A 69,529-nucleotide genomic window follows, 5' to 3' on the forward strand; every position below is an offset into this window, starting at 1 on the left:
TATGGACACTCATAAGCACAGTCAGCCCCTTGAGATGTCACTTCTCTGTCATCTATAGTATGTCACAGGTCCTGGGTCTAGAAACCACCGGAGCCCAGTCAGGTTCAATTGCCCTGATATGATCATACTAGCCCTCTACGTCCTCTCTCTCTCTCTCTCTCTCTCTCTCTCTCTCTCTCTCTCTCTCTTTCTCCGCCCACAGCCCTTCCTCACGCTCCAGAGCTACATCTAAAGCACATTGGCAGGACCTGGGCACAGCTGGAGTGGGTACCCCAGACCCCTCGGCTGGGGATGATACCCCTCACCCACTACACCATCTTCTGGACCGATGCTCGCAACCAATCCTTCTGTGAGTCTATCCTTAGCTCCCCACAAAGCCTAGGAGGCCTGAAAGGGGTGTTCCTCAGCCAACACAGAGACGTTTTAGCACCCCGAACTGACCCTATGCTCCACCTACAGCCACCGTCCTGAACGTCTCCTCCCGTGGCTTTGTTCTGAACCACCTGCAGCCTGCCAGTTTGTATCATGTCTACCTCATGGCCACCAGCCGGGCAGGCTCCACCAACAGTACAAGCCTCACGCTGATGACCATGGCCCTAGGTAAGTGGGAAGCCTGACAGTGATGGCTGTTGGGAGAGTGTCCCACTTTGTCTCTCAAAAAATCCGGGGGCTGAAGAGATGACTCAGAGGTTAAGAGCACTGGCTCTTCTTCCCAAGGTCCTGAGTTCAATTCCCAGCAACCACATGGTAGCTCACAACCATCTATAATGAGATCTGGTGCCCTCTTCTGGCAGTCAGGCATACATGCAGGCAGAATACTATATAAATAAATGAATAAATATTTTTTTAATCCGGATTTTGCCAGGTGCACTGACATACATCTGTAATCTCAGTTCTAAGGACACAGAGGCAGCTGGAGCCCTGAGAATGTGAGGTCATTCTGATCTACATAGAGAGTTTCAAGCCAACCAGGGCTACACAGTGAGCCCTTCCCTCAAAACAAAAAACAAAACAAAAAAACATGATTTAAAGGGAGGAGAGGAGATTATGTAAATGTGTTTTTATTTTTATTCTTTTAAGCTTACAAAGGAAAAAACTTACTGGGTGGCAGTGGCACATGCCTTTTAGTCCCAGGACTCAGGAGGCAGAGGCCGGCGGATCTCTGAGTTTGAGGCCAGCCTGGTCTACAGAGTGAGTTCCAGGACAGCCAGGGCTACAAAGAGAGACCCTGTCTCAAAAAAACAAACAAACAAAAGAAAAATCTTAATTTTGAGAGTAATAGGGACCTGCCTTAAGATCTCCTGATCTGGGCTTAAGAGCACTGACTGCTCTTCCAAAGATCTTGAGTTCAATTCCCAGCAACCACATGGTGGCTTATAACCATCTACAATGAGATCTGCTGTCTTCTTCTGGCCTGTTGGCTCATAGACAGGCAGAATACTGTATAAATAATAATAATAAATAAATCTTTTTTAAAAAAGATCTCCTGATCTGAGGGGAGGCCAGGGGCCCTTCCACAAACCCTCACCTATGAGAGGAAACCAGCCCTGCCTATTATTCCTGACTTACAAACTCCTGCCTATGGCCTGTTTAACCTTTCTAATTTTCACCCCTTTCCACACAAGAAATTTTTACATAATTCTAGGTCTGCCCACATACACAACATATTCAGATCAAACACTGATCATAAACATACATTTATATTGAAACAATTCTTTGGTATGCATATAGATTTTCATTTATTAAAGATCAGAGCAAATCTACGTACTTGGTGACATGGATGTGCTTGCCTCTTTTTACACAGATAATTAAATGTCGACTGAATGTTTGGAACTGCAGAGCAAAGAGCATCTTCAACCACATTCAGCATTTTTCAGAGTTAATCAATATTTTTTGAATTTTACAGTCATCAATGCTGGGGAGAACACATTGCATAAATATATAGTGCCAAATGGGCCATTTCAGAAATTGTTGGAAATTCTGGCTTGATCCCAAATCAGAATTCATCCAACAATTTTATTTTCTTTTGTGTGAAACTCAAGTCAGCAACTTGAAAAGCAGTTCTTAAATCAATCATTTTAATATGACAGAATCCAATCATACACTAATTTAATATCCACATGCTGAGGAGACACGGCGGGAAAATATTAAAAGTCTTTGTTTTGTTTTTTATTCAGCCAGGCATGATGGTGCACGCCTTTAGTCCCAGCACTCAGGGAGGCAGAGGCAGGTGAATCTCTGTGAGTTTGAGGCCAGCCTGGACTACAAAGCAAGTCCCAGGACAGCCAGGGCTATACAGAGAAACTCTATCTCAAAAAAAAAAAAAAAAAAAAAAAAAAGTCTTTGCTTCCCAGAATTAACTATTATGTTTCTGTAGTAGCAGAAACCTTTGTATGTACAGCAAACACACTGAGATTCTGGGCTTCCTAGGGTACAATAGTCTTGAATCTGAACCAAGGTGTTTTAAGTAATATGTGGTGATATTGTGTGAGGTGATAGTATGCATGGGCAGGGTTTCTCTGTATAGCCTTGGCTGTCCTGGAACTCACTTTGTAGACCAAGCTGGCCTTGAACTCTGCCTCCCTGAGTGCTGGGATTACAGGCATGCAACAATGCTTCCGGCTTGATTGTTATATTCTTTTTTTTTTTTAACAAAGATTAATTTATTTATTATATATACAATATTCTGCCTGCATGTACACCTGCACACCAGAAGAGGGCATGAGATCACATTATAGATGGTTGTGAGCCACCATGTGGTTGCTGGGAATTGAACTCAGGACCTCTGGAAGAGCAGTCAGTGCTCTTAACCGCTGAGCCATCTCTCCAGCCCCGATTGTTATATTCTTTAGAAGCCTTTTACTCCTGCCAAAATTTTACCACCCCCACCTTCAGTTCCGCTGTGGAAAAGCCACATGCTAACCTCGTCCTTCTTTCTCCCACCCTAGAGACAGAGCTACACATTTTCCTGAGCATACTTTGCCTCCTATTTTTCTTCATCTTCTGTGCAGCTTCCTGGTGCTTGTGCAAGAAGAGGTGAGTGACTTCCTGTTACCCGTGGGTGTGGAAGTCCCTCCCTGCCTTCCTAGACTTCCAGGCCCCAGTCTGGGTGTCTGGCCTCCCACCTCTTCCCCTCTTCAGCTGCCAGACAGCAAGCTGAGAGGGCATGCCTAACCTGAACTTCGCGTGTCCCCTTCTCCAGCAGGAAGAATTTCTTCTGGCCAAATGTGCCAGACCCAGCCCACAGCAGCCTGAGCTCCTGGGTGCCTACCATCATGACAGAGGTAATCACGAGACAAAGGGAGAGACTGTGATTGGCAGGCAAGGCCCTAAAGGTCGCTAAAGGGATGGCCTTCTGCCCTTCCGGCACACACCTGAGCCTCAACTTCCCCACCACACACTCTGCCTTGGAGAGATGCAGGCCTGAGTTTGACCTCACTATGCAATGGGTGCATGGGTGTTGCAGCAGGGAGGGGGTGTCACATGTCAGGCACATGCCAGGGATGTAGCTAGTGCCAAGCAAGTACAGCCCTGTATGCTCTGCCACACAGCAACAAGGGAGATCCCACAATTTGTTACAGTTGACTTATTTGTACGGCCTAAGAAGCCAGTAACTGACACAATAAGACTGAGTTGTATTTTTAAAGTTGCAAGCACTAAACTGGGCAGAATCTAAACTGCTACTTATCTAACAATAAACTAAAATAGACTACTCTAATCCTCATAACCTACATATATCCCAAGCACTTGCCAATCTGATCCTTCTCCAGTGGCTTCTCTCCCCCATCTGCCAACTGTCAAATGTCAACCCCTCCAGGCTCCTCCCACCTCCCATGGAAGTCCCCCCTTCTACTTCCTGTCCTTCTGCCCAGCTGATTGGCTAAACAGTGCTTTATTGACAACTGCTACATCCACTTAAGGCATTCTTCCACAATTCCCCCTTTTAGTCTAATAAAAAGCCCCCCTTTGCCTATACATTTATATTATTACACATATATACATACAATAAACTATATACAGCAAGAAGAACCCTAAAATAATCAGAAATTACATTCGTGTTACACTTATAGTGTTTTGCTATGTTCCACCCCATCAGAGACTTGAGACTTGCCTCATCTAAGGAAAGTACAATGTGTGGGGCAGACATTTGGGAGAAACCATGCCTCATTCTGTATCCCCATATTTAGGAAATCTTCCAGCTGCCCAGCTTCTGGGAGTCCGGCTTGCCACCAATCACCAAGATCACTGTACTGGAGGAAGACAAGAAACCACCCCATTGGGATTCCAATGAAAGCTTTGGGACCAGCAGCCTTCCAGCCCTGGTTCAGGCCTATGTTCTCCAGGATGATCCAAGAGCAATTTCCAACCAGTTCCAGCCCCACTCTGGCACTAGTGACCAGATCTTTTACGGTCAGGTGCTGGAGAGCCCCACCAGCCCAGGAGGAGTTCGGTACCTTCGCTGTGACTCCACTCAGCCCCTCTTGGGGGGCCCCACACCCAGCCCTAAATCCTATGAAAATGCCTGGTTCCATTCAAGACTCCAGGAGACCTTTGTGTCCCAACCTCCAAACCAGGAAGATGACTGTGTCTTTGGGCCACCGTTTGATTTTCCCCTCTTTCAGGGGCTCCAGGTCCATGGAGTTGAAGAATAAGGAGGCTTCTAGAACTTGCATCTTTTTCTCTTTCTAGACAGGGTTCCTCGGTGTAGCCCTGGATGTCCTGGACTGGCTTTGTAGACCAGGCTGGCCTCAAACTCACAGTGATCCACCTGCCTCTGCCTCCCGGGTGCTGGGATTACAGGCGTGCGCCACCACACCCGGCCAGGACTTGCATCTTGATGAAGGCCCTAGCCTACTTAAAGGAGAAGGGCTCTCCTCTGAAAACTACTAACCCTGGGATAAGCAGAAAGGCCCAATGTGTATCCATCCCTGGCCCCTAGTACCTCTCCTTCGCCCCAACCTCCACAGGCTGTACCCCCAGGTCACCCACGCACTCTAAGGTCCAGATAGATACTGCTTCCAGCACACCACTCACCTTTTGTTTTTCCTATAATTTCGGGCTGTCAAACTGATTTTAGGTTTTGAGTCGGGGCCGGCGTTTTCAGAAATTCTTGTCAGACATAGTGGTTCAAGCCTATCATCCCAACACCTGGGAGGAAGACACAGGAAAGAAGATTGCAAGTTCTAGGCCAGCCTGGGCTATGTAAGGAGCGCCTGTTTAAAACAAAAACAAAACAAACAAACAAACAACAACAACAACAACAACGAAACAAGCAAAAGCTAAATAAATAATAAACATTTTAAAATTTAATTTCTTTATTTTATTGGGGATGGAGTGTTAAGAGTCCAGGTGAGCTGCTAAAGAAAGACCCCAAGGCAGTATGCAAAAACAAAGCATTTATTCCAGCATGCTGGGACCGCCTCTCTCCTCTAGAGGGCGACCCCAAAATGAGCAAACAGGCTCAATTTATAGACAGTCAGAGGGATTTGTGACAAACTTTAATTGATCGGTTAGAAGTGAGTCAGAGTATAAGAGGGGATTCAGGATTGGCTGCTTGTTTGGTTACTGGGGACTTTTTGAGTCATTGAGGTTTTGGCTCTTACTCAGGAGTTGCCCTCTTTTTTTTTTTTTCTTTTTCTTTTTTTTTTTTTTTTTTTTTTTTTTTTTTTTGGTTTTTCAAGACAGGGTCTCTCTGTGTAGCCTTGGCTGTCCTGGACTCGCTTTGTAGACCAGGCTGGCCTCGAACTCACAGCGATCCACCTGCATCTGCCTCCCGAGTGCTGGGATTAAAGGCGTGCGCCACCACGCCCGGCTGAGTTGCCCTTTTATTTGGTTGGATAGGGCCAGCTGTGTTCTTTACCAAAGCCGTAAAGTAATAAAAACATAGTATCTGGTCACTTTGACCTATATGCTGGTTGGCTGCCCATGAGCTCTCCATGAGCTGCCCATGTGTTGTGGTTTTTCCAGGAACTTTTAGAAACTTGGCCTAGTTAGGCAGAGTAAAAACCTGAAGCCTGTCATGGAGTTGGGCTAGTCAAACAAGCTGAGGACTTGAGGAAGAGTCTGGGGTCCCTGGGGAGGGTCCCCTCAGGAGGCTCTCATGCAGAGGTCAGCACGGGGATCCTGGGAACTGAACTCAAGGTTTAATTGTAATCCTATGAGCTTCCTATCTACCCCAGCTCTAAATAATGACATGGAGACATGTTCATTTATAATATAGCTTTTGGCCTTGTCTTACTCTTGTTCCCAACTTGCTCTTATAACTTAAGTTAACCCATTTATATTAATCTATGTTCTGCCACATGGTTCGTTATTGTTCAGTCTGAGACAGGGTTTCCCTGTGTAGCCTTGGCTGTCCTGGACTCACTTTGTAGACCATGCTGCCCTTGTACTCACAGCGATCCACCTGCTTCTGTCTCCCTAGTGCTGGGATTAAAGGCAGCCATCACTAGGTCTCTCGGCCTGGCTTTTTTCTCCAGGCCCAGCAGGTAGCTCCTCCTCTCCATTTCCAATCTCAGACCCAGTCTTTCAGTCCTGCCCCCTCCCTCCTGCCTTTCCTATAGGACAGTCAGCTCTTCATCTGACCAATCAGAAGGTGTTGGAGGGAGTGTTTCCAAAATATGCCGCAGCCATGGGAATGACAGTACAAAGTCCAGTCTGTACTCAGCTCTCTGCAGGTAGAGAAATCAGCATTTGCGCATGCAAGAAAAATCTTTACAGAGTGCACAAAGATCACTCAATACTCAATGGCTCAGCACCATCTCACTGGTCCCAGGAAAGACTCTCTTGAGCATGGCTGTCTTTTACTTCCTTTGTTTGTTTGGTTTGGTTGTTTGGTTTTTTTCAAGACAGGCTTTCTCTGTGTGCCCATGGCTGTTTGGGAACTCACTCTCTAGATAAGGCTGGCCTCTAACTCAGACATCCACCTGCCTCTGCCTCCTGAGTGCTGGGATTAAAGATGTGTACCACTACTGCCTGGTAGTGTTTTGTTTTGTTTTTAACTTTTCAGGGCCCAGCAGTCAGGAAGATGTTTCTTAGAATTATCCATCTGTTTGTTTCTTCCTTCCTTCCTTTGGCCAGCTCTTGCCTAGCATCTAGGATTCAAAAAGGACAGACAGCTCAGCCCCTACAGAGAGCGGCCATACTGGCAAAGGAAACCTGAAACTATTATCAAGAAACAGAGGAAAACTTGGAAGGAATCAGAGTGTTGGGGAACTTGGTGAAGAGTTCGTCCCATGGTGCGTTCGGGTTACTCAGTTTCCTTTGCTGCTATAATTCCAACATGTGGAAGGCTGAGACAGAATGATAGTATGTTTGAGGCCAAACTGTGATACAGAGCAAGTCAAGAGGCCCCACCACCACTGTATGTGTATGTGTGTAGGGCAGGAGAGAAGGCTTAGCAGTTAAAAAGCTCTGGCTGCTCTTCCAGAGGACCCAGGTTTGATTCTCACCAGGTTTGGTGGCTCATAACTATCTGTAATTGCAGCTAGGAGACCCAATGCCCTCTTTTGGCCTCTGTGGCAACAGACACTCAGGTGATGCATGCAGGCAAAACACCCATAATATGAAATCAAATAAAATCTTACTGAGTAAATAAGTCTGAGTATATAGCTCAGTGGTAGGACAGCTGCCTAGCATGTATTAAAAGTCTCAGCACAGCCGGGCATGGTGGCGCACGCCTTTAATCCCAGCACTCGGGAGGCAGAGGCAGGCGGATCACTGTGAGTTCGAGGCCAGCCTGGTCTACAAAGTGAGTCCAGGACAGCCAAGGCTACATAGAGAGACTCTGTCTCAAAAAAAAAAAAAAAAAAAAAAAAAAAAAAAAAAAAAGAGTCTCAGCACAGGTAGAAAATAATCAGCTGCCAATCTTTCCCCAAGGAGAACAGCATCATTATTTAGTAAGCATTAAGCAAGAATGTAAGATTCATGGCAGGCTATCACTAAAGAGGCTAATTACAAAAACAAGCTTTAATATATATATATATATATATATATATATATATATATATATATATATATTATATTATATATTACATATATTATATATAATTTTTCTTTTGTGTACATTGGTATTCTTCCTGCATGTATGTCTGTGTAAGGGTGTCGGATCCCCTGGAACTGGAGTTATAGTTATGAGCTGCCATGTGGTTGCTGGGAATTGAACCCAGGTCCTCTGGAAGAGCGGCCAGTGCTCTTAACTGCTGAGCCATCTCTCCAGACCTTTTTCTTTTAAGGGCTTACTTATGTTTACTTTTCCGTGTCTGAGCATTTGCCTGCACATATGTCTGTGCATCACATGTACACAGTGTCCAGAGAGGTCAGACGAGGACATGGTTCCCAAGAACTGTTATTACAGATGGTTGTGAGTCACCACGTGGCTACTTGAAACTGACCTCTGGTCTTCTGCAAGATGAGCAAGCACTCCTAACCACTGAGCCTCCTATATCCAGCCCTATTTTTAGGGTATTTGGTTTGGTTTGGTTTGTGTTATTTGCTTGGTTGGTTTTGTTCTCCTTCTCCCCGCTGTGAAGAAGTTCCAGTTCTGATTTCTGTGGTGATTACATACATTCCCAGCAGCAATGTATAAGAATTTCTTTTTCACCAGGCGGTGGTGGCACATGCCTTTAATCCCAGCACTCGGGAGGAGGAGGCAGGCAGATCTCTGTGAGTTCAAGGCCAGCCCGGTCTACAGAGTGAGTTCCAGGATAGCCAGGACTACAAAGAGAAACCATGTCTCAAAACAAAACAAAAAAATTTTTCTTTTTCTCCACATCTTCATCAATATCTGCTGTCACTTATGTTCCTGGTGACAGCCATTCTTCCTGAGTGAGAGGGCATGTCAATGCCCCTTTAATTTGCATTTACATTGTAGCCCATGGCTCAGCCATTAAAGGCTAGGCTCACAAGCAAAACATACATTGTAGCCAAGTCTGTTGAATATTTTTTTCAATTATCTATTGACAATTTCTTCTTTTGAGAACTATCTGACCAATTCATTTGTCTATGTGTCAACAGACGATTTGGTATGGGGAGTTTAATTATTTAAAGTTCTTTGTATTATATATATAATTTCATTAGATGACTAACTGGCCAAATTTTCTCCCATTTTGTAGGCTCCACACACATGTAGAGACCAAAGGCTGGACTTTACTTTGTGTGGTTGTTGTTTTGTTTTGTTTTTTGACACAGGATCTCACTAGTTCTGGCTGGCCTGAACCTTGCTAAATAGACCAGGCTGGCCTCAAACTCACAGAAGTCCACCTGTCTCTGCTTCCTAAGTGCTGGGACTACAGGTGTGCACCACAGTGCCCACCCACCTTACTTATTTTTTCCTTTTTCTTAGACTTGCTTATTTTACATGTATGAGTGTTTTGACTATATATATGTGTGTGTGCACCATGTGCATGCCTGGCACCCACAGAGGTGAGAACAGAGCATCGGATCCCCAGGAATGGGAGTTAACAGAAGGTTGTAAACTGTCATGTGGGTGCTAGGAACCAAAGCCAAGTCCTCTGCAAGAGCAACAGAGTTCACCTCTCCAGCCCTCCCTTCACTTTGTTTTGGCGGGGGTTTTTTAGTTGCTTGGTTGGTTGGCTGGACCAACCCCCATCAGCTGGCTTTTTGAAACAGGGTTTCTCTGTGTCCCCGTGGCTGTCCTGGACTCTATTTGTAGACCAAGTTGGCCTCAGGCTCACAGAGAATCCACCTGACTCTGCCTCCCTCAGTTCTGGGATTACAGGTTTGTGCCACCGCTCCCAGCGTCTCACCTCACTGTGTAAGCATGGTCTCTCACTGAGCCTGGAGCCCCTCGATTCAGCCTTACTAAGTGGCCAATGGGCTCTAAGGGTTCGTTACCTGACCTCCCTGAACCCCTGCCCGGGAATGATGCGTACTGTGCCTGGCTTTCACACGGCTGCTGGGGTCTAATCACGGATCCTCATGTTTACACGGCAGGCACTTTGCCAACTGAACCATCTTCCCTGCCCCTCCCCCCTTTGAGACAGAGTCCCAAGTAGCCCAGGCTGGCCTCAAACCTGCTATGCAAACAAGAATGACCTTGAACAATTTCTGATCCTCTGACATTCAGTTCCAAAGTCTTGAGATTGCAGGCGTCTGCCACTACCCCCCCGTTTTTATGTCCTGCTGGGGATCCAACCCAGGCCTGTGCATTCTAGGCAGGGACTCTACTAACAAAACCACATCCCCAGGTGCCAAAGCCATTTTAATTCCATGCAACCACATTCGTCAATTCTTGGGATTATTTCCTGTTTTGGTTTTTGTTCTTTGTTTTAGAAAAGCCTACATCTACTTTCCCCCCAGCCCTGGCCTTAGGCTTAGAATCAAGTCAGGGCCAGGGTGCTCTTTCCTTGCCCCTTTCCCCTCCTTCACTGTTATCTCAACTAACTGAATACAGAGTGCTGAGTATTTAACCATGTGTTTTGTACACAACTGCCTCAGTTTACAGGCTAAACAACCTAAAAGGCACTATTACCATTCCCATTTGATGTCTGAGTACACTGTGGCCCAGAACGGTGGACTTTGTCCACAGGGTCCCATAGTAACAGCTCAGCACCCTTTCAAAACCTCCATCCTTAGTCCTTGGGACACAAAGCTGCCCCAAAAAGGCTAGGATTTAGGGTTCTTATGGAGCCCCTGAATCTGGAGAAAAAGGGCCAAGAAAGAATATTAACCTCTGGGAGGGTATGGCCTGTCCCACAGAGCCCCTAAATAACTAAGAGGACCTAAGACAGTAATTCTCAACCTTCTTAGTGTTGTGACCAGTTCCTCGTGTTCTGGTGATGCCCACCCATAAAATTATTTTTATTGCTACTTCGTAACTGTAACTTTGCTACTGCTATTAATCATAATGTAAATATCTGATTTGCAGGATATTAGCTGTGGGATCCTTGGGAAAGGGTTGTTTGACCCCTCCGTGGGTCCTGGCCCACAGATTGAGAACTACTGACCTAAGGTCAAGCACATAGGAAGTGATTAAGGCAGGATGCAAGATCAATACATGACTTCTTAGAGCTTACAGAGCGCTCCACACCAGTAACTGTAGAGTCAGATCATCCACCAGGCCAAACCCTAAGGCTTCATTCACCCAGCTCCGAGGCACTCCGGAGTCAATCCATTCGCTCAGCCCTCCACTGCTCCTGTCGAGCTCTCGCCTCGATTGGTCGAGCCTGAACTGTCATGGCTGCGCCCATGTAACCTGGAGCCACCGCGGCAGGGACGGAGGCAGCGCGGGCCTGCGGGGACAGGAGTCACCATGCTGCGGGCCGCATGGCGCGCGCTGAGCTCTGTTCGTGCCCAGGCAGTGGCACAAGCCCCAGTCTCTGTGCTTCGGGGCGGAGGCAGCGCCTATCAGCCCTCAGCACGCTGTGGCCTGCAACCTCCGAGTGAGCAGGGAGCTGTGGGGCTGGAAGATGGAGGACACCTGACACCCGGAGACCGAAGCAAAGCAGTGGCAGGATGAGAAACAAAGGGTGGTGGCCAGGAAAGGGGTGACGAAACGGGAGAGATGGAAGTAGGGCGCTCGTTAGGTGCAGGTGCACGCAGTCGGTGGTAGAAGGGTCACGCTGGGCTGCGCGAGGAAATGAGTCTCAGGCTCTTTTCTCTTCTGCACAGGTCTCCTGCGTGCCGCCCGAGCATACGCCACCCAGAAACCGAAACCAGGTAGGAGGACTCGGGCTGAGGCTTGAGGTAGAAGAGAGACCCCCCCTGGAAGCCTTGGGGTGGACAAGGAGACTGAGCAAAGGGTCGGGCCAGAAGACCCCTACACCCACGTCATCTAGAGCCCAAGCCAGAAGCCTTTGTTTTGGGGGAGCACGAGGAGGCAGGAGTGGGATGTTAGTGAAACTGAGTGTGTGCTTGACTGCCATCACTGATAACCTTCCTAGAGTGGAACACTTTTTATCTGCCACTCCGAGATGAAGGATGTAGTTTCTCATCCCAAATTAGTATGCCTTAGGGCCCTCTGACGAACACATGTTATTTGAGGCAAGTTACTTTTTGTGGACCAGTGCTGAAATGAGTGGGTGTCCAAGGATCCGTTGGAAAGCACTCAGCCCTGTGCACAATAAACTGTAAGATAATAATACTACTTATTGCCGTTAGTGCCCTTTGCATAGTGGCAGAACAGAGTCTGACTAGGGAAGATGGATCATCGTGGTTGGGCTGGACTGGGTTGGACTCAAACTCACTTCCAAGGGACACAGCAGGCAAGACTGGATACTGACATTTCCCCCCGAAAGTCAGCTGCACTTCCTCTACCTCATTGTTTCCTTCATGTGGTCAACCAGCAAGCTTTGTCAAGGGCTGATTGTAGGCCAGACCCTGGACCAGACTGGCAATTGAGTGGCTCACACAAAGCCAAGCCCACTGCTGTCCCAGTGAGGAATCTATTAACTGTAGAACCAAGTGGGTCTGTGAGAAGCGCAAGCACAGGACATGTCTTGGGAAAGGCTGTCTGTTTGCCACATGAAAATATCGAAAGCAGGCGTCCACGGGCTTGCAGAAGAGAAACTGAGCACTGATCCGCCCGTTGCCTTGTTGAGACCGTGGGTACTTCTCACACATTCAGGGAGGGAGGGAGAAGAGTGGAGCCTGGGAGAAGGAGAGTTAACACTGTTTTCCATCCCTGTATCTGACAGTCCAGCCCAGCCGAGATGATGAGCCACCCCCTTCCACATTCATCAAAGAATACAAGGACATCATCCCCAACATGGAAAAGTAAGCAGGAAGAAACCTTCTTGAGGATACAGGAGTTCCTGGGAGGGTAGGCAGGGAGTGGGAAAAGGGCGACTTAAAGACTTGGCCTGTTGTCCTTGAAGCTTGGCCATGTGGAGCCCTGGGTGTGGTGAGCACTGGTAAGCGCCCTGGATGTGGCAGGCTCAGGTGGGCAGCTGGGGCAGCCGGTGATCACAGAGCTCAGCTGCCCTTTTCTCTCTGTACTCTGAGTGAAGACCTTGTACCAATAGATACCAAAGAACTAACATGCTCTACCGATCTTGGTAGAAATCTCTCGTCTTTAACTTCAAAAAGCCCTGTAAGAGAAGAAATCGTGTCCTGTTTGTATAGAGTATTAACTGCTCTGTATTACACATCTGAGAGACAGAACTAGGGACTAGGGTCCAGAGCTGACAGACACCGAAGCCCCGGTCCTCTGCACAGTGGGAGCTGGGCTGGCTCCACTCTTCCTTACTGTGAGTCTGGCTGTGTCTCGCTGAGGTGGAGCTCTTCCCTTTGCCTTCGCTGAGATAAGGCCTGAACAGTCAAGCCAACAGCCCCAGTTATCTGGTTCTGTCTTCAGCCCAACAAACCAGAGCCGTGTTGCCTTTGGGTACCTGAGAAATGACTACCGCTTCCAGAGAGCTGCATTCCTTCCGGAAGGAACTGTCATTGAAAATGAGCCAGAACACGTGCTCTTAATCACTGAGCCATCTTTCCAGTCCCTGACTTTTTCAAATTTGTATTTGTTATTATTGTGCATGTGTGTAATGGGGGGGGGGGGCCTCCTACCAAGCTCCCACGGGTAAATGGAGGACAGCTTCACACAGTCAGTTCTCCTTTACGACTGTATAGTCCCCACTGTCAGACTTCCACAGAAAGCACCTTTATACATCTGACCAGCACCATTCTTGATTGGGCAGGCGAGGTTTCGGTTGTTGCTATTTATTTATGTGTATGTTTTGCTCACATGTATGTTTGTGCGCCACGTGTGTGCCAGGTACTTACATTGGTCAGAAGAGGGCATTGAGTCCCCCCGAACTGAAGTTTGAATGGTTATAGCCACATATAGGGGCTGGAAACTTGGGTTCTCTGCAAGAGCAGCAAGTGCTCTTAACCACTGAGGAGTCCTCCCTAGCGGCACTACCCCTTCTAAGATAGCGCTCAGTCTGCCCACTCTGCCATTTTGTTTGTTTTTCGAGACAGAGTTTCTCTGCGTAGCCTTGGCTGTCCCGGAACTCACTCTGTAGACCAGGCAGGCTCCAACTCAGAGATCCTCCTGTCTTTGCCTCCCAAGTGCTAGGATCAAAGGCGTGCACCACCTTTTCTGGTTATTGTTTTATTTTGTTTTGTTTTTTCAAGTCAGGGATTTTCTGTGTAGCCTTTGCTGCCCTGGACTTGCCCAGGACTTGCTGCCCTGGAACTCACAGAGATCCGCCTGCCTCTGCCTCCTGAGTCCTGGGATTAAAGGCGCGTGCCACCGCGCCCGGCCCATTCTTCCTTTTTTTTTTTTTTTTTTTTTTTTTTTGGTAGTTTTTCAAGACAAGGTCTGTCTGTGTAGCCTTGGCTGTCCTGGACTCGCTTTGTACACCAGGCTGGCCTCAAACTCACAGTGATCCGCCTGCCTCTGCCTCCCGAGTGCTGGGATTAAAGGCATGCGCCACCACACCCAGCCATTCTTCCTTTTTAAACTACTGTAAAAATAGCATTTCTGGACAAACTAGATGACTCCATAGTTAGGAGTGTTGCTGCTCACCCAGAGGACAGGAGTTTTGTTCCCAGCACTCATACCAGACAGCTCAAAATCACCTATAAGTCAGAGTCTCAGGGGGTCACACACCCTCTTCTGGCCTCCACAGTCACCCAGGTGCCTATGAGTGCAACCTACAGACATACAAATACATAAAATTTTTTTTCATAAATTCTTAAAGAGAGAAGCATTTCTTCCCCTTCCAATACTTGTCTCGTTGCTCTGGTTTTTCTTCAGGGTTGATGATGTTGTGAAAAGAATCTTGTCTTTGGAAATGGCCAACAAGGTGAGTGCCTGTTCCACCCTGTGTCTGGGCTTTCCTCGGGCTTCTCCCTGCGAACTCCCTCCATCCCTGCATCCCAAGCTTCCCCAGTCAGAACGTTTATCCCACTGTCATTCCTTACCCAGAGAAAGCACCAGGTGCGCAGTAAAGCTGTTGTCTCAGGCACTACTGGGTTCAGCCTGTTTCTGGGAAGAGGCACTGTAACCAAGGAACTCTTAGGAAGAAAGCATTTAAATGGAGGCTTTTGTGTAGTTTCAGAGGTTTAGTCCAGTGTCATCATGGACTAGCACCAGCTGCCAGCATGGCAGCACGCAGGCAGACACCAGAGCAGCAGCTGAGAACTGAATCCTGATCCACAGGCAGAGAGAGACACTGGGACTGGCTTGGGCTTTTGAAAAGGTCAAAGCCCTTCCAGGTGACACACTTCCTCCAACAAGGCCACAGCTCCTAAGCCCTCTCAAGTAGTGCCACTCCCTGATGATCAAGCATTCAAACATACGAACCAAAGGGCTCCTTCTCATTCAAACCACCACAGATGTGTACATGAATGAGGAAGCAAGTATCTGTAGCCCTGGCCTTGGGCTCATGAGGATCTGGATGGCCGTGTGGTAGGCCAAGGTCATGTAACGCTACCCCAATTTTTCTGGGCCTAGATGCTACAACTGTAGCTTCCATTCAGGAAGGTCAGTCCTTAGAGAACCATAAACACAGATCTCCCCAAATTTCTTTCTCCAACAGAAAGAGAAGCTAAAAGTCAAGCAAGAACAATTGATGAACAAGATTGCGGAAAACCCTGAGGATTCCAGAACCTTGGAAGCTAAAAGTTGGTCCAGGGGCCCTTGGAAATTGGGGTACAGAGGAGTCTGCTAGCTGGTGCCTGGCCTGGGGCTCTTGGTGTGGCTTGGGAAGGAGAGAGGCATGGTGGGCTGGGGCTCCGGATTCCAAGTTCAGTGATGCTAGAGTCGTCAGCTCCGTCCTGCCCACTTCTCTGTGTGGTCTCCTGTCTTCTCTGGAGTCTCTGCTTCCTAGTCTGGAGACGGAGCTGGCTGGGGACAGGGCTGAAGTATTATTTCTTACCTGATGACAAGACTGAGAAGCTTGCACACACCTTGGAAACAATCATCGAGACTAGCCGTGGAGTGCTGCCATGCCCGCCAGCACAGAACATTTCCAGGTTCCTAGTTTGGTTTCCAGCTGGAACTGGCAATATCCCTCACTCGATGGGAAGGCCTGCCTCTTTCATTGAACCAGTGTGTAGCAGTGGGGTGAACTGGTGGCCTTATGCAGTGTCCGCATGTTTTCTTCCCATGGCCTACACTACAGCTTGTATTGCCTCCTCCTCCTTTATGCCTCATTCACTTTTTAAAAATGTGTTAATGTGTATGGGTCTTTGGCCTGTGTTTATGTCTGTGCACTATGTGCATGCGTGGTGCCAGCGGAAGTCAGAAAAGGGCTTCAGATCCCATTGAACTGGAGTTACAGACAGCTGTGAACCACCATGTTCTGGGAATCAAATTGGATCCTCTGGAAGAATAGCTAGTAATCTTTTTTGAGGGGGAGAGGTCTTTGAGACAGGGTTTCTCTGTGTAGCCTTGGCTGTCCTGGACTCACTTTGTAGACCAGGCTGGCCTGAAACACATAGATCCGCCTGCCTCTGCCTCCCGAGTGCTGAGATTAAAGGTGTGCGCCGCCACCACCTGACCAGTAATTGAGTTTTTTGAGATCTTGCAATTCAGAGTGCTTTGGGATTTAGAGAGAATTATACAAAAGCATTGGTGATTATTACTCCTTTGGTTCTTAAAACAGGAGGTGGGCCTGGGCTTTCCTTCCGCTGTGCCCAACTCTCACCCTCTGTGGTTTGTGGTTTCAGTTGTTGCCTTGACTGTCAGGATCCGCAATTATGAAGAACATATGCAGAAACACCGAAAGGTAAACCCTGGGCTTCACTCAGAACTAACCACAATGGCTAGGGGGAGGGGAGGCTGGGAGCAAAAGGCTCTTGGTCCTAAGAAGCCAGTGACTGTGGTGCCAGAGGCCAGCCATGTGTCAACTCTAGTAGGAAAACACTCCCTTCCTGCCTGCAGAGGGACAAAAAGAGCCTTACAGTGCGCACCAGTGGTCAAGGAAACAAACCGTAGCACAGCCAGTCTCACACATAGTGGGTACTTAATAATTTCTTTTTTTCCTAGACAGGGTTTCTCTGTGTAGCCCTGGCTATCCTGGACTTACTTTGTAGACCAGGCTGGCCTTGAACTCACAGAAATGCCCCTGCCTCTGCCTCCTGAGTGCTGGGACTAAAGGCCTGTGCCACTATACCTGGCTTTAATAAATATTTTTTAAATGCATGGATAAATAGCTCTGTCACTTCTACTTAAAGTCACTGTGACTTTGGGAAGCTGATTGGTCTGAGCCTGTGTTCTCACATCTGTAAAGTAGAAATCCTGCCACTGCAAGGACTACAAAAACTCACACTAGCAGTTGGTGTGGTGCATGGCACTTCTTTAGGGTCTTAGCGTCATCTGTGGTAAGCCTTAGAACTGTTTCTTTCCAATCTTCCAAAGGAGCAATGTCACCATGTCCTTTTTGTTTTTTGTTTTGTTTTGTTTTGTTTTAGGATTTTTCGAGACAGGGTTTCTCTGTGTAGCCTTGTCCTTTTTGTTTTTTGTTTTGTTTTGTTTTGTTTTAGGATTTTTCGAGACAGGGTTTCTCTGTGTAGCCTTGGCTGTCCTAGACTTGCTTTGTAGGCCAGGCTGGCCTTGAACTCGCAGAGATCAATCTGCCTCTGCCTTCCGAGTGCAGGGATTAAAGGCATGTGCCATCACCCCAGGCTAAACTCTCTGTTCTTTCACTTCAGCTGCCTGAGAGCTAAATTATAGGGTATGTGCCATCATACCCAACTACTGTGTGTGGTTGCTGTTTTTTTTAGTAAGTATGCAGTTGTGAACACAGACGGTCTAGCCTTGAGTGCTCCCAGGAGCTGGCTAAGCATGCTCTTTGGAAGTGACAGTTTTGCTCATTTGAGGTATAGAATCCGCTCCATTGCAAAGGCCCTCTCACACAGCAAGACCTAGAACAGAAGATAAAGTACTACATCTCGCTACTGAAGCTGACAATGTGCTAAATGATGGAGCAGTTGAGTGGATGGTACAGGGGATGCTGTGAGATTTGAAGTCACACAAGTCAGTAGACCCAGACTCCAGATGACCTCAAGGTCACAGTCTAAAGAACTATTAGAAATCAAATACGCTCTCTAAACCTTTATTTTCTTGTCTATGAACAATGACAGTTCCCCTGCAGAACCACAGTAATGACTGCATAAGATTGAAGGGATGTTTCAGTGAAATGATGAAATGACTATATATCGTTAATAGTAAACAATGTTAATACCTACAGAATACTAAAAGTAAGAATGAGTGTGATGGCTTAGGCCTGTCATCCCAGGACGCTGGAAGCTAAGGCAGAATTGCCCGGTGTTTGAGTACAGCCTGGGTTACAGAGTGAGACCTTGTTTCAGAACAACAAATAATAATAGTAACACAGATTCTTCTTTAGGACAAAGCCCACAAACGCCATCTGCTAATGAGCATTGACCGGCGGAAAAAGATGCTGAGAATCCTCCGTCAGACCAACTATGATGTCTTTGAGAAGACCTGCAAGGAGCTGGGGGTGGAATTTACCTTACCCCCTCTGCATTTCCAGAAGGTCCACCGCCGCTTCCTGGCCAAGAAGGCCCTGTGCATTCGGGTACGAATCAATATGGTTGGTTGCTTTGGTCGGCCTCCCTGGACTGAGGGGAAAGAGTAGAAGGGACAAGTTGTCTGTTTCTGTTTCTGACCAAGGCCAAGAACTGGCCCAGGCCACCAACACATGGAGAAAGAATGAGGTTTCCATCGAGATAGCTCCCTCAGCCCAGCTCCAAATCTGAGGTTTTACATAAAATTACAAAGTCTTTTCCTACCCCCTCTCAACCACCAGGTTTTCCAGGAGGTACAAAAGCTGAAGAAGCAAAAAGCTGCTGCAGCTGCTGCCAAAAAACAAAATAACCAGGGGGTACCAGAGGACCCTTCGAAAGCCCAGCAGAGGTGAACAAAAAGAACTAATAAAGTCTGTTCTGCCTTGAAGAGTATAGAAGATGGACTTGTTATTAGCCTGAGGAAGAGGAATTTCTTCTTCTTCTTCTCCACCTTCTCCTCCCCCTCTTTCTCCTCTTCCTCCTCTTCCTCTTCTTCCTCCTCTTCCTCCTCCTCCTCCTCCTCCTCTTCTTCTTCTTCGGCCGTCCTAGACTCGCTTTGTAGACCAGGTTGGCCTCGAACTCATAGCAATCCAAGTGCTGGGATTAAAGGCGTGCACCACCAAGCCCAACTCGAGGAATTTCTTTTTCATCTGGTTCTGGGATCTCAGAGGCAGGACTCCCTGCCATCACCCCAGAGGATGCAGTCATAGAAACAGATTATCAGGTGGCGTGTTTCAGAATGCTAGTGCTGGCAGGGTAAGAGGGCAGCTCTACAAGTTGTCAACGAGTGGAGTGGACGGGGAGCACGCCTGTCATCCCAGCATTCGGAGGCAAGGGCAGACAGATCTCTGTGAGTTTGAGGCCAGCCTGGTCTACAAAGGGAGTCCAGGACAGCCAAGGCTACACAGAGAGACCCTGTCTCAAAAAGACCAAAAAAGAAAGAAAGAAAAATTTAAGTTGCCCAGGAAAGAAATATATAAGAAAACTAGGCCATATCAGGATGGGGAAATGATGCCCGAGGCACAGAGTGCCCCTTGATGTGTTGGAGGAGGGGGAGGTGATGTGTTGGAGGAGACTCAGGTGGACATGTTCGGTGTCACCTCCAGGAACAATAAGGAAGGCCTTACTGAAATGGGCCTAGAGTGAACACCTATTTAAAGGTCCTGGGCTACAGGGCCAGGTGCCCACCTTTCAGGACACTTAGAGGGTAATGAGAAAAGGCCACACTAGTGGATCTGGCCTGCAGGAAAGGCACTGTTTTGAATGTTGCCTTGGGCACTTTATCTTGCCTAATATTCAAATCCTACCCCCACCCCCACCCCCATAGGGTTTCTCTGTGTAACAGCTCTAGCTGTCCTGGAACTCGCTCTGTAGACCAGGCTGGCCTCGAATTCACAGAGATCCACCTGCCTCTGCCTCCCAAGTGTACGCCACCACCACCACCCTGGCCTTAATATTCCAATCTCTTAATCTTCAAACTCATTTGTCTTTGGGGGTGGGGGGGATACAGTTAGAGTCAGGGTTTGCCTGTGTGGCTCTGGCTGTCCTGGAACTTGAGCTGTAGACCAGACTAGCCTTGAGCACAAAGATCTGCTTGCCTCCCAAAGGATTAAAGGCTTGAGCCACCATGGCCCAGCCTGATTGTCTTTCTATTGAAAGCAGGCTTAGAAAGCTTAGACAACTTGTCCAAATTCACAAGTTGATTAGGGTTCAAGCCTAACTCTCTCTAGTTTTGGGTTGTGGTGGTGTTTTGTTTTGTTTTTGTTTTTTAAGATAGACTCCCAGTCCTGACTATCCATAGCTTGTTGTGTAGGCCAGGCTAGACTCTGCCTACAAAGTGCTGGGATCAAAGGCATCAGCCAGCAGACCTTGCCCCATCTCTGTTTTGATTCCAAAGTCCATTTACAATCTGACATTACCTAGAAGGAAAAGTCTAAGAGAAAGAGGGTCTGTTGCCAGAGCTTCAAATATTTTTGGGAGCTAGACAGGTAACAAAATGTATAAGACCCAGCGTACGACAAAGATGTGTGTTATAGGTGGGATCCCAGGCGGAGCCAGGTGGGTCTCGGCGTTCCAGGCCAGCCTGGCCTACAGAGCAAGTTCCAGGACAACCAGAAACTCTGTTTTAAAAAAAAAAAATGTGGCTCAGAGGTTAAGGGCACTGACTGCTCCTCAAGAGGTCCTGAGTTCAATTCTCAGCAACCACATGGTGGCTCACAACCATCTAGAATGTGATCTGATGCCCTCTTCTGGCCTGCAGGTATAATTGCAGGCAGAGCACTGTATACATAATAAATTTTTTTTTTTTTTTAATCAAGTTGTACTAGACAATTTCAAAAAGCTTGGCTGGTAGAAAAAAAGGAAAACGACTGGAAAATGTGACGTGGAGGATGCCAGAAGCAGTAATGTGCTGTGCGGCTTTGTTTTGTTTTGTTTTGTTGGAGTGCTATCTTCTGAAATGTAGTGCAGCAGAGCACTGATAACAGAGGAACACACAAATAAAGAAAAGGAAATTGAGGGATAAACGTGAGAGGGTCGCAAGTAAAGTAGGTGGCTGATTATTAATAAGACCCAGGGAGGTGGGTGTGAGAGCCAAAGCTAAAGACTCGAGATTGCTGCGGCTGGCAGGGTGAATGCTTAGCAGAAATCTACAAGAATTATCTGAAAAGGACCAGCTGAACTTGATCCTGGACCGGAAAGTGGGAGGAGAAACATCTATGGGGCTTACTAAACGCGCTAGGAGGACCGGGCCAGCTTGCTTCACCAAGTAGGAAATCCGGGGTGGTATCGCTTCCGGGAGGTTTTAGAAAGGAAATAGAAATGATATACCTAATCGAGATGAGGGAGTGATATAACTCAGAGCGCCTTCTTGGCGCGTGCAGAGACCTCCCTAGTTCCTCTGAGCGTCCCTAGGCCCTGGTTCGCAAATCTGCCCGGGATGACACAGCAGGCTACTGCGGGGTTGGCGGCTCCCAAGAAGCTGGGGCTGACTGGAAGGCTCCGAGCCAGAAGAAGGAGGCTTCAAGGGAAAACTTAAAACCAGCGCTCTGGGGAGGCCAGGGACGCAAACCTCCCTTCGGAACAATTCCCCTGGACCGGTCTTTGTCACCTAGCCCAATGGGCGCCCGTCCTTCGGCCACCTCCCATCAAACTGCCATCTGATTGGTTCGCCTTTCTGGCTACTGCGTTGCCCCAGCAACCAGGCTATGGGACGCGTAGGGGCCTCCAGGCTGCAGAAATCCCAAACCCTGAGGGCTCTTCTATCACCTGCCCTGCAGGTTTCCAACACCATGTCGGTGCGGACTCTGCCGCTGCTCTTTTTGAACTTGGGCGGGGAGATGCTTTACGTCCTAGACCAGCGACTAAGGGCCCAGAACATCCCTGGAGACAAGGCCCGCAGAGGTAAGAGGCCCCCTGCAGCCTGGTGTCCCTCGTCACTGCACTAAATGTCCCAATCCCGATCCGCAGCCTAGTACCCACTACAACTCCACGCCCGCCCCGCTTGCCCGCCTTCGCCCTCATACCTACGGCCGGCCTGGTCCCCTTCACTTCATCCCTCTAGCCAGACCAGCGCCTCTGCGCACTTCTCTTTGACAGCCGGGTGTCTTTCGGGTGTCTTTCTCAAAAGACGCAGCGCACATGCAGTTGGAAGCCCCCCAGGAGCCAAATTAATTCCCCAAAAGGACATTTTCCCTCAGAGAAACCTAATGCATTGGTCATAGTTAAAGTGCTTGAGCCCTCGATTTCTAGGTCTCTTGAAATTTGCCCCCTTCCAAAAGAAGTTCTCAGCTGGCAATCTTCTTTTGGCTGGTACAGCCATCCTCTTTAACCCCCACGGAACAGATTCTGATTCCCCCACTCTCTGTCCTCCCACATAAGCTGAAGGTTAGTCTGCTCATTTCAGAAACCATTTCTAGAAATGTAGGGTCCTAAAATAATATAGGTAACAACGAAAACATACCTCTTTATTTTGCAGGTGTTTGGAAGGGAATGCAATTGTGAAAATGTTATTGGAAAACATGTAAAATGCAAAATTATGTCATATTAATTCACAGAGAAACGGCCACTCAGACACTCTACCGTAGTTTTTCTTCTCAGCAGGCAACTTTGTTCACTAAATTTCCTGGGATTGATTATGATCTATATTTATAGGTCGGGGGGCAAAAGTTTATATAAGAGACAGTTGACATGAACACTGATGAAAACACTATTTTTCTCTCCACAGCTAGTCCACACTCGGTTGGTGTTAAACATGCACATTCAGAAAGTAACTATTGTGTCTGATTGTGTAAATTCATGCTTAGACAGACAGGAGATCTCCCTAGGTCACTCCCTCCTACTCGTTCCGAGCATTGCTTCCAGAGGGCTTTACAAAATGCAGATATGCTTAGCTGCAGTCAACTTCCCGCTCCTGCCTAAGCAGAGACCGAGTCCTATGCAGGACATGTTGGGCCCTTCCCATTCTGATTTCCCATCATTGTTTGATTCACACTTTGAGCCCAAGTCACACCAACGTGTCTGTAGATCTTTAAAGCATGTCCTTCATGACTCCGTGCTTGCGTTCCCTACCCCTCTGCCCTTTTCCTGATCCACTGTACCACTGACTGAAGACTCATCACCCTTTGAGAGGCCTCCCTCCGTAGGAAAAGGACCTGCCTGTGTTCTCACAGCGCCCTGTCCGTGCGTCTCTCCACCTCACCCCACGGCTGTTTTACGCTCACCCGTTTCCGTGTGTCTCCCCACTTGTTTGTCCCACTCACTCGTGTTTGTACTTCAGCATCGAGCACTCAACACCCAGATGGAATAAATCGGTGCTCAGGAAAGGTTTGCTGAGCAGCTTGGCTGTTTGATGTGGCCCCGTGTTCCTTCCCCGGGAGGCTCCTGGGTATCTTGCTGCCTGTGTTCTGTGATTTCGCTCCGGCTAACGGCCTGAGTGGAGTGATAGGAGCTAGAATCCTCTAGGTAGTCTGCACCTTGTCAATTAGCGATGGAGTCTAACCTTTCGAGAAAGATAGGCCAAGATCCCACGTTTAGCTGGCTGCATGATTTGAGGTGTAACCTCTGTAAGCCTGTTTCTCTATAAAATGGGAATCAAAATGCACACCTGAATGCAAAGCTGTAAGGACTGATGAATGTGCAGTTCATGTTCACGCAGTTAGTAGTTGGTGTTGTCTGTCTTTCAAGGAGTTCTGGGCAAGACTCTGAGTACAATGGGCCAGGCTTTCTTTAACAGCTGAGCAGTGGTGGCGCATGCCTTTAATCCCAGCACTTGGGAGGCAGAGGCAGGCGGATCGCTGTGAGTTCGAGGCCAGCCTGGTCTACAAAGCGAGTCCAGGATAGTCAAGACTACACAGAGAAATCCTGTCTCAAAACAATAACAAAAAAGAACTGTAGTCTCAAGAGAAAGGGATCAGTTCAGTTAGGAGCACTTACTGCCCTCTCAAAGGGTCAGTTTTCCATTCCCAGCATCCACTGGGAAGCCTGCAGCCACCTGCAATCTAGTTCCAGGGAGTCCAACACCTTCCTCTGGCTTCCTAGAGCACCTGCATTTCCATGCACAGACCCTGACATATACACATAATTAAAAATAAAAATAGCCGGGCATGGTGGCACACACCTGGAATCCCAGAACCCAGGAGGCAGAGGCAGGCAAATCTATGTGAATTCGAGACCAGCCTGGTCTACAAAGAGAGTTCCAGGACAGCCTTACACAGAGAAACTCTGTCTCAAACAAACAAACAAACAAATAAAACCCTAAAAACTAAAAATGTAAAAACCAACAACTTTAGCCGGGTGTAGAGGCACACGCCTTTAATCCCAGCACTTGGAAGGCAGAGGCAGGTGGATCGCTGTGAGTTCGAGGCCAGCCTGGTCTACAAAGTGAGTCCAGGACAGCCAAGGCTAACACAAAGAGACCCTGTCGAAAAACCAAAAAAAAAAAAAGAACCAAACAACTTTAATACTTATTCTACCTGCATGTACACCTGCTCACCAGAAGAGGGCACTAGCGCTCACTATAGATAGTTATGAGCCACCATGTAGTTGCTGGGAATTGAACTCAGGACCTATTAGAATAACATTCAGTGCTCTTAACCTCTGAGCCGTCTCTCCAGCCCAAGAACCTATCTCAAAAGCACAATATATACATATTTTTTTCTACAGAAAAAAATTTTTTTCTACCACTATTTTGGTTTTTCTGAGGCAGGGTCTCATGTAGCAAAGGCTGGCCTTGAACTCTGATCCCTCTATCCTCACAGTTGTGTTCCACTGTACCCAGAAATAAGACATTTTTAAAAGAGTGATAGTCTTAGCCAGGCATGGTAATGCACAACTTTAATCCCAGCATTTGGGACACAGGGGCGGGTGGATTGCTGTGAGTTCGAGGCCAGCCTGGTCTACAAAGCAAGTCCAGGACAGCCAAGGCTACGCAGAGAAACCTTGTCTTGAAAGCCAAAAAAAAAAAAGGGGGGGGCAGGGGGGGAGATAGTCTTTCTAGTTTTCCTAGATCCAGCCTTATGGAGTTTCATAGATCTTTAATAACTCATTTTCATCCACTCGCTCATTCTAGAGTTGTTGGCAGATGTCGCTCCATGTGAGATTCTGGAGAGAACTGGATTAAGCCCTTCTGTACAGTCCCTGAAAGTGGGGCTGTTGATGAGTCCAATCCAGAAATGATTCTAAAACCCAAGACAGCTCCATAACAACAACAACAACAACAAAAGGTTCACACTGTACCTGTCCCCAAACTCATTGCGCAGCACGGATTGACCTGGAATCCGAACAGCCGTCTTGCCTCAGCCTCCCAGGTGCTGAGATCGTAGACACAGGCCACCACGCGTGACTACTGAAACCCTTTTTTCAGCAGCATCAATACTTCATTTAAACACTTTGAGGCCCACAATTAGTCTATCATATAGATAACGCCACCGCCCACTTTACAAGAAAAACCAAAGCTGCTTTGCCCAGGGTTGCATAGCTAAGGGAGGAGAAAGTGGTCCTGCCACTCCAGGCTGAGCTCCTAACCAGAGTCACCACGTCCTTAGTCTGCACTACACTGCCTCACCTGAAGGGGTTGTGTGGGAACTTTGTGGGGTTGCTAAATCAGGAGGAGAGGGAAGACTTTGAAACACACACACACATACACACACACACACACACACACACACACACACACACACACACGATGTGCATGCATGTATGCATAGTGTATACCCAGTTAGTCTAGATGAAGCAGTTGGTCAGTAGGCTTTGTAGAAGAGAAAGCAAGCAAAACAGCATAAAATTTTAAAGTTGAAAAGAGCATGTCTATTCTACTCTTAAAAGTCAGTGAGGCTGAGCCGGGCGTGGTGGTGCACGCCTTTAATCCCAGCATTTGGGAGGCAGAGGCTGGTGGATCGCTGTGAGTTCAAGGCCAGCCTGGTCTACAATGGGAGTCCAGGACAGCTAAGGCTGGGGGGAGAGGGGAAGTCAGTGAGGCTGTAGGAACTAGAGCCAGTGCCATTGTAAACGAGTGCCTGTATAAAAACCCAGACGTGATAAATTAGTCCCCGTGGATGCTTTGAAGGAACTCGTATTTCTTGGAGCTGTTTTCATTCTCTTACACAACTAATTGGTCTCCTGGAGGCCGTCTCTGTTCCCAGAAGACCAGTGGAGACATTGCAGTTTCTCCCACAATGCAGCCGGAGTTTAGTGCTGAACAGAGAGGAAGTGTGCTCCTAACGGCGTGGCTTGTGAGAGTTGCATACTAAAAGCTGTCCCACAGTTTAAGCAATAGGGTGGGCAATAAAAGCTGCCTTTTGCCTCACTTCTGTCCTCGTGAAAGCCGTACAACTAAAACCCTGTTACATTTTGTTTACCTTCCTCATTGTAGGAGAGAAATTGAGACACATGATCACATGACTGTGACGTGGCCTTTTGTTTTTGTTTTATTTGTTTGCTTGGATTTGTTTGTTTGGGTTTTGTTTTGTTTTGTTTTGTTTTCCTAAGACGTGTCCTACTGAAGGAATAATTAGCAATGGAGCTCTGTTCTGGTTTTTCCAGTTCAGATGTAACAGCCTACATCCTGTGCAAAATATAACTGAAACTTGAATGTCACAAACAAGTCATCTGAAGACAGCTTGGGGTACCCAGCGGGACTCTTTAAGGAGGAAAGTGGGGAGGAACCAGCAGCTCTCTGGAGCCCTCTGCTGGCGCTGGGTACCATTGCAGACTGGAGTGACTGCCGTGTTTTCCAGCTCTGTTTTATCCACAGCAGACAGAACATCACTGTCCCCAGACATACCCTCAGGAGGATGAAAACTCCCCATCTCTAAATTACTGCAAGCCTTTGATGCTAACACTGCAGAGAAACAGTTGATACAATGTCCAAAAAGAAATACCTGGGCCTGGAGAGATGGCTCAAAGGTTAAGAGCACTGACTATTCTTCCAAAGGTCATGAGTTCAATTCCCAGCAACCATATGTTGGCTCACAACTGTCTATAGTGAGATCTGTATACATAATAAATAAATAAAATCTTTAAAAAAAAAAAAAAGAAAAGAAAAGCAATAACTGCTTTAGGAAGGCCAGACAGGGCCTGCTTGCCTAGTAAACGCTCTACAAAGGCCGGCAACTTCACCACCCTCGCCCCCAGTACTGGGAAACAGATCGAGAGCCTCATGCACACTAGTCAAGCGCTCTGCCACTGAGCTACCTCTCCAGCTCACATGATTTAGAGACACCGTCTCACTAAGTGGCCTTGAACCCACTGTGTAGGATCATGCCTCAGCTTGCTGAGAAATGAGAATTCCAGTCCTATGTCCCCAGGCCCAGCTGAGCGGGTGGCCCCTGAGAAAGATGGCAACTTCCAGGAGAATTTGGCTTTGCATGGTCCCCACTGGTCAAAAAAGAGCTGTTTGTATTCTATGTTGAGGCTATGCCAGTAGCTGGTGAAGGCATGCAGAATTTCAGTGTACTTCAGAAATCATTTCCAAACAATATAGTGGCAAGTGTTTCCCAAAACGTCATTAGTTGTGAAATGTTTTCCACATGTGGGTATGTGTAGCGCTGCGTTGGAAGGGCTGGGCTGGGAAAATACAAGCAGCGGAGGTGTAGAATGAAATTTTCCTACTTAAGAAACGACAAAGGGGAAAAGTTGATTTTCAGGGCTTAGGGGAGAGACTGGTGACTGATGCAACACGTGCCTGCTAAAATGCCCAGGGCCTCAGCTCTTGGGGGGACAAATCAGACTGTGTGAAAAGAAACTTCTTTTTCTGTCTTTTCTTGCAATTATTTTTCATTGGGGAGCTAGTGTTAAAAGCTTGCTTTGTTTTTGTTTTTTTTTGGAGGGGGGAGTGTTTTGTTTTGAAACTGTGTCTGAATGTGTAGACCACGCTGGCCCAGAACTCACAGAGCTCTGCCTTCCTCTGCCTCCTAAGTGCTGGGATTGAACTCACATGCCAGCACACCTGGCTTCCTGTCTGTCCTTGTAGTGTTGGAGAGAGAACATTACTTCTGCAGCCTTCCAAGAGGAGCCCCAAGGTAGCTAGGTCTCCCGAGACGCCTCTTGCACTATTTTTTTTTTTCACTAGTCATCTGTCTAGTTTTGCCAACTCTGAATTTTTTTTTTAAAGTTTCCAACTGAAGGTGGAGTGTGCACATAAGACATTAAACTCATATAGAAAATAAAGTTCAATAGGCCAGATAAGTGGATGTGGTGTTTGTAACTAATGCTCTTGCTTCATGAACTGGTGTTTTCTTTTTGTATGCTTCATATAGATGAATGGACAGAGGTGGACAGAAAACGAGGTATGCTAATTTCTGGGCTGCATGCGTTCAGTCTGCGTTCACAGGTTCGCTCGGTTGGTTGTTAGTGGATTTGTTTTCAAGCAAGGCCACTTTAAGTACTTCTAGGTAGGAAACAGATGTGATTTTCTTCAGCTAGGACCCTGGGATGTTTTACTGCGAAGGAGTAAGCACAGTGTGTAATCTGAAACTCGTGAGGCTCTGGTAGAGGGGCCACACTGCATCTGAAGACCTCCCCCACCCAGGTCCCGCCACTGCCCTGTCGTCATCGTCGTCATTGTCATTGTGCCAGGCTTTCGGGGACAGCCAGGGCAGACGCCCCATTCCTGAGTACTGCGGTAGTCCTAAGACGTCCTTCTGATACTATGATGTAACCAGGTGCCCTTCAGTGTGAGTGGCCCCACCCCAGCTCTCCGCCTTAGCACACAGAGGTCCCCGTGGAGCAGCTGAGGAGGATGGAAGCATGTGGCTGCATGGCTGCCAGGAGTGTGGGCAGAAGGCATGGGATCATGCATGCACTGTTGCCTTTTGTTAAATCTTGCTTCCCCCCCTCAGCCACAACTAGCTGCAAACCTGGAAAGGCTGAGGCTGGCTCAGACCAAGACCTCAGCTTTTCTCAATCTTTATATGCCTTCCTTTGACAAATGGGAATTGTTTACACCTACCGTCAGCCATCCTCAGTATTTTAAAATCTCTTATCAAACCGGATATGCCAGTTATGAATATTTATAATGCCTAAATGCATAATGATGGTAAATATGATCAAGGTACATTATGTACATGTGTGAGAACGTCATAACTCATTTTATGCATAATTAGTATATACTAGATAAAAACTTTTTTGAATTTTTGTGCATAAGATATATGTATATTTAAAATATGAAAGGCCCACTGAAAGCATTTCTGTATTTCTGATTTTGACTTTAAAGGTGTAGGTTTGTTTTCTTTATTATTGAAAGTTTTTAACATAATTACATAATATTTTTGAATTTGTAAATATTTTCCTAATTGCAATATAAATTTACTTGAAATGTGATATTATAGAAAACAAAAACAATTATAAAATAAATTTAAAACAAATAATGCCAGGGTAGGGATTGAAGAACTTGGAGCAGGATAAGCAGAGACAAATAGAAAATATCTATTTAGCAAATTTTGATAAGTGGATCTAAGTATGATATATTAATGGATTACAATATTCTGAATCCATATGTGAGAGCATCATGTGCATCAGGGTGTAGTGGCACACACCTTTAAGCTTACCACTTAGGAGGCAGAGGCAGGCAGATCCAGGGTTTGAAGCCAGCCTAGTCTACAGAGTTCCAGGCCAATGAAGGCTATACGTGAGATGCTATCTCTTAAGGGAAAAATTAAAATAAAAAATAGCCATCACTGGATTCAGTGAGTAAAGGCACTTGCTACCAAACCTGACAACCTGAGTCTCTCTGTGTAGCCCTGGCTGTCCTGGACTCGCTTTGTAGACCAGGCTGTCCTGGAACTCACAGAGATCCACCTACCTCTGCCTCCTGGAGTGCAGGGATTAAAGGCGTGCTCCACCATGCTTGACTGACAACCTTAGTTTGACCTCTGGAACCCACATGGTAGGAGAGAGCTGACCCTAGGCCTTTGTCCTCTGATCTCTGTATAAGCACACTCACAAACACTCTCACTCACATTAAATTAGTCTGGATGTGGTGGTGCGCCGTACAGATTTATTTATGTGTATGAGTGTTTTTCTTGTATGTATGTATGTATGTGTACCATATTCATGCCTGGTATCTACAGAGGTCAGAGGAGGGAATTTGGTCCTCTGGAACTGGAGTAATGCATGTGAGCCACCATGTAAGTGCTGCGAACTGAACCTTCATCCTCTGTAAGACAGCCAGTGCCCCTAACCTCTGAAGCATCTCTCCAGCCCCTAGTGCATACTTTTAACCCTAGTACTCAGGAGGCAGAGGCAGAGATTTCAAAACCAACCTAGTCTACTTAGTGAGTTCCAGGTTAGCCAGGGCTACATACTCTGTCTCAGATAAACAATGATGTGTGTGTGTGTGTGTGTGTGTGTGTGTGTGTGTGTGTGTGTGTGTATGTGACACACCTTTAATCCCAAGACTTGAGAGGCAGAGGCAGGCAGATCTCTGAGTTCCAAGCCAGCCTGATCCTCAAAGTGAGTTCCCAGGACAGCCAAGGATGTTACACAGAAACCCTGTCTTGAAAAAAAGTGTGTGTGTGTGTGTGTGAGAGAGAGAGAGAGAGAGAGAGAGAGAGAGAGAGAGAGAGAGAGAAGAGAGAGAGGAGAGGGAGAGAGAGGAAGGAGGGAGAGAGAGAGAGAAAGAGAGAGAGAGAGCTGGGTGGTGGTGGCACAGGCCTTTAATCCTAGCACTCGGGAGGCAGAGGCAGGTGGATCTCTGTAAGTTCGAGGCCAGCCTGGTCTACAGAGTGAGTCCAGGACAACCGAGGCTACACAGAGAAACCCTGTCTTGAAAAACCAAAATAATAATAACAACAATAATAGTAATAAATTAAAATAAATAAATGTCCCTCTTCAGTGGAATATGGGAATGGGGATAATTTAGACTTGCCTTCGACTTTAAATGAGGTAATGCATGTAAAGTTCTAAGTCCAATGTCTAGAACAGCCTAAAGACTGAAAGCATTGTAATGGTGCAGACCGTTCCCTGGCTTCTCGAGGATCCTTGGCTCCACTGGGTGTATTTCCATAAACAAGTGATTTCAGAGCAGGGGTAATTGATGGAAACTGAATTGCTTTCATCAAGATAATTATTTCATCAGACTGGGTTCAGAGGAGCCCAGCTGAAGTGCTGGGTTGCTTTTATTATATTTCACGACCGTCTTTTGACACTTCTCTTGAGCAATTTTTGGCCCGTCCTTTGATGCCTGGCAGAATTTCAGGTGTGAAGTGTGCATCTTGAGGGCTTTTCATGTGGGTAATTAGATTGCTGGAGCTTGTTTTAACTTAAGTGTTCAAAAATACTCAGCAGACACTGACTTCATCATCTGTCTGAGCCCAGAGCAGGAGCCTCATCCCCAGCCCTGCTGATGTCCCTGTGAAAGACGCCCCCTGTCCTCCCATCCCCGCACCCACCACCACCACCACCCACCTTCCCACCCCTCCACCCCCCCACTGTTCCCCCCACCCCCACCCCGGCTTCATGCTCTTCATGATCAAGTCTGACTCCCACTCCACTCCGCCTCATGAGAAGGTGGCAAAGCTCATTTGAGTGCCAGAAACAAGCACCAAGGTGGAAGCCTGGCCCTGTCAGGGGAAGAGAGATTCTACTTGAAGACACGTGTGCCCCTCCCGTCAGCTGTCATACTGTAGAAACAGCAGACTCCAAAGAACTCAAATTTCCCTAAGTCCCTGCTGTGTAGAGCGCTGGCATCCGCCAAAGGAGGGGCTTGTCTTGTGGGAAAAGATTTCCTACTGTTTTGGCCAATGACCTCACGGCCAAATTAGCATATGCACCTGATGGCCGATGTTTCATCTTTTCTATAATTGCAGAGGAGACAAGGGATCCCGGATGCCAGGGCCCAGAAACTTCCATTTCTTCCTCGGGGGCTCGTGTGTGCCCTGCTGTGCCCACTGGGACAGCCCCTGCTGCCGTCAGTTCTCAGGAGTGAACATCGCTTAGGTCTGCTGCAGGAGCACAGGGAGGCATGGCTGTTCCACGTCCCTGGGGAAAGGCTTCTCGTCTCTTTTTGCTTAGCCAAAGTCAGTAACAATCTCCTTGGGGTTTTGTCACTTTTCAAACCGATTTATTTGAGGGTAAGCTATTCTCCTGGATCCTGAGTGAACTCAAAGACCCCAGAGAAATGACTCAGCTCTTTGTGAGCTTTAACACAATCACAGTTGCCAAGGAATGGCTTAACTAGCCGCCTTCCTCCCTGCCCGTGTCACCTGTGGGAAACTCTTTCTTTTCCGAGAACTCTGTGGGTTTTCACTGGCATCTGTTCCTTGCAGATTCTGTACTTTATGCAAAGGCTTTGGTGAGAGAGAGAAAAAAAAAAACATTAGAAAACCCAATTTATTGCAGGCCCCTGCATGTTTCCTGTGTCTCTGAGCAGCCCTGTGGGAGGAGTGTTCGCTAGCCACGCTGGGCTGGGGTTCTCAGGGGTGAGGGCTCCTGCACTGGCTGTGGGTCTCATTCTTCCTGTCTGAGGAGCAGGACAGTCAGGGTGAAAGTCCAAAGGTCAAGTGTGAGTTCAACGGTTCTATAAGGAATCGGCTGTATGTGTCCATGTCTTTCTTACTTTTCTGTTGCTGTGGTAAAACACCACGACCAACAAAACTTATAAAAGAAAGTGGTTAATTGAGATTATGACATCAGAGGGTTAGAGGCCATGATGACCAGTGAAGGAACTGCGGAGAGCTTACATCTTTGATCAGTAAGGACAAGGCAGAGAGAGAACGCTGGGAATAATGGTGTGGGCCCCGGAAACCTGAAAGCCAGCCGGGCGGTGGTGGCGCACGCCTTTAATCCCAGAACTCGGGAGGCAGAGGCAGGCAGATTGCTGTGAGTTCGAGGCCAGCCTGGTCTACAAAGCTAGCCCAGGGCAGCCAAGGCTAACACAGAGAGATTCTGTCTCAAAAAGCAAAAACAAACAAACAAAGAAACCTGAAAGCCTGCACTGAGTGACACTGCAGCTCCAGGAATGCCACACCTCGAAAGCCTTCAGAAACAGTTTCAATGTGGGACCAAGAGTCCAAACATAGGAGCGTTTGGGAGCCAGTCTCATTCAAACCACCACAGTCAGTACAGGAGGAAAATATACCCCCTCCCCGCTCTCTCTGAAGCAATTCCATTTAAAATTCAAGTACCAGCTGGGGGCCCTGCACACGCAGAGGCGGGCACAGCTCTGAGTTTGAGGCCCACCTGGTCTGCAAAGCTACACAAAGAAACCCTGTCTGAGGGTGGAGGGCAAGTCAAGTACCAGCTGAGTGTAGTTGTCTGCCTCTAATCCCAGCACTCTGAATCTGAAGGTGGAGGTAAAGATATTAGAAATTCAAGGCCATCCTTAGCTACAGGCCTTACTTAAATCCAGACCAGACTACATGAGACTCTGCCTTTAAAAAAAATTAAGGGCTGGAGAGATGACTCAGAGGTTGAGAGCACTGCCTGCTCTTCCAAAGGACCCGGGTTCAATTCCCAGCACCCACATGGCAGCTCACAACTGTCTGTAACTCCAAGATCTGAAACCAACGCACATAAATTAAAATTAAATAAAAATTATTTTTAAAAAAATTAATTTAGCACACCTTTAATCCCAGCATTCAGGAGGCAGAGGCAGGTGGATCACTGTGAGTTCGAGGCCAGCCTGGTCTACAAAGTCCAGGAAAGCAAAGGCTACACAGAGGAACCCTGTCTCGAAAAACCAAAATAATGATGATGATAATAATAATAATAATAAGTACAGCCCTCTGCTTCTCTTTTCTTTATAAAATGATTTTAAAATAATGGGCTGGAGAGATGACTCAGAGGTTGAGAGCACTGGCTACGCTTTGAGAGGTCCTGAGTTCAATTCCCAGCAACCACATGATGGCTCACTACCATCTATACTGAGAACTGAAGCCCTCTTCTGGCCTACATTTGTACGTGCATACACAACATTGTATACATAATAAATAAATCAATCTTTTAAAAAAAATAATAAACAATTCCAACTCTTTGTTGCCTTAGTTCTCTAAGAGGACCAGAGCCAACCACCTAGCACTTTCAGAAATAAGCACTCATGCTGGATAGTGGTGGCACACGCCTTTAATCTCAGAGCCTGGGAAGCAGAGGCTAGTCTGGTCTACTGAGCAAGATCCAGGGAGGAGGAGGAAGAGGAGGAGAAAAAAAGAAGAAAAACTAAGCACTCATATTAAGAATTCATTCCCCCCCTTCCCCCCACCCCCCCCCCTCCGGCGAGCCGGGCGTGGTGGCACATGCCTTTAATCCCAGCACTCGGGAGGCAGAGGCAGGTGGATCGCTGTGAGTTCGAGGCCAGCTTGGACTACAAAGTGAGTCCAGGACAGTCAAGTGATCACAGCTGTCTGTAACTCTGCTCCAGGCGACCCGACTCCTGTGGCTTCTGTTGGGTACCTACATTCTCTCGCACATGCCTATACAACACACACACACACACACAATTAAAACAATAAAAATATATGTTAAGGGGCTGGAGAGATGGCTCAGAGGTTAAGAGCACTTTCTGTACTTCCAGAGGTCCTGAGTTCAATTCCCAGCAACCACATGGTGGCTCATAACCATCTATAATGTGATCTGATGCCCTCTTCTGGCCTGCAAGTGTATGTGCAGCTAGAGCACTGATAGATTAAAATATATATATAGAGAGAGAGAGGATATTTCATCCCATTATGAATCCCAAGATTGTGAACTGTAAAAACCTGTTTCTAGTTGTGGGATGGTTCAGCCCTAGCACACACCTTTAATACAAGAACTTTTTGTAAGCAGGATTTAATAAAGTTAACCCTAGGTCAAGAGGCAGAGCAAGAAACCAGTTGACAGGGATTAAAGAGTAGGAGGGACTTTGAGTTGAAGGGTATTTAAACAACAAGGATAGCCAGGTGTGATGGCACATACCTTTAATCTTAGCACTTGGGAGGTAGAGGCAAGTGGATCGCTGTGAGTTTGAGGCCAGCCTGGTCTACAAAGCAAATCTACGACAGCCAAGGCTACACAGAGAAACCTTGTCTCAAAAAACCAAAAACAAAAAACAAAAACAAAAAAACCAGCATGGATAAGAAGTGGTTTTTTGAGCTTTGAGCTAGCAAGCCTTTGGCTTTTAGTTTTTTGGCTTTTCCTCCTGGGCTGTCAACTGAGCTAGTAAGCTTTATGGTGTTTCCTCTGGGACGTGAACTGAGTAGGAAGGTCAGCTGGGTGCTTTCTCTACTTCTCTGAGCTAGCAGGTTTTCACCCCAGCATCTGGCTCCTGAGTCTTCATTGGTAAAACTGAATGGTTGGCATTTTCACTTTATATAACAACAAATATATCTTTAAAAATACTCTTTCCCCGCCTCCCCCACAGAGACAAAGATTCTCTGTTTAGCCTTGGCTGTCGTTGGCCTCGAACTCATAGTAATCTGCCTGCCTCTGCCTCCCAGGGGCAGATTAAAGGCATGCACCACCATGCCTGGCTAAAAATACTCTTTTTTTTTTTAATTCATTTTGTGTAACTAAGTAACCCAGTTGTCTGTGAATATATGCTTCTGATATCTGTATACTCTCCCCTTTATTCTAAAATAACTGGCTTAGGACTAATCTGGAGGGCTAGAGAAATGGCTCAGTGATTAGAGCATGTACGACTGTCACAGAGGACCCTAGTTCAGTTCCAGCACCCATGTCAGCTGGCTGACAAGCACCTTCAATCCCAGATCCATTGGGTCAGTCCCCTCTAGCCTCTGAGGGCACCGCACATATACGCACACAGACACACAAATTTTACATTTTTCTTCAAGACTGATCTGGGCTGGCAGGTCAGGGCACCTGGCAAGCTAATGTGCCAACCTGAGTCCAGTCCCCACAAGGCTTGCAAAGGTGGCAGGAATGAAGCCATGCCACACTGTTCTCCTCTGACCTCTACGTATGTACCTTAGCACACATGTACCTCCCCACCGCACTCACACCCCACAATAACAATATGAAAAAAATGAAGAACAACCTACGCTCGCCTGTCCCCGCTGCCTTCACTAGGGTGCTTGCTGAGGAGCGAGAATGGCTACATGAGGAGATTGACGCCATGTTGGCTTGTCCGAGTCTTTAATTCCCAACAGCTGGGAGTTTTACCAGCCCAACAGGGCGGGATCTGTTCCAGTGCTGTGCAGTCAATATCATAGGTCAAAGAGGGGTCAGGGCGTGCTGGCATGGGGCAGTCTGAAGGGCACAGGTTTGTAGAAGCACTAAAGACGCTGTAATCAATATCCAGGGGGCAGCATATCTATTTTCATGAGATATTTGTTACGAAAAGTAAATCACCATTGTTTGCCTGATATTTATGAAGTTTAATTTTAGGAGAAAAACAATTTAGATTGCAAAAAAAAAGAAAAACAGCATGCATCACACACACACACACACACACACACTAATAATAAGGTAGACTATTATTGGTAAAAGGGCCAGTGGGTTGGTTCAGCGGCTAAAATGTTTACCATGCAGCCTGACAGCCCGACTTCAGTGCCCACAAATCTTGGTGAGGTGGAAGGGAAGACAAATGGGCACAAAGTTGTCCTCTCAGCTCCACACAGCACACCACACCTCATACACACCTCCCCACACAAACTAGTAACAACACTTACATTTAGTTATTTGATTTTTGTTACTGTTTTGATGAAACAGCGTCCCACCTGAAAGTCACTCTGTAGACCAGGCCGGCCTCGATCTCAGAGACCTGCCTGTGCCTCTCAAGTGCTGAGATTAAAGGCATGCGACACTATGCCTGGCATAATTTTTTTTTAAGAATGTGTGTGCTGTTTCTCTTTGTAAGGATATGCTCTAACTTATACTCTTTATATGTTTAAATAGTCTTTTTAATAGAAAAGGTTTGGATTTATTTATTTCGTATGTATAAGTGTTTTGCCTGCATATGTGTATGTATGTATAGTGTTTGCATGCCTGGTGCCCTCAGAGATCTGAAGAGGGCATCGGCTCTCATGGAACTGTAGTTAATGGCACTTGAGAGCCATCATGTGAGTGCTGGAAACTGAGCACAAGTCCTCTGCAAGAGCAACAAATGCTCTCAACAGATGAGCCGTCTCTCCAGCCCCACATTCTTTTCCTGTTCCCTCTTTCTTTTTTTTTTTTTTTTTTTTTTTTTTTGGTTGGTTGGTTGGTTGGTTGGTTTGGTTTGGTTTTGGTTTTGGTTTTGAGGCATGGTTTCTCTGTGTAGCCTTGCTGCCCTGGAACTCATCCTGTAGACCAGGCTAGCTTCAAACTCAGAGATCCACCTGCCTTTGCCTCCTGAGAGCTGGGACAAGAGGTATGCTCCACCACTGCAGAGCAAAGCAAAGTGGTACTTTTTTTTTTTTTAAGAAAGATTTTCTGCCAGGCATGGTAATGCCTTCATTTAATCCCAGCACTTGGGAGGCAGAGTTCAAGGCCAGCCTGGTCTACAAAGTGAATCCAGGACAGCCAGGGGTGGGGGGGGATGTGGGAAGAGAGAGAGAGAGAGAGAGAGAGGAGAGAGAAATAGTTTCTTTATCAAGGCAGAGAATGTTTGTGAAGTGGGGTGTACCATCTAAAGCACGGTCTTCTGGAATATTGTCCCCATGGACATTTGCCCTGAAAGCTTGCCACAGAGCACCCCTGAGCCCTGCTTCCTCTTGGACACCTGGGCTGCTTTAACCAAGCACTCCGTATCTCGGCTCTGCCTGTGCCTCGCTCCGTTCATACACAGACAGCACCCCTAAGCAAGGCTTCTTGCGGTACCTCCCTCTCTTATCGGCATTCTCTCTTGTCTCTACAGTTCTGAATGACATCATCTCAACCATGTTCAACAGAAAGTTTATAGAGGAGCTGTTCAAACCCCAGGAACTGTACTCCAAAAAGGCCCTGAGGACTGTGTATGACCGCCTGGCCCATGCCTCCATCATGCGACTGAACCAGGCCAGCATGGATAAGGTGAGCAGGCAGCCGCTTAGCTTAGCTGCCGCAGTTGCCCCTGTTGTGGACAGTCCCAGATGGGGTCAAGTAGGATTCCATATGCAGCAGTGTCTTGGGGGAAACAGGTACATGAAACTATGAGCTGTGGCCAGTTGCCAGGGTGACAGGATCTCAGGAGGCATCTGTACCCAATCTCTCTGTTGTGTGGCACCTGCCCAAAGAGAGCCCTGCCATTCACATCCCTATTTATGGGCATGAGCATGTGCTGCCCCAGATCAAGGACTCAACCCCCTGAGCTTTACCTCTGGAAGAGGGTACGAGAGAGCAGTTAGGCAAGCCAGTGTGCCCGAAGCGTGTGCGTGTATGCAGATGCCACGGTGAAACCCATTAATAGAAGCAATAGATATACGTTAAGGATTAGGCTTTAGTCGGGCAGTGGTAGCGCACGTCTTTAATCTCAGCACTCGGGAGGCAGAGGCAGGTGGATCGCTGTGAGTTCAAGGCCAGCCTGGTCTACAAAGCGAGTGCCGGACAGCCAAAACTACACAGAAAAACCCTGTCTTGAAAAAAAAACAAAAACAAAAACAAAAAAACAATTAGGTTTTAGCCAGGTAGTGGTGACCATGCCCTTGATCCCAGCACTCTGGAGGCAGAGGCAGGTGGATCTCTGGATGTTTGAGACCAGCCTGGTCTATAGAGCAAGTTCCAGGACAGCCAAGACTAACCAGAGAAGCCCTCTCTCAAAAAATACCATCATCATCATCATCATCATCATCATCATGTTTTAAAAGGAAAACTTTTTAGTTTTTATTGGTGTTTTGTCTGTATGTTTATGTGAGAGTGTTGGATGCTGGAGTTACAGACAACAGTAAGCTACCTTGTGGACACTGGGAATTGAACAATGGGTCTTCTGGAAAATCAGTCAGTGCTCTTAACTGCTGAGCCATCTTTCCAGTTCCATAAAAGGAAAAACTTTAACACTACTTCATTTGCAATAAATTTCAGCTCTGCCATGAAAAACCAAGCATTTTCAGGGCTTCTCATGCAGACACTCAACAGCCTTCTTCAGCAGGTTGGAGGGGCCCCGTCACAGTGATGGGGATGCTGGCATCATGTCTCCTATATGGTGTGAATAAAAATGGCACATCACCTGTGGTCTTCCTCCACAGAGCCCATAGCTCCATTCTGACCACAAGAAAAGTGTCAGACACATGGCACTGGCATGCTACAAAATGCAAACCCGAGCAGCAGGCCAAGTGGCTCAGTGGCTAAGTACATCTGTTACTTTTTCAGAGGACTAAAAGTTCAGTTTTCAGTACCCAGGTGGGATGGCTCACAGTGGCCTGTAACTCCAGCTCCTGGAGATCAGACACTCTCTTTCAGCTTCCATTTTACCTGTACACACATTCATGCACACACACGTATACACACAAATAAAAGTAAATCTAGCCAGGCAGCGGTGGCGCATGCCTTTAATCCCAACACTCAGGAGGCAGAGGCAGGTGGATCTCTGTGAATTCGAGGCCAGCCTTGTCTACTAGGGGAGTCTAGGACAGGCAAGGCTACACAGAGAAACCTTGTCTTGAAAAACAAACAAGGGGACTGGAGAAATGGCTCAGCGGTTAAGAGCACTGACTGCTCTTCTGGAAGTCCTGAGTTCAATTCCCAGCAACCGCATGGTGGCTCACAACCATCTATAATGTGATCTGGTACCCTCTTCTGGCCTGCAGGTGTACATGCAGGCAAAGTACTGTATACATAATAAATATTAAAAAGAAAAGAAAAGAAAAACAAACAAAAAAGTAAATCTAAAAAAATCAATGTGACCAATGAGGAGAGTCAGTGAAGCCATCAAAGGCAAAAGGAACCCAGAATAGCCTGGCAGCCAAATGTATTGTTTGTTCTGGAGGGATCCTGCAGCACAGTGGGACATTAGGGCTGGGGAAATGACTCGGTCACAAGTGCTTGCCTTACAGGACACCAGAACATGAGTTTGATCCTCCCAAATGGTGGCATGGTGGCATGCACTTATAATCCCAGGGAGACAAAGACAGGAAGATGTCTGGGGCTTGCTAGCCAGCCAGCCTAGCTGAATCAGTGAGCTCCAGACCAATGAAAGAACCTGTCTCAAAAGAGGTGGGTGAGCCAGGCGGTGGTGGCTCATGCTTTTAATCCCGGCACTCGGGAGGCAGAGGCAGGCGGATCGCTGTGAGTTCGAGGCCAGCCTGGTCTACAAAACGAGTCCAGGATAATCAAGGCTACACAGAGAAACTCTGTCTTGAAAAACCAAAAAACAAAAACAAAAAACAAAAAAAAAAAAGTGGGTGGCACTCCTAAGGACAACATTGGCCTTAGACATAAAAATCTAGGGCATTGGGGAGAAACTAAACTAATGAGATTTCTCTTAGCTAGAGTCTTAACGTCGCCCAGGCCAGGCTCCAGCTCACTGTGAAGCTAAGGATGACCTCAAGCTTCTGATCCTCCTGCCTCCACCTCTCAAATGGTGGTCCCTGCCGTTGAGCCCCGGTACACAGTGGGCCTGGACACCCCAAGGGAAGAAGCAGAAACAGGGTGGCCATCCAGTGCCCAGTGCAGAACTCACAGCAGCCAGTCGGGTTTCAGATGTGTCCCATCAGGAAGACAAAGGATGACCAGAAACCACAGTTTCCCAGGGACCTTCTGGCTACTCCTGCTGTCTTAGCTTAGTTACTCGCATCACCCACCCCCTCACATTCTCAGAAGTGCTCTGGCTTGGAGGACAATCCATGTGGTCACCTGAGGCACGCCCATGGGTGCTTTTCAGCAACGGTTCTAAGCTGCTTGTATGATCCCATCTACCCTGTGTCCGTGTTGACAGCTCTATGACCTGATGATCATGGCTTTCAAATATCAAGTCCTGCTGTGTCCACGTCCCAAGGATGTGCTGCTGGTCACTTTCAACCATTTAGACTCCATCAGGGGATTCATCCAGGACTCCCCAACCATCCTGAATCAGGTGGACGAGACCTTCCGGCAACTGACAGAAGTAAGCATGCCACCAGCCTGTCCCCTCCCTGGCACAGCCCTTGTTCTCAGTCAACTGTAAGAACCAGCAGACTCTATGATTACAAGGACAGGGCCAAAGCTTGCCACTCTCCTAGAACATTCTAAAATCCCACAGCTGCCTATTTTGTAACTACAATGGGCAGTTATCTTATGCCCTCTGCTGTCGCCTTTGTAGTGGGAAAACAGCAACAAAGAATTTTCCCCTGACATCTGAAAGGGTGTGGGGAGTTGCATGTTGGCTCAATCGTAGGGAGCAAACATTCCGGGCCTGTTCTACTTGGGAGGGAGGGTACTGACATTCCTGCTGTCAAAGTCCCTGCTTATCTGAATCCCACCCCTGAGTACCCCAACCCCACACGTCCCCACAACTCATCCCATGGTGGAAAATGCAATATTTCCTACCACCTTGCAGACATATGGGAGTCTCTCTGCTGGGGAGTTCCAGCTGATCCGGCAGACACTGCTTATCTTCTTCCAAGACCTGCATATCCGGGTAAGTGCCTGGAAAACACACACACACACACACACACACACACACACACACACACACACACACACACACACACACACCCCTGGCTGCCTAGCCACACACCAGTCATTGGAAAAGACTGGGAACAGGATTTTGCCCAGCTAGTGATGCCCATCATGATTTGAATATGCAACTATCAGCATTCTCATGATAGATTTAAGCCATTTTTTCCCCCGAGCTCCATTGAGCTGCTTTGAAATGTGGGCTCATCCTTTGCTTCTACAAAAGAGCGGTGCTGTCCAGGTAGTAGTGTCATCTCAAAGCTTTTCCCCAGCTTACCATCCTCAAGGTCCCAGCATGAGCCACTGCTGCATGGCTGCCTCCTGCCCCATGAGATGCTCCCCTTTCCTGGCTTTCCCACTTCCCTTCTGGCCTTTCCTTCACCTGTCCCCAGGCTTCCCTCCTCCTGCCTTCACCCATCCACCTACTTGCCGAAGTCCATCATTCGGCCTTTAGGTCCATGTCTGCCACTAAACCCTTCCCTGAAAGCCAGCTGTGCCTGACTCTCTGGCTTCTGTTGAGGACTTCCTTTCCACCATTCATGTGGCCCAGAACCGGTGTCACTTTGACTCGCCATCCTTGGCTTGTCCAGTTGCTTCTAAAGTGCATAGGTTTTGCTCTTCCTATAGCTCTGCCCTTCTCTCCAAGCTGCCAACACATTAGCTTAGGGTCACATTATTTTTTTTCCCAGTTTCTGGGACACCCTGACCAAGCCCTTGTGTGTGCTAAGCAAGTTCCCTGCCACTGAGCTCCATCCTTAGCCTGCAATCTGTTGTCCCCTAAAGGTCCCTCTCTCATTGTGCCATGCCTACTCCAAACAGTTCTATGCCCTAACTTTCAAAACCACACTTCTAAACTTGGGTGGGGGTGACTCTCCTGGATGGGGCTCTGTTCCTCCCAAAAGCTGAGGCCCTGGTGCTAGGCAGTGTCAATTGCATGCCAAGCCCTGTGCTCTGGCATCCTAGCTCCTTGGCCTGGAAAAGTGGAAATGACTGTATGTGTTTGGGGTTTGCTAGAAGAACCTAGTGAAGGAGCATACGCAATGTATGTGTGTGCTTATATGTGAATGGCATAGAACTCGTCTACAAAGAATATGCAAGAAATTGGTCACAGTGCTACCTCCTGGGAGTGAGGAACTGTGGAGGACAAGCAGAGCAAGAAAACACAACCCCTTCTGCACCTTTGGGGCCTCGTACCTATGCACACACCAAACCAAACCAAGAAAGGGACTTGAGTACAGTCTGTGCCTGAATGTATTTCCCTTCCAAGGAAGGGCATTCAGCCCTAATGCCAACTTTATTTTTAACACTCATGAGTAATTTCATTGGATTCACTGTGGATGGAGCAAGAACTAAGTTCTAATCTAACCTCTAATGTATAAACTAAGATCTCTAATGTTTATGGGTGAAAATATAAAATGATGAAAATACTAGCAAGATTTAAATTCTGCAGCAGATTTAAAATCAATTTGAACATAATGAAAATTCCACTTAGTAGTGTACCAGGACCATGCATATTCAGGCATAGTTTATGGATTGTACTAATATACACAGCAATATTGATTTCTCAGTTGTGAGGAGATAAAATGCATTGTAATGAAAAGGCATGGCTAATCATAATTCTATAGTGAAATCATTAAAATGTATTGTGCCGCTAAATATATTGGGCTTTAATTGCTAAATGGGTAGACAAGGAAACATCAAAGTCACGGTAGTCATGGCAGCACATGCTCCACTCTAGAGGTAGAGGCAAGAGGAGCAGGAGTTCACAGGCGTCCTCAGCTGCATCTCCAGCCCGGCGGGGGTGGGGAGTGGGGGGTGTGGAAGCAGGATGACTGACGACTCCCACAGCTTGGCAACCCTCTTCTGATGAGCCTAACATCTGGGCTGGGTTCCCAAGTCTGGTCTTTAATAATGTTTCTGCTCAGCTGCAACTTGTGATTGCCTATACAAGTTTTCTGTTTTCAAAATAGTATGGATAGTTTTTAGATTTGTTAGCAAAACCAACTAAATGAAGAAAACACAGTTCTGCACCAAGAACTCTCGCTTTTTTTTAAAAACTAGAGCAAATACAAAGCTGCCATGTCCAATACCAAGCTTTCTATACCTTAACCACGTGAGGCATCATAAATGTGGCCATAGTCCTGCCCTATTTGTAGGGAGACTGCACTAAGGCCACTTCCATTAGGGCCCTCAACCATCTCAGCCCCACAAGCCCCTTCAGCTACATATCAACAAACTCAAGGCTTGAACTCACGGAGATCCACCTGCCTCTGCCTCTTAAATGCTGGGATCAAAGGCATGCACCACCACACCCCACCTCCACCTTATCTCCTGAGGTACAGATGTCCACTGGGGTCTGGGTTTGCCAATTAGACTACACTGGCTGGCTTGCAAGCCTGTGGAACCTGCCTGTTTTCATCTGGGGTTATAGGTGAGTAACCTACAAATTTGTTTGAGCCATTACTTAGTATCCATTTGTCCTGAGCAGCTGTCCTTGGATGGACAGGGCCCTCTGGCAGCAGCTGCAGGTGGGACTCTAAGCTGCCCTTCCTCTTACAGTAAAACTCCTGTTTTCACATGGACTGTAGGGGAAGTTGGGTCTTTATGCTTACACAGCAGGCAGCTACTGAGTGTGCACACATGCACGTACGTGTGTGTGTGTGTGTGTTCTCTCTCTCTCTCTCTCTCTCTCTCTCTCTCTCTCTCTCTCTCTCTCTCTCTCTCTCTCTCTCTCTCTCTCTCTCCTCCCCCTTCCTCCCCCTCCCCTCTGTCTTCTACCCCAAGACACATTTTTGGCAGGCCCATGGAAAAAGGGATGGGGACAGGGTGGGAACAAAGGATACTGGCCCGGTTACCTAACTAAGGCTATTGCTTCCAGGGCTTGGAGGTGGGGTTCAGCGCTTGCATATGGGGAACACAGGAGTCAGAAATGCACCTGCAGCTGGACATGATCTGTTGGGCAGCAGGAAGCCAAGGGCTTTAAGGAAGGTACATGGTTGCTGAGTAGTCCAGAAGAGCACTAGGATGGGGAGTTGGCTCGAAACAGATAAGGAAGGCAGGAGATGGTGGTCAGCAATGAGGAGCAGCAGGTCGGGGAGAGAAGGACGCCAGGTACAAGGAGCCCATTACGCTGGCATGGCTTGCCACCCAAGAGAAAAATGAAAGGAACTGAAGGTGGCTCAGATTGCTAGCTTGGTGGCCGGATAGTGCTCACTAAGATTGGACATTCTAAAGGATGAGAGAGGCTGGGAGAGAGTAGGGTTAGTTAGAGGAGCATTCAGTGGACCCAGCTTTCTCCTCTCTGCTAAACTCATATTCCTTCATCACAGGGTCTGAAAGTGAAGAATTCCTTAAAGGTCATTTCACTCGCCTGATTAAGCCCATTTACCCTTAGAACATGACTTGTGCCTGCTCATTTCTGCTCCTGAAGCATCATACACAATAAATACCTGTTTCCTCCAGATCAAACAGCATCCCAGCCCCTAGCATCCCAGCCCCTAGCATCCCAGGCTCCAGCATCCCAGGCCCCAGCATCCCAGCCCCCAGCATCCCAGCCCCTAGCATCCCACCCCCAGCATCCCTGGCTCCAGCATCCCAGCCCCTAGCATCCCAGCCCCCAGCATCCCAGCCCCTAGCATCCCAGGCCCCAGCATCCCAGGCCACAGCATCCCAGGCCCCAGCATCCCAGCCCCCAGCATCCCAGCCCCTAGCATCCCACCCCCAGCATCCCTGGCTCCAGCATCCCAGCCCCTAGCATCCCAGCCCCCAGCATCCCAGCCCCCAGCATCCCAGGCCCCAGCATCCCAGGCCCCAGCATCCCAGCCCCCAGCATCCCAGCCCCTAGCATCCCACCCCCAGCATCCCTGGCTCCAGCATCCCAGCCCCTAGCATCCCAACCCCCAGCATCCCAGCCCCTAGCATCCCAGGCCCCAGCATCCCAGGCCCCAGCATCCCAGCCCCTAGCATCCCACCCCCAGCATCCCTGGCTCCAGCATCCCAGCCCCTAGCATCCCAGCCCCCAGCATCCCAGCCCCTAGCATCCCAGGCCCCAGCATCCCAGGCCCTAGCATCCCAGCCCCCAGCATCCCAGCCCCTAGCATCCCACCCCCAGCATCCCTGGCTCCAGCATCCCAGCCCCTAGCATCCCACCCCCAGCATCCCTGGCTCCAGCATCCCAGCCCCTAGCATCCCAGCCCCCAGCATCCCAGGCCCCAGCATCCCAGCCCCTAGCATCCCAGGCCCCAGCATCCCAGCCCCTAGCATCCCAGGCCCCAGCATCCCAGCCCCTAGCATCCCAGGCCCCAGCATCCCTGGCTCCAGCATCCCCTCCCCCAGCATCCCTGACCTGCCATTGCTCTCTTCATAAACTGCTATGCTCAAGTATACTATGTGGAATGTCCTATAATGTATCTTAGTTATATTTCTGTTGTTGGCTGTGGCACCATGACCAAGGCAACTTATAAGAGAAAGCATTTAATTGGGCTTACTTATGGTTTTTAAGGACTAGGGTCTACGATGACAGAGTGAGGGACAAGGCTACACCTTCTCTAACAGGGCCACACTTCCTAATCTGTTCCAAACAGTTCCACCAACTGGGGTCCAAATATTCAAGCATAGGAGCCTAGGCATATTCTCATTCAGACCACCAGGTGGTGCTTTTACACATACACTTGTGTCCTGTGTCCAAAATAGGCCTTTCTTTCTTTCTTTCTTTCTTTCTTTCTTTCTTTCTTTCTTTTTTTCTTTCTAGCTCTAGAGTGTGGACCCAGCACCACAGCCATGCTCACTCAGCACGTGCTCTAAACTAAGTACCTCCTAGGCCTCCAAGCAGACTAGTAAAGAGAATGACATGCTATGTATAGGCTCTGCCTGCTCCCCATCCTTGATGCCAGGGCTTACACATGCTAGGTTGTATTCAACTCCTGACTTGCATTCCCAGGTCTTTTTTTTTTTTTAAGATTTACTTATTAAAAAAAAATTTTGCCGGGCAGTGGTGACACACGCCTTTAATCCCAGCACTCAGGAGGCAGAGGCAGGCAGATCGCTGTGAGTTCAAGGCCAGCCTGGTCTACAAAGCAAATCCAGGACAGCTTAGGCTACACAGAGAAACCCTGTCTTAAAAAAAAAAACAAAACAAAAAAGCCAGGCGTGGTGGCGCACATCTTTAATCCCAGCACTCGGGAGGCAGAGGCAGGCGGATTGATGTGAGTTCAAGGCCAGCCTGGTCTACAAAGTTAGTCTAGGGCAGCCAAGGATACACAGAGAAACCCTGTCTTAAAAAACCAAAAAAAAAAAAAAAAAAAGATTTACTTATTTATTATGTATACAGTGTCTGTCTACATGTACACGTGCACACCAGACGAGGGCACCAGATCTCATTACAGATGCTTGTGAGCCCCCATGTGGTTGCTGGGAATTGAACTCAGGACCTTTGGAAGAGCAGCCAGTGCAGACATCGCTCTGAGCCATCTCTCCAGCACAATGTTTCTCATCTTTAAAATAGGAAAACACTGTTCACTTTGCAGGGTTTAGGATGAAGTTCAGAAGTCATCCAATCACGTGGAACTGGAGGAGGAGCTGAGCCGTTAGGAGCACCTAGCTTGGGTTGCTCATAACCCCCTATAACTCCAGCTCCAGGGGACCCACTGCTCTCTTCTGGCCTCCTCCACGGGCACCCATATATGTAAGTGTACATACACTTGCTCACACATATGCACAAATGAATATATATGAAGGCATCGTGTGGGTGAGGTACCTCTAACCCTGTATGTCAGTTTGCGTATGCTTCTCTCCTTGTGTTACACGCTCACTAGATACCATTCACAAACCACTGCCCACTGGTCATCCCCAGAGGATTTTTGTCCATGAAAACATATCAGTTGGGCAAGGCAGAGGCAGGCAGATCTCTATGAGTTCGAGGCCAGCCTGGCCTATAAAGCCAGTCTAGGACAGTCAAGGCTACACAGAGAAACCCTGTCTTGAAAAACCAAAAAAGAAAAAAGAAAAAAAGAAATAACATACCAGAAAAATGACACCAAATTTATATTTTTTTTCCAGGTATCCACATTTCTAAAGGACAAAGTTCAGAATTCTAACGGTCACTTTGTGTTGCCAGTGTCCGGGCCTGTTCCCTGGGGAACTGAAGTTCCTGGAGTGATCAGGTAACTCCTCTGTGGTGACTGGCCAGAGTGTCCCCACCCCACAAACTGCAGCCCTGCCAAGCCTCTGCTTCTCTGTCCCCTCTTCAGTAAAGCTCAGCTATACGGAGGTCAAGGATCTAATCTCAGCTTTGCCACTGGAAGGGAGGATGCTGGGGCAAGCATCTGTCTTCCCATCCAGAAGTGGTTGCAAGGAGAATCAGTGGCCGCACTCTGAAGTGCTTACACAGCTCTTGTCACTGCCCAACTGACACAGTTGGTTGGTTGGTTTTCGGGGTACTGGGGATGGCATGATCTTGCACATGCTAAGCAAGTGTGCTGAGCTACGCCTCCAACCTATCATCTTGGGGATTAAATTCCTATTTGTCCTGCTGTGTGCAAATGATGAGCTGGCCTCTGAGGCTGCCCAAGCTTAGAGAACTCCCCAGCGAGTCATACTTTGTATTTCAGGATGTTCAATGACAAAGGCGAAGAAGTGAAGAAGATGAAATTCACGTATGGTGGAAACTTTGTGGCTGCACACAAGGAAGGCTCTTTTGAACTTTATGGAGACCGAGTCTTGAAACTGGGAACTAACATGTAAGCAAATCCTCCTCCCAAATGAACTTGAATACACATAGGTCGCTCGATTCATTAAAAAAGAAAAACCTTCTACTAGGGAGGCAGAGGCAGGTGGATCACTGTGGGTTCGAGGCTAGCCTGGTCTACAAAGGGAGTCAGGACAGCCAAGGCTACACAGAGAAACCCTGTCTCAAAAAACAAAACAAACAAAAACAAAAACAAACAAAAAACCTTCTGTTCTAAAAACCCCACTGACTTTACTGAGGATGTGGCTCAGCTAATAGGGTGCTTGCCGAGCCTGTGTGAAGCCCTGTGCTCCACCCCAGCACCACATAAAGTGCCATGATGGTACGAGCCTGTAATCTCAATATTTGGGGTATGGAAGCTGGAAGATGAAAAGTTCATCAAGGTCATTCTGGGCTTCATAGTGAGTTTGAGTCCAGCCTGGAATACATGAGAGCATGTGTAGGGAAAAACAAAACCACCGGAGTCCTTTCCCCAAATATAATCCCTGACATTTAACTGCCAACGGTTCCTAGGCAGTTCCATAGGCAAAAGATATATAATTTTTTAAAAGATTTATTTATTAAGTATATAATATTCTGCCCACATGTGTGCCTGCAGGCTAAAAGAGGGCATCAGATCATATTATGGATGGTTGTGAGCCACCATGTGGTTGCTGGGAATTGAACTCAGGACCTTTGGAAAAGCAGCCAGTGCTCTTAACCTCTGAGCCATCTCTCCAGGCCCCAAGATATATAATCTTAAGTAATCATGGAGAAGTGGTTAGTGTCTCTGCTGGGGAGGGCCACAGAGAAACCCTGTCAGAAAACAAAACAAATAAACAAAAAACCTGTACTAGGCTGGAGAGATGCCTCAGCGGTTAAGAACACCGGCTGCTCTTCCAAAGTTCCTGAGTTCAATTCCCAGCAACCCCTGGGAGGCTGGCAACCATCTGTAATTAGATCTGGTGCCCTCTTCTGGCATGCAGGCAAAATACTGTATAAATAACAAATAAATCAATCTTAAAACACACCCACACCCACAGCTGTGCTTACCAATTAGAAGGAAGTCAGTGAAGCAGGCTGAATAACAGCACCGTTTTCTGTTGACACCAGGTACAGTGTGAGTCGTCCTGTAGAAACCCACATATCTGCAACATCAAAGAACTCAGCCTCCAAGACACAGGTGAGCGTCTGTGTCCCGTCCCCCCACCCCCACCCCCGTTCTTGTCCTCCTTGCTTCTTTCTACACACAACAATCTGCATGGGGAGGAGGGAGCAACTCTGGCAGTCAGCTTTCCCCTCATTGTTCGCCATCTTCCCCTTCAGCCTTACATGTACATAGGTTTTTAACTGTCGCTTTGCTCAGAGCCTTCCAGTGATCTGACTAATTAGGTAATTTGGGGATTGGTTCACCACTGTAATTAAATAGGAGCCACATAGCAGGACTTGACAGATAGTTTTGTACCAGAGCCATGAGGCCTATGGCTGCTGGGCCCAACCTGTGAGCAGATGCAGTTATCAAATCATCCCTTTCCAATGCTTCCTGGTTGTCATGACGTTATGGCCACCTTAAAAATTAGGTTTTCATTCCTCTGAGCTCCCATGTCTACAATTTTCACCAACTAGCCCCACATTAGTGGAGCTGTGCCCATGGGTTGGGTACTGGGACAGAGGCTTGGTGTAGACGGTCAAGGCTCTTGGCTCCCTGGGCAGGACAATGGGAGAAACAAACAGCAACAAGCGGGAAGGAGCATATTGACAGTCTGTGCCAAAAAACCTCGTAATCTGTCCTTCGGGGTGGGATCAGGGGGACAAGGGATCAAAAAGGCGTTCAGAGGAGGGGGGAGTGGAAATAGCGCTCCAGGGCAGGCAAGACAGCAAGTAGCAGAGGAGGAGCGGGTGACAGTCACGGTGGCAGGACAAGCAGAGACAGGAGGAACACGCTTTGTTTGGAGAGGCAGCTAGACTCCACGTGGCTGGACCATAGCACAGCAGAAGCAGGTGGCAGAGGTTCTGTTAGTCCCAAGGACAGTAGAGCCCGATTTTAAAAGGTCTTAACTCCATTTGAGGGTTTTGTTTGTTTTTGTTTTTTATTTATTTGTTTATATATTTTGAGAGGTTGGGGGGATAGGGTGTTTCAAGACAGGGTTTCTCTCTGTAGCACTGGGTGTCCTGAAATTCCTCTGAAGACCAGGCCAACCGTGAACTCACAGAGATCCAACTGCCTCTTGCTTCTGCCTCCCAAGTGCTCGGATTAAAGATGTATGCCACCATCACCACCATCATCACTAGGCTCCATTTTGTTCTGTGTGTGTGTGTGTGTGTGTGTGTGTGTGTGTGTGTGTGTGTGTGTGGTTTTTTGAGACAGAGTTTCTCTGTGTAGCCTTGCCTGTCCTGGACTCACTCTGTAGACCAAGCTGGTCTCAAACTCACAGAGATCCACCTGCCTCTGCCTCCCAAGTGCTAGGATTAAAGGAGTGCGCCGCCACCGCCCGGCCTTTATTTTGTTCTTTATGCAAGACATAGGGGGCTTTGTTGTTTTCGGTAACTGATGGTAGCGGATTAGATAGAGCCCAGAGCTGTGTAGGAAGGTAAATAGTAAAGTCTGGAAAAGGTGGTGGTAAGAGAGGAAAGGCTTAGAGTCTGTCTGTGTTCCTGGATGTCACCACCAGAGGGCAGTATGGGAGTTTCTCTAGAGTGGTACCTCTGACCTGCAGACTTGACAGGAGCCACTTGGCAGAGGGAACTGGACTGACAGAATTGAAGAGGAAGTGGGGCCTTCTCCTCTCCTCCAAGGAGGAAGGTAGTCTGAGAAGTGTGGCTCCCTGGGGGCATTCCACTCAGCTTCAAAGTTGAGAGTCAGCAGTTTGCTTCTTTGCTGGAGCCCGTCTGCTGCTGACTGGATTACTCTTCTGGCTCAGCTTACTTTCTGTGCATTCGTTGAGCCCAGAAATAATTTAAACCGTTATTGTTTTTGCCTTGTTGTATAATTCCTCTCTGGGTCTCTGGGGTCTTGGCAGGAAATGTGAGCGCCCTGTGTGGCTACAAATCACACGGTTGTTTCTTACAGGAAAACATTGCTCCAAACCCTCTTGCCAAAGAAGAGCTGAATTTCTTGGCCAGGCTAATGGGAGGGATGGAGATCCAGAAACCCAGTGGCCCTGAACCAGGATTCCGGCTGAATCTTTTTACAACTGATGAAGAGGAGGAGTACGTTTAAAACCTGTTTTGTTTTTTTTCTTTCTTTCTCCCTTTCTTTTCTTTCTCTCTTTCTCTCTTTCTCTTTTGACAGGCCTCAGATTCACTGTGTAGCCCTGAACTCCTGACCCTGCTGCCTCTGCCTCCCAAGCACTGGGACTGCAGGTGTGTACCAGCACACTCCGTTTATATGGGATCGAATCCAGGGCTTTTGTGCATGCTGGAGCTAGTGCCCTACTGCTCTCCTGCAGCCCTAAACCTAGTCTTTAAAGATACACAATACATGTCTTGTCCCCATGGCTTAGACCAAGTGTAAATACGTATGTAAACCCCTAGGTGTGATGAAAACCCAGACATGACAACTTCAGACCAACACACATAAACACAGATGCAAGAACCACAAGTGAAATCCCAGCATCTGTGTTGTCCTAGCTAAAGGCTCCCTGGGGATTAAACAGCTGGAGCTTCCTGAAGTCATTCCCCCAAAGCCCTAAAGTCTTACTGAACACAAAGCTAAACAAGAAGCATTCGGGGGGGGGGGGGGGTGACCAGGCTGAGCGGGCGGGCAAGATGGCTGAGCAGCTAACGGTCCCAAGCCTGGCACCTGAATTCCAGCCCCAGGTCCCACACGGTAGGGCGAGAGAACTGATGCCCACTGTTGTCTTCTGACTCACACGTGCTTGCCATGGCACATGTGCACACGCTTGTGAACACATACAAGGAAGGGGTACAGGACCCTGAGCCAGCCTCAGGCTCCCAGCCTGGTGGGAGGATTTCAGCTGCTGGTCGCAAACGCCTTAGTGAAGGCTGACTGGCGCTGTAGTCTGAAGGGGCTGCCACATGACCTGAGCCTCAGAGCTTGTGGAGCAGAGAGGGGCAATGTTGGCAGACATGCAAACACATGTCATTTTCTGAACTATAGGAATGTGGAAGGGAGGCGGGGTGGGGAGGCGAGGGGAAGTGACAGAAGATGAGGCAGAGAAAGCAGGTTAGCATGTCCTCGCGAGGTGGCTCACCATGCTAAGAAGAGGAGCACTAACCTTGTAACCATGGGCTGTTTCTTCCTGCCCCATCCAGACATGCGGCGCAGTCCAGGCCTGAGGAGTTGTCCTATGAAGTCATCAGCATACAGGCTACACAGGTACGTGAGGGCCTCACGGGGTCCAGACCTATCTTCATCAACATCGTCTGGTAAAAAAAACAAAAACAAAAAACTGCTTTCCAAAAGCTCTGAAGTTTTAGAGCATGTCCAGATGAAACCTGATAGGCTGTGGTCATGTGGTGGGGGTGGAGGTCCCCTTCTGTCACAGGTCTAGGGGAGGAGAACAGTGCAGAAGGGGGAGAGAGGGTGGGAACAGGAAGCCACAAGTCAGGGGATAAGAATTGGGGTGTAATCTGAATAATTTATAATAAATTAAAATTTTTAACTATTTTAGAGCATGGAGATGGCTCAGTGGTTAAGAGCACTGGCTGCTCTCGCAGGACTCCAGTCCAACTCCCAGCAATGGCAGCTCACAGCCGTCTGTGTGACTCCAGTTCCAAGGGGTCTGATGCCTTCTTCTGGCCTCCTTGGGCACTAAGCATGCATATGATGCACATACATACACGAAGACAAGACATTTATGCACAGAAAACAAAAACAAAACAAAGCAGGGCGTGGTGACGCACACCTTTAATCCCAGCACCCCAGAGGCAGAGGCAGACGGATCACTGTGAGTTCGAGGCCAGTCTGGTCTACAAAGAGAGTCCAGGACAGCCAAGGTCTACACAGAGAAACCATCTCTCAAAAAACTAAAAAACAAAAACAAAAACAAAAAATTTTAAGATTTATTTATTTATTATATATACAGTGTTCTGCCAGCATGTAACACTTGCAAGCCAGAAGAGGGTGCCAGATTTCATTCTTGATAGTTATGAGCTACCATGTAGTTGCTGGGAATTGAACTCAGGACCTTTGGAAGAGCAGCCAGTGCTCTTAACCTCTGAGCCGTCTCTCCAGCCCCAAAACAAATCTTTTATACATTCGATTGCCAAAGGTCCCCTCTTCTGTTTTCCCCCAATCTGGAGGCATGGAAATGTGAATGCTTCTGCCCTGCCTCGGGGCCCTGCAGACACATCCTTTCCCTTCCTCCACCCTCCCTTCTCCCGCAGGACCAGCAACGGAATGAGGAGTTGGCCCGGATCATGGGGGAATTTGAGATCATAGAGCAGCCAGAGCAGAGCGCAAGCAAGGGAGATGACTTGCTTGCCATGATGGACAGGTTGTAGACATGCAGATGTGCACTCGGGGACAGATGGCTGCGGATCCAATGTGCCACTGCTGGATTCTCCAACTGAGGCACCTGTGGTCCACTTTTACGTCGAACAAACTGTGAAGATCTCTCAGAGTATCCATTTCTGAAGCCACACACGTGTGTATTTTCAGCAAAATGTATTCTGGCTCTTAACCCAGACCTTTCTCATTAGAATTAATTTTATGGTGACCATGCAAGCATCCTGGGCCAGAGGCTGAGCCCAAGTCAAGGAGGCATGGCCATTAATTACCACTGTGGGTTAACCATGGCAGCTTTCCTGCCGGGACCTGCATGCCACAAGTGCCTAGAAGGACAAACAAGCAACACATGCAATCCCTGCCCTGAGGCAGGAGGATAAGGAAGTTCTGGTCTGTTCTGGCTACATAGCATAACACCTCTTTTAAAAACCAAAAAGGGTCAGGCAGTGGTGGTGCACTTGGCAGGCAGAGGCAGGCAGATCACTGTGAGTTCAAGGCCAGTCTGGTCTACAAAGTTAGTCCAGGACAGTCAAGACTATACAGAGAAACCCTGTCTCAAAAAAACAAAAAGGGTAGCTGGGCAGTAGTGGCGTACACCTTTAATCCCAGCGCTCGGGAGGCACAGGCAGGTGGATTGCTGTGAGTTCGAGGCCAGCCTGGTCTACACTGCGAGTCCAGGACAGTCAAAGCTACATAGTGAAACCCTGTCTTGAAAAAAAAAAAAAAACTGAAAGGGTTGGGGACTCAGTGAGCAAATGCACTAGACATTCAAGCCTGGTGACCAGAATTTGATTCCTCGAAGCTACATGTCAAGAATCTGATGTAGGGGACTGGAGAGATGGCTCAGTGGTTAAGAGCACTGCCTGCTCTTCCAAAGGACCTGGGTTCAATTCCCAGCACCCACATGGCAGCTCACAACTGTCTGTAACTCTAGGATCTGATACCCTCACACCAACGCACATAAATTAAAAAATTAAATAAAATATTTAAAAAAAAAAAGAATCTGATGTGGGGACTGGAGAGATGGCTCAGCAATTAAAAGATGGGTGCTCTTCCAGGGGTCCTGAGTTCAATTTCTAGCAAGCACACGGTGGCTCACAACCATCTATGATGGGTTATGTTCTTCTTGTTGTTGTTTAATTCTGGTTTTTCGAGACAGGGTTTCTCTGTGTAACCCTGGCTATCCTGGAACTTGGTCTGTAGACCATGCTGACCTTGAACTCAGAGAGATCCACCTGCCTCTGCATCCCAAGTGCTGGGATTAAGGCGTGTGACACCAGCACCCAGCTATAATGGGTTCTGATGCCCTCTTATGGCACACAAGCATACACAAAATGCATAATTAATTAATTTTGTGGAGTTTTTTTTTTTTTTTTAGAGACGGTTTCTTTGTATAGCTCTGGCTTTCCTGGAACTTGCTCTGTAGAGCAGGCTGGCCTCAAACTCATAGAGCTCTGCCTGCCTGCCTGCCTGCCTGCCTGCCTCTACGTCTCAAGTGCTGGGATTAAAGGCATGCACCACCACTGCCCGGCTTAGTTAATTTTTTAAGAGCTGATGTGGTAGCACACATCTATAAATATTTTATTTATCTTATGTATGAGTGCTCTATCTGCATGTACACCTGCATGCCAGAAGAAGGGGTCAGATCCCAGTATATACGGTTGTGAGCCACCATATGGTTGCTGGGAATTGAACTCAGGACCTCTGGAAGAGTAGACAGCTCTCTTATCCGCTGAGCCATCTCTCCAGCCCTAGCACACATCTGTAATCCCAGCTCTTCTACTGCAAGATGCGAAGTGGAGACAGAATGCTCTGCAAGTTTGCAGGCCAGGTCCCCTGAGGTATGTAAGTAACAAGAACAGAAACCAGGGGCTCATGAACATTGTCCCGGGACCTCCACATGCAAAGCACGGCATGCAACACACACACTCTCTCACACACACACACACACACACACACACACACACACACGACAAGTGGAAGGAAGAGAATCAGGAGTTTAAGACCAGCTTAAGCAATATGTTTGAGACCAGCAAGCAAACCTAGGGTTGGGGATATGGCTCAGTGGGTAATGAACAGCACAAGAATGAGGACCTGACAGCCGGTGTGGTGGCACACGCCTTTAATCCCAGCACTCTGGAGGCAGAGGCAGGCAGATCGCTGTGAGTTCGAGGCCAGCCTGGTCTACAAAGTGAGTCTAGGACAGCCAAGGCTACACAGAGAAACCCTGTCTCGAAAAACCAAAAAAAAAGAAAAGAAAAAAAGAAAGAAAATGCCTTACAAGCTTGCCTACAGCAGATCTTACGGAGACACTTTCTCACTCGAGGCTCTGGTCTCTCCATTGACTCTAGCTAGTGTCAAGTTCACGTAAAGCTTAGCCATACACTGAGGTAACTGTTCTTTTCTCTGACCTCAAACTCACCTGCAAGACCCACTGCTGAACAGAACACCACCAAAAACTTTGACTATTTTTCAAATTTTTCAAAAATGTTTGTGTGTGTGCGCGCGCATGTGTAAGAAGTTCAGCTATGCGTGCCGAGGCACGCGTGTGGACGTCTGCTCTTCAGGTGTTGGTTCTCGCTGGGAAAGCCTGGCTAGCTGGCCTGTGAGATTCCACGGATTCTCCTACCTCTGCCTCAAATCTGCCTGCAGGATGCTGAGAGTACAAGGCCATTCCATAGCATCTGGCCTCAGGTGAGTCCTGGGATCTGAACTCAGGGCCTCATTCTCCTCCTCCCTCCCCTCTCCCCGCCCTCAGACAGGGTTTCTCTGTGTAGCCTTGCCTGTACTGGACTCACTTTGTAAACCAGGCCGGCCTTGAACTCACAACGATCCTCCTGCCTCTGCCTCTGCCTCTGCCTCCCGAGTGCTAGGATTAAAGGCCTGTGCCACCACGCCCCCGCTGTAAGGCATTGTCTTAATTAGTGATTGACAGGGAGGGCCCAACCCATTGTGGGTGGGGCCAACCCTGGGCTGGGTGTCCTGGGTTCTATAAGAAAGCAAGCTGAGCAAGCTATGAGGAGCAAGTCAGTAAGCAGCACCCCTCCATGGCCTCTGCCTCAGCTCCTGCCTCCAGGTTCTTCTTGTCCTATTGGAGTTCCTAACCAGACTTCCTTTGATAATAAACAATGCTGTGGAAGAGTAAACCAAATAAGCCCTTTCCTCCCCAGCTTGCTTCAGTCATGGCGTTTCATCACAGCAATAGAAACCCTAAGACAGTCTATTATAGCTCAGCTTAATAGGCACCCTGCCTCCCACTCCCCACCCTCTGAGAGGCAGAGTAAGCCAGGCAATGGCAAGAAAGGCTTTGCTGGGCCCAGAGGGGACACCAGGGGGCCCAGATGTTTGCCCTTCCATGCATTTACTCTTCCCCTGCATCTACCTTTATCACAAAGACATCAGCTTGATGTGCTGTGACATCTGATCCTCAAAATCACCATCAAACACCAGGTGGAGCCTTAGGCTGGGTGCCTAGCAAGTGTTGGGTGGAGTGCCTCCCCCAGGGACTCATGTGAGTTGCCTCAGGTCAGCGCTGCCTGAGATAGCTCTGAATGGCCAGGAGGCCCTGTCCCATATGCTCCCTCCAGGGACCAAGTAACCCTGAGTTCCCTCAGCGCCAGCCAACTGTCAGCGGTCAGAGTCCCCGTTCCTATGAGAGGAGTATCTGAATGGCAGAGAAGCACAACTGAGCAGGCCACTGTGTGAAGAACACACTGAGGGACAGCTTGAAGGACCACCGAGACCACACCCCATGGAAAGGATGCTGATATAGTTTTGGAATGCAAGATCAGGCTACCAGATAAATTTGGTATTACTCACCCAGGAAAGCCACCCTTCCCACCAGGTGTTTCCAACATTTTGACATTGCAACCACATTGCTGCACAACTGAGTTGGGAGATTTTTTGTTTGTTTGTTTCATTTTGTTTTTTGTTTTCTGAATCATGTTTTAGCTGGTGGTAAGCCTTTAATCCCAGTACTTGGAAGGCAGCAGCAGGCAGATCTCTGTGAGTTCAAAGCCAGCCTGGTCTACAAAATAAGTCCCAAAACAGTAAACAAGAAACCCTGCCAAAACAAACAAACAAAGCTGGGCGTGGTGGCGCACACCTTTGATCCCAGCACTTGGGAGGCAGAGGCAGGCAGATCGCTGTGAGTTCAAGGCCAGCCTGGTTTACAAAGTGAGTCTAGGACAGCCAAAGCTACACAGAGAAACCCTGTCTCGCAAAACCAAAAAATAAATAAATAAATAAATAAATAAACCAAACAAACAAGAAGAAGAGGAAAAGGAGGAGGAGGGCCAGGGGGTGGCACATGCCTTTAATCCCATCACTCAGGAGACAGAGGCAATCAGATCACTGTGAGTTCAAGGCCAGCCTGGTCTACAAAGCGAGTCCAGGACAGCCAAGGCTACGCAGAGAAACCTGTCTTCAGAAAAAAGAAGAGGAGGAGGAAGAGGAGGAGAAGGAAGAAGGAAAAAAGGGAAAGAAAGGAAGGAAAAGAAGAAAAAATATAACCATTGAGATATAACAAGAATAAATTAATTTAAAAAAAGGAAGATCAAGATCAAAAAAAAAAAAGAAGAAGAAGAAGAAAAAATAAACCACATCAGTGGACATTGGCTAGTGAGCTGAAAACATAACTGCTCATCAGCCAAGCCAAATGTATTAATGTGGGTGACACAGGAATGTGGAAGTTAGAAGGCAACTTTCAGGGTCTTTTCTCTTACTCCACAGTGGGTCCCACAAGTCAAACTCAGATCATTCAGCTTAGAAATGAGCACCTTTATCCACTGAGCCACATCACTGGCCTCTTCTCTTCTCTTTTCTTTTTGGTTTTTTGAGACAGAGTTTCTCTGTGTAGCCTTGGCTGTCCTGGACTTGCTTTGTAGACCAGGTTAGCCTCGAACTCTCGGCGATCCGCCTGTCTCTGCCTCCCGAATGCTGGGGCTAAAGGTGTGCGCCACCATGCCCGGCTCTTTTCTTTTTCTTTCTTTTTTTTTTTTTTAAATTGGCCTCTTTTTTAATGTCTTAGTTTACAATTCTAAGGGGTTTGTTGTTGTTTTGTTATTGTATTTTGTTTTTTGTTTTGCTTTTTGCTTTTTCAGACAGGGTCTCACTGTGTAGCTCTGACTCTCCTGTTACTATGTGGCCAGGCTGGCCTGGAAACTCACAGTGATCCCCTTGCCCCTGCCTCCCAAGTGCTGGGACTAAAGGAGTGCAGCTAAATTACAGTTCTACGTCATGTCAGGCTGCATTCATAGTTATCCTGAGGCACATTGATCCCCTGGGCTGCAGGTTAGATCCACCTGTTTCTGTGTGCTCCAGACACAGCACGTGCGTTCTGTTTAGCCTCTCAGCACTACGGCCTGCACCTGGGGACTGCCTGGGGAAAGGCAAAGGGAAGGTTCTGCGACTCTCCACACTTGTCACAGATGTAGATGTCACTGTCATCTGGGACTGAATCTAGAAGAGGGGACACATGCTGCCCAGAAATCCTGGTCTCCTCCTCCACCTGCCCTGCAGAGATGCTGACAATCTGAAACATACCTGCCCTCTCAGTAGATAAACAAGAGAGAGATACACATCTCTGCTGATGAAGCAATCCCAGAGTTTCATGCTTGTAGGCCTGCACAAATATTGAGAAAAACAAGTTTATTTGCATGCCGGTTAAAGCATGGGAGTCAGAAAGGGAATTAAAAAAAAAAAAAAAGCTGGTGTGTGACTCAGTGGTACAGCATAGCGTGTGAACCCCTAGGCTCCGTTTCTAGCACTGGGGGCAAAAAAAGGAACTCTACCTACAATTTCAGCTAAGTAATATACACAAGTCTCCATTTCAAATCAGACCAAAGGGTGCACCCACGCGTCAGGTGCTCTCTCACGACAAACAAATGAATGCATGAATAAGTGAATACCAAAAAGTTACAAGGGCCTCGTGCCCAACATGGTTGGAATTGGGACACTGTGCTCTGATCCCCCTCTCTGCCTCAAATTTACTGTGTTGTCTTGGGCCAGTTACCACATCAAGAAAGCATCAGTACTCTCGACTGTAAGAGAATGACATGACGGGCTTTAATCCCAATGCTTGGAAGGCAGAGACAAGCGGAACTCCATGAGTTTGAGGCCAGCCTGGTCAACAAGGCAATTCTAGAAACAGCGAAACCCTGTTTCAGAAAAAAAAAAAAAAAGGAAAAGAAAAAAAAAAGAGGGAGACCTAGTTCAATGCTATATCCCTGCTGACCCAACTGAGTGTGTTTAGTCTCCAGAGTCTAGTTATCATCCCAGGTGAGATGCTGGGGGTTTGAATGTTCTCCATGCAGCCTTGCACTGCTTCCCCCTGTGTTCACCTGCCCTTCTGGCCCTGTTGTGACTAAGACCTCTTCTCAAATTGTACCGGCTAAAGAGAGGACTCAGAGTACCCAAGTTCGAGTCCCAGAACCCACATGCTGCTTCACAATTGTCTGTAATTCCAGAATCAGTTTCTTCTGGCCTTCACAGGTACCAGGTACACACATAGTATACAGACAAACCTATAGGGGAAACATCTATGTACCTTAAATGCAAAAAATGTCAAAAATTGGCCCCTCATATTTGTTGTTTTGTTTTTCAAGACAGGGTTTCTCTGTGTTAGTCTTGGCTGTCCTGGACTCACTTTGTAGACCAGGCTGGCCTCGAATTCATAGCGATCCACCTGCCTCTGCCTCCTGAGTGCTGGGATTAAAAGCATGTGCCACCACGGCCAGATAATGCCCCCTCTTATTTTTACAGAGTTAGAGGCCCTAGAGGTAAAAGTGGCAAGGCTGTGGAAAAGATGAGACTTTACTAGTTGCTCAAAGCCAGGCGGTGGTAGAATGTGCCTTTAATCCCAGCACTTGGAAGCAGAGCCAGGTGGATCGCTGTGAGTTCGAGGCTAACCTGATCTACAAAGTGAGGCCAGGATGCCAAGGCTACACAGTGAAACCCTGTCTCGAAAAACCAAAAAAGAAAACAAAAAGTTGCTCAAAGAAAACTGGAATAAAAAAAAAAGGGGGGGGGGGGCTGCAGAGATGGCTCAGCAGTTAAGAGAACTGACTGCTCTTCCAGAGGTCCTGAGTTCAATCCCCACCAACCACATGGTGGTTCACAACCATCTATAATGTGATTTGAAACTCTCTTCTGGCCTGCAGGTGTACATGCAGACAGAGCACTTTATACATAATAATAAATAAATATTATGAGGGCCGGGCATGGTAGCTCACACCTTTAATCCCAGCACTTGGGAGGCAGAGGCAGGTGGATCTCTGTGAGTTGGAGGCCATCCTGGTCTACAAAGTGAGTCCAGGGCAGACAGGGATGTACAGGGAAACCCTGTCCCAAAAAACCAAAGAGGCGGGGGGAAAAAGAAGAGAAAAAGTATTTAGCTCTCAGTTCCAATAAGAAAGTCATTTTTTTGGTCCACATTTTGAGACAGGGTTTCTGCGTGTAACAGCCCTGGCTGTCCTAAACTTGCTTTGTGGACCAGGCTGGTCTTGAACTCACAGATACCTACCTGCCTCTGCCTCCCAAGTCCTGGGATTAAAGGTGTGTGCCACCACGCCTGGCTAAAAGTAACCATTTTTAAAGGTAAAACTTTGGCTGAGGTTGGTGACACACATCTTTAATCCTAAAACTTTACATTTTTATTTTATTATGTGTATGAATATTTTTCCATACAAATGTCTATGCACCACATGCATGCAGGACCCACTGAAGTCAGAAGAAGGCATTGGGCCTCTTGGAATTAGAGACAGCTATGTGCTGGCATGTGGGTGCTGGGAATTGAACCTGGGACCTCTGGAAAAGAAGCAAATGCTCTACCCATTGAGCCACCTCTCCAGCCTCTAATCCTGCGGCAAGACGATGGGAGAGTTGTGGGTTCCAGATCAGCTTGGACTACACAGCCAAACCTTGACTCCAAAAATAAAAAACAAGGTAAGATGAGTATTACTGGCTGGCACTTGCTTGTAATCTCAGCACTTGGGAGATAGGAACAGAGGATCAAGAGTCCAGGAGCAGCTGGGCATGGGGCGCACACCTTTAGTCCCAGCACTTAGGAGGCAGAGGCAGGTGGATCCCTGTGAGTTCGAGGTCAGCCTGGTCTACAAAGAGAGTCCAGGACAGCCAAGGCTACACAGAGAAACCCTGACTCAAAAACAAACAAAACAAAAAAAAAAGTTCAGGAGCAGCCTCAGCTACAGAGGACCAATGGGTGCCTTGGCACATTAACATGTGACACCAACACCAGCACTGAGCTGAAACAGTTGTCACTGGCTCCAGATTTAAAGCCTGCTAAGCCCTAAGGAGGTCACAAGTCCATAGAGTACTTAACAGGGATCAGAAACAGTATCTGTCTTTCAAGTCATCTGTCCTGGGCAGCAGACTGCCCCCTCCTACCAAAAGGAACAGTCACAGATGGATTGTCCTACACACCTGTTGTCAGCAACCTGCAGAAGCCCTTTGCTTCCTTCCCTGACTCTGACAGGGCTGTGGCACATCACGGAAGCACAAAAGCTGGGCCTTTCTTCTACCCCACAGTCTCACTCCCACCATGAGCTGAGGGTAGCAGAGCCCGACTAGTCTCAGAACTCCGGAGTGGAATCAGGAGGGTCAGAAATTCAAGCCTGGGTTCTGGAGAGATGGGTCAGCAGTTTGGCTTGCACTTCCATCGTGTACAACTCCTCCCCCCAGCACACACAATTTAAAAAAAGAATTGGGAGCTGGGCGTGGTGGCACACGCCTTTAATCCCAGCACTCGGGAGGCAGAGGCAGGCGGATCTCTGTGAGTTCGAGGCCAGCCTGGTCTACAAAGCGAGTCCAGGACAGCCAAGGCTACACAGAGAAACCCTGTCTCAAAAGACCATAATAATAATAATAATAATAATAATAATAATAATAATAATTGGGGAGCAAGGGACAGGATCTTACTTTGTCTCCCTGGCTGGCGTGGAAGTCAGAGAGCCATCTATTTTTCATGCAGCTGTGTTTGCAGCATGGTACAACAGCACTAGAAAACAGAAAAGAGCCAAGAGGCCAAGTTCAGAGGCACAGACCTATAATCCCAGTTCTTGGGGGGGCAGAAACAGGAAGATCTGGAGTTTAGAGACAACCTAGGTTACATGAGACCCTGTCTCGAAAGTGAAATGACGGGGAGCAGGGTATTGAGAGGAGATGGCTCAGCAGTTAGGAGTACTGGATACCGAATGCTCTTCCAGGGTAGCCGGGTTGAGTTCCCAGCACCCACATAGTGGATTATAAGCATCTGTAACTCCAGCTCCAGGGGATCTGACACCACCTGGCCTCCTCAGGCACTGCACAAGCATGGCGCACTCACTACCTATGCTCAGGCTCTCACACACGCACATAAAAGAAATAATGTAAGCCGGGCGGTGGTGGCGCACGCCTTTAATCCCAGCACTGGGGAGGCAGAGGCAGGCGGATCGCTGTGAGTTCAAGGCCAGCCTGGTCTACAAAAAGAGTCCAGGACAGCCAAGGCTACACAGAGAAACCCTGTCTCAAAAAAAAAGGGGGGGGGTGAAGGGAGGGAGGGAGTGCAGGTGGGAAGGGGAAAAGGACTTCATGATTACTGAAGGTACCCAACGTAGGTAGTAAAAAATAGTGGTAGCAAGCACAACAAAACAAAAAACAAAACAAAAATTCTACTTTGGGTAAGGTCTAGGTGAATTTGTCCCCTGGTGATTTCTAAGTACCAGAAGGACATGAAAATACGCCACAGAGATGCCTGGAGAGAGGACATCTGTAGAGCAGTCTGGCTGAGTGCTAGGCACGGGGTTTTGAGTGGCAGAGAAGGCTGCATGGAAGCAGGCACTGCGTCCAAGAAAACCTGATAAAGCCCTGTCACCAAAGGTTACTTAGCAGTCTACTCCCTGTAGTTTTACTGCAGATGACACTCTGACCTAGATTCTGATAGGAATAGTTGCCTACTTTTTTTTTTTTTTTAAAGGGAACTTGGAAGCCATTCCAACTGGTTGAAAGCACCCGTCCTTCCCCAGGGCCTGTGAAAGTATCTGCTGGGTGACCTTTGGATTAGGACCAAACTTCACACTTCCAACAGGAAAATTCTGGAATTTTCTCTGTGAAGATCCGTGAGGTTTGATCACCCCTGTGCAGAACACAGATCGTTTGCTTCTCTTTCCTTACAGGTTAGGCCAACCTGTCTGGGGAACACAGGTTGGAGAGTGGGGGCATGTGTTGCTGTTGGTTTAAAGCTGGCCAAGGAGTAACCACTGACTTACTAAAATAATAAATATTAAATAACACTCTTTGCCAGGCGTGGTGGCACACGCCTTTAATCCCAGCACTAGGGAGGCAGAGGCAGGTAGATTGCTGTGAGTTCCAGGACAGCCCGATCTATAAAGTGAGTCCAGGAGAGCCAAGGCTACACAGAGAAACCCTGTCTTGAAAAACCAAACCAAACCAAACCAAAAAAATTAATAATCTTCAACAGTGTGGGCTCTGTCTCATATTTGGGTACCCATAAATTAGCTTCCCCTCCCCAAATTCATCAGTTTGGGGATTGGCATAACACAGTGAGCAAAGCAGGCCTTACTCAAAACAAACAATACGATCAATTAGAGCATGGCCAGGGCCAGCACAGTGGCCTGTACGCATTGCCCCAGTATTTGGCAGGCAGAGGTCAGAAGATCAGGTTCAAGGTCCTCCAGGACATAGTGAATTCAAGGCAGCATGGGCCACCTAGAGACCCAGTCGCAAAACGAAACAAAAATTAAACAATCACATTTTAATAGTAGTTACTTTCCAGCCAGCAGAATGTGGTGGCACACACCTGTAATCCCAGCACTCAGGAGGCAGAGGCAGGCAGATCTTAGTGAGTTTGAGGCCAAGCCTGCTCTACAGAACAAGTTCCAGGACAGCCAGGGCTATAGAGAGAGTCCCTGTCCCAAAGAGCACCTACTGCTCTTGCAGAGAACGTGGGTTGGGTTCCATCAAGTAGCTCAACAGGCTCACAACTATAACTTCAGCTTCGGAGGATCAGACAGCCTCTTCTGCACTGCACACACTTTTTAAATAAAGATGTTATTTTTAGGAGCTGGATAGATGGCTCAGCTAATAAGAGCACATACTGCAACAAAAAAACAAAACAAAACAAAATAGCCGGGCGTGGTGGCGCACACCTTTAACCCCAGCACTCGGGCGGCAGATGCAGGTGAATCACTGTGAGTTCGAGATCAGCCTGGTCTACAAAGAGAGTCCAGGACAGCCAAGGCTAACACAGAGAAACCCTGTCTCGAAAAACAAACAAAACAAAACAAAAACAAAGAGCACATACTGCTCTTTCAGAGGACCAGAGCTCATGTCCCAGAACCATGCCACCTCTAGCTGCAGCTCCAGAGAACTGATGCCTTCTTCTGAACTCTGAGGGCACCCACGCCTCTCTCACACAGTATACCTTTACACAGACACACTCAAACAGGTAAAAAAAAAACAAAAAAAAAAAACTTTTTTTAAAGATTTATTTTATTACATATACAGTGCTCTGCTTACATGTATGCCTGCATACCAGAAGAGGGCACCAGATCACATTATAGATGGCTATGAGCCATCATGTGGTTGCTGGGAATTGAACTCAGGACGCCCGGCTAAAGTTTAGCAGCTAAACCATCTTTCCATAGCCCTGTGTTTTCCTCTTTGAGACAAGGTCTGTCTACATAGTCCTGGCTGTCCTGAAAAACTTTCTGTAGGACCAGGCTGGCCTCAAAGCCACAGTGATCCACTTGCCTCTGCCCCCGGAGTTGCTGAAATTAAGGAGTGTGCCACCATATCCGGCCACATTCCCGCAATTTTATTTATTTATTATTTAAATTTACTTAGGTTTTTTTTTGGAGACATGGTTTCTCTTTGTAGTCTTGGCTGTCCAGGACTCGCTTTGTAGAGCAGGCCGGCCTTGAATTCACAGCGATCCGTTTGCCTCAGCCTTCCTGAGTGCTGGGATTAAAAGCATGCATTTGGCTGGTTTTGGCTTGTTTTGTCTAGAAATAGAATCACACTCCATAGTCCTGGGTGTTCATGCCAGCTTGGTGCACAGTGCTCTGTCTGCATGTGCCCCTGCAGGCCGGAAGAGGGCATCAGATCACATTATAGGTGGTTGTGAGCCACCATGTGGTTGCTGGGAATTGAACTCAGGCTCTCTGGAGGAGTAGTCAGTGCCCTTAACTTCTGAGCCATCTCTCCAGTCTCTTCCTTTTTGTTTTTGTTTTTCGAGACAGGGTTTTATTACCGCAATTTTAATCAGGTGAAGAACGTTTACCCTGTTTTTTCGGATTATTTTCTTACAGATGTTCTCTCCCACGCAGCGCCATCAACATAGGATGCCATTATAATGGGGACACAGCTACAAGCCTAGCGCCTACAAAAGGTGGGAAACCAGACCGGGAGGGGGTTGGGGTGGGGGGGGAGGGGGTTGGTTGGATTGCGGCGCGCGGCCTCATGGGACTTGTAGTTCGCAGTCTGTGAGGCGCATGCTCCGAAGTGCTGGGGCGCCCGCGGTTGCCATGGCTTCTCTGAGCCGCGGTGGGTGGAGTCCCTAGACCAAGGCGGGTTTTGGCGACGTAGCGCGCAGAAGGCGGAAGACATCACGCGGTGGGTAGTAGGGTCGAGTGTGGGGAATCCTGGTGCGCTGGGACGCGAGCGGCCTCTTGCCTTAGCGCACCAGCTGCGGACTCTTCTTCCCAAACCCCTTACACGCGGTGAGGAGAGGGGCGCACTCGGCACCCTGGGTTTCCGGATGGAACTAACAAGCTTGACCGCTAGTGGCAAGCCCTAGGAAGTGGCAGAGCCGGAGCTAAAGTCCCGGCCTGCCTGGAGGTCTTTTTGGGTTTTGTTTGTTTTAAGACAGGGTGTCGTTTTGTAGACCAGACTGGTCTGGAACTCAGAGATCAGCCTGCCTCTTCCTCCTGAGTGCTGGGATTAAAGGCATGCGTCTTGGCTAGGTTTGGCTTGTTTTGTCTTGAAACAGTATCACACTCTACAGTCCCGGATGTTCTTCATGCCGGCCTGGAACTTGGGATGCTCCTCCTGCTTAGACCTGTAGAGTGGTGGTATTACAAGTGTGCACCACCATGTTTGGCTAGATTATGTATTAACAAGTACCAGGCAGAAGGACATAAATAAACTACAACTTACAGCAATGGTTCCCAAGCTCATTAGCACATTAGAATTATTTGGGGGGGAATCTTAAAAAAAAAAATGCACACCGGGCATAGTGGTCCACGCCTTTAGTCATGGCACTTGAGAGGCAAAGGTGGAGCCGGGCGTGATGGCCCACGCTTTTAATCCCAGCACTCGGAAGGCAGAGGCAGGCGGATCGCTGTGAGTTCGAGACCAACCTGGTCTACAGAGTGAGTCCAGGGCAGCCAAGGCTACACAGAGAGACCTTATCTCGAAAGACCAAAAAAAAAAAAAAAAAGAAAGAAAGAAAAGAAAAGAAAAAAGTAAAAAGAGAGGCAAAGGTGGACAGATCTCGTTGAGTTCTAGGCTAGCCTGGTTTACATAGAGAATTCCAGGACAGCCAGAACTATGTAGAGAGACCCTGCCTCTTATTTATTTACTTACTTACTTACTTATGGCTTTTCGAGGTGTGCACCACCACTGCCTGGCTTCTTGTCTCATAATTTTAAAATAGGATGTTTGGCAGGATGTGGTAACACACACCTTGAATCCCAGCACTTGGTGAGGAAGAGGCAGGTGGATCTTTGTGAGTTCCACGCCAGACTGGTCTACTTATCATTACATATCAAGTTCTAGGCTAGTCAAGGCTGTATAGTGAGATCCTGTCTTTAAAAACAACAATGAGCCGGGAGTGGTGGTGCACGCCTTTAATCCCAGCACCCGGGTGGCAGAGGCAGATGGATCTCTGTGAGTTCGAGGCCAGCCTGGTCTACAAATCGAGTCCAGGACAGCCAAGGCTGACATAGAGAGACCCTGTCTCAAAAAGCAAAAAAAAAAAAAACAACAATGAAAGCCTGGACCTCTCCTCCCTAGGCCCCTGGGATGTGCGGGACCTAAAGGCCAGGAAAAGTTTCCCTAGGTGACTCTAGTGCACAGCGGGGCCTCTGGACCACAAGTGTGGAGTTTCAGGGCTTGACAGTGGTCAGTTACATCTATCCGTGTGCTCCTGCCCACAGTGAGCAGCCAGCCCATGTGGAACGATGGCACTGAGCCACTCCGTGAAGGAGCGGACCATCTCTGAGAACAGCCTCATCATCCTGCTGCAGGGCCTCCAGGGCCAGGTCACCACTGTGGACCTTCGAGACGAGAGCGTGGCCCGAGGACGCATTGACAACGTCGATGCTTTTATGAACATCCGCCTGGCCAACGTCACCTATACTGACCGCTGGGGACATCAGGTCGAACTGGATGACCTCTTTGTGACAGGTCGTAATGTCCGATACGTCCATATCCCAGACGGTGTGAATATCACTGCCACCATCGAGCAGCAGCTGGCCATCATCCACCGCGTGCGCAACTTTGGTGGTCGAGGTCGGCGCGAGTTTCCCTCCAAAAAGTCATGAGGCCGTGTCCTCATTAAAGTTCCGCTACCACCTCAGGCTCCTTGAGAGTTCTGAGCCTGCTCCCTGCCGTTGTTTTTTTGTTTTTTTTTTTCCCCACCAGTGACCTGGTGTCTGACAGGCACCTGTCAAACAGCTGCCTTTCAAAGGGTTCCTCTTTTCAGACACAACTTGGGACCCAGAATTCCTCCTGTCTGTGGCCTTGTGGGTAGGTGATGTTCCCTCTGTAGTTGATCGTTCGCATCTGGGATCTCCAGTCACTGACTCTGGACTCTGGCAACGATGAAGGACTCTGCCAGTGAGGATTATTGAGTGTTTGGAGTGAATCACCTGTAACTCTTCCATGTTTCTTGACATTTGTTTCTTTTCTCATAAAACCAAACTTGGATATATACACGGCTGTGGCTGATCATCTCCCTGGTGTCTACTGGCCCCTTTGTAGTTCAAGAGTGCAGCTTGAGAGCTGGGGAGCACACCATGGTTTACTTGGTCTAGAATGTGACCCAGGCAGTAGGACTTGAGGTTTCCCAGGTACCATGAAAGAGATCTAGTGGAAAGTGGCCTTTTTTTTTTTTTTTTACTGCTGTTTACTGAAGCAGAGAGTCCAGAGACCCTTGGCCCCTACCCTCAGGATGGAGAGTTCAGCTAATAAGAAATTAGTCCCAGCCAGGCATAGTGGTTCACACTTATAATCCTGGCTCTCAGGAGGACCAGCCTGGGCTAACAGTGAAATCCTAGCTCAAAACACCAAAACAGACTTATTCTAGTGGTACACATGGTAGAATTCGCTGAAGAGCCGGAGGCAAGAGGATCATGACCTGAAAGTGGTGGCCATGCCTTTGACCCTAGCACTAGGGAGGCAGAGGCAGGAGGCTGTCTGAGTTCAAGGCAAACCTGTGCTACATGGTGAGTTCTATGGCTGCTCAGTAAGAACAAGAAAAGGTGAGCTTATGAAGCAGTAAGTCTCAGAGGATAAAACTTCCTTTTACATACTCATACACAGGGGGGGGAAAAAAATCTGTGGAGCAGCCAGGGCTCCACAGAGAAATCCTATCTCAAAGAACAAAAACAGTACAAGGAGAAAGAAAATGGTCTGAGGAAGTAAGACAAAAAGGGAGTGAAAACTGCCAGTGCAAAGACCTTGAGTTGGAAAAGCTTGTAAATGGAATTTCTGTGTACCTACGCTGAGAAGGGCAGGTGGGCAGGACAGTGAGATATGGGAAATGATGTGAGGCTGTGGGAAAGGAGGGCTGGTTACCATTTCTTTTGAAAAAGAAGCCTTAATTACTTTAGCAATCCCAT

The 69,529-nt window shown here is 47.8% G+C and overlaps 4 protein-coding genes across 10 annotated transcripts in view; all 4 read left to right on the plus strand.

Moving 5' to 3' along the window:
• Nucleotides 1-5,249, plus strand: part of CSF3R (colony stimulating factor 3 receptor) — a 19,204-nt gene extending 13,955 nt beyond the window's left edge. For 3 of the 4 annotated variants that reach the window (XM_084785111.1, XM_084785113.1, XM_084785114.1), the window contains 5 exons: nt 203-349; nt 460-600; nt 2,949-3,036; nt 3,203-3,284; nt 4,188-5,249. In XM_084785111.1, the coding sequence (XP_084641237.1) occupies nt 203-349; nt 460-600; nt 2,949-3,036; nt 3,203-3,284; nt 4,188-4,652 (923 nt within the window). In that variant the 3' untranslated portion in view covers nt 4,653-5,249. The remainder of the gene's footprint in view (nt 1-202; nt 350-459; nt 601-2,948; nt 3,037-3,202; nt 3,285-4,187) is intronic. The other variant, XM_084785112.1, reaches the window with a different exon arrangement.
• A 5,919-nt stretch (nt 5,250-11,168) lies between these two features.
• Nucleotides 11,169-18,886, plus strand: MRPS15 (mitochondrial ribosomal protein S15). Its single transcript, XM_084786275.1, has 8 exons — nt 11,169-11,402; nt 11,632-11,679; nt 12,657-12,735; nt 14,720-14,768; nt 15,504-15,588; nt 16,636-16,694; nt 18,318-18,509; nt 18,741-18,886. The coding sequence occupies exons 1-8, from the start codon at nt 11,273-11,275 to the stop codon at nt 18,849-18,851; spliced, it is 753 nt and encodes a 250-aa protein (XP_084642401.1). The 5' UTR covers nt 11,169-11,272; the 3' UTR covers nt 18,852-18,886.
• Nucleotides 18,887-21,563: 2,677 nt separating this feature from the next.
• On the plus strand, nt 21,564-55,942 carry OSCP1 (organic solute carrier partner 1). Of its 2 annotated transcripts, XM_084786273.1 has the most exons (11): nt 21,564-21,900; nt 28,254-28,283; nt 37,763-37,917; nt 40,757-40,924; nt 41,357-41,437; nt 47,533-47,636; nt 48,084-48,212; nt 49,313-49,382; nt 51,270-51,409; nt 52,475-52,538; nt 53,549-55,942. In XM_084786273.1, exons 1-11 carry the CDS (start codon nt 21,705-21,707, stop codon nt 53,663-53,665), a joined length of 1,254 nt encoding a protein of 417 aa, XP_084642399.1. In that variant the 5' UTR covers nt 21,564-21,704; the 3' UTR covers nt 53,666-55,942. The 2 variants fall into 2 exon arrangements, with proteins under 2 accessions (XP_084642399.1, XP_084642400.1); XM_084786274.1 differs by lacking the exon at nt 28,254-28,283.
• Nucleotides 55,943-63,649: 7,707 nt separating this feature from the next.
• LSM10 (LSM10, U7 small nuclear RNA associated) lies at nt 63,650-68,621 on the plus strand. Of its 3 annotated transcripts, XM_084786281.1 has the most exons (3): nt 63,650-63,841; nt 65,996-66,075; nt 67,844-68,621. In XM_084786281.1, exon 3 carries the CDS (start codon nt 67,868-67,870, stop codon nt 68,228-68,230), a length of 363 nt encoding a protein of 120 aa, XP_084642407.1. In that variant the 5' UTR covers nt 63,650-63,841; nt 65,996-66,075; nt 67,844-67,867; the 3' UTR covers nt 68,231-68,621. The 3 variants fall into 3 exon arrangements, with proteins under 3 accessions (XP_084642407.1, XP_084642406.1, XP_084642405.1); XM_084786280.1 differs by lacking the exons at nt 63,650-63,841; nt 65,996-66,075 and adding an exon at nt 66,181-66,299; XM_084786279.1 differs by lacking the exons at nt 63,650-63,841; nt 65,996-66,075 and adding an exon at nt 66,285-66,406.
• Nucleotides 68,622-69,529: the final 908 nt, after the last annotated feature.

This window comes from Acomys minous (assembly GCF_964271855.1).
Source record: "Acomys minous genome assembly, chromosome: 6".
In the NCBI taxonomy this organism is placed as follows: domain Eukaryota; kingdom Metazoa; phylum Chordata; class Mammalia; order Rodentia; family Muridae; genus Acomys; species Acomys minous.

What these genes read in the sequence shown, in the direction of transcription:
- MRPS15 (XM_084786275.1), top strand. Translation starts at nt 11,273, where the DNA reads ATGCTGCGGGCCGCATGGCGCGCGCTGAGCTCTGTTCGTGCCCAGGCA. An exon ending in CTGTGGCCTGCAACCTCCGA is followed by an intron (nt 11,403 to 11,631) that starts GTGAGCAGGGAG and finishes TCTTCTGCACAG; the next exon opens with GTCTCCTGCGTGCCGCCCGA. An exon ending in ATATGCAGAAACACCGAAAG is followed by an intron (nt 16,695 to 18,317) that starts GTAAACCCTGGG and finishes ATTCTTCTTTAG; the next exon opens with GACAAAGCCCACAAACGCCA.
- OSCP1 (XM_084786273.1), top strand. Translation starts at nt 21,705, where the DNA reads ATGGGACGCGTAGGGGCCTCCAGGCTGCAGAAATCCCAAACCCTGAGG. An exon ending in AGAGGTGGACAGAAAACGAG is followed by an intron (nt 28,284 to 37,762) that starts GTATGCTAATTT and finishes TTGTCTCTACAG; the next exon opens with TTCTGAATGACATCATCTCA. An exon ending in CCTTCCGGCAACTGACAGAA is followed by an intron (nt 40,925 to 41,356) that starts GTAAGCATGCCA and finishes ACCACCTTGCAG; the next exon opens with ACATATGGGAGTCTCTCTGC.
- LSM10 (XM_084786281.1), top strand. Translation starts at nt 67,868, where the DNA reads ATGGCACTGAGCCACTCCGTGAAGGAGCGGACCATCTCTGAGAACAGC.